This window comes from Natator depressus, chromosome 2 (genome assembly GCF_965152275.1).
Source record: "Natator depressus isolate rNatDep1 chromosome 2, rNatDep2.hap1, whole genome shotgun sequence".
In the NCBI taxonomy this organism is placed as follows: domain Eukaryota; kingdom Metazoa; phylum Chordata; order Testudines; family Cheloniidae; genus Natator; species Natator depressus.
In genome coordinates, this window is record NC_134235.1 from 26,192,807 (window position 1) to 26,264,895 (window position 72,089).

Below are 72,089 nucleotides of genomic sequence, written 5' to 3' on the forward strand. Positions count from 1 at the left end.
CCCACCCACTCCTGTAATAGACCCCTAACCTCTGGCTGCTTTACTGAAGTCCTCAAATCCTGGTTTAAAGACTTCAAGTTATAGAGAATTCATCATTTACACTAGTTTAAACCAATCTATATTGTTCTGAAAAATGAGTTTTGGGGCACTGCTGCACTAACCTGCCTGACAATCGGAGTACTTTCCAAGAGCTCTTCCTTGAGTGGCTCAGAGGTATGCTGCCTTTTTATCAGCGCCTCAAGGCTCACTGTAGTCTCAAGCACATTTTCAGTTAGTATCTGCTATGTGTGTCTGTGAGAAACATCTTATTTGTTAATTATCAGAGAGGACCATTTAGAATGGAACTGGCATGTGAGAAATTAAGTAGTTTACATTTCTAAAGGCCTTCAGTAGTGAGAGAGATGGGTTTGCAGCACAGTAGTCAAAGATGCAAAACCTATAAAGTGAAAACAATTCATTTAACTGAATACTATATTATTGTGCATTGTACATTAATTTCCTGTGCTATTTTTTATGCTGCTGGTTCTAATCAGACAAAGTGTATTCTGTAAAAAATAAAAAAAAAACTTGTTTCTGTTCTCTGTTTAATGCATTTTATAAAATTGGCTCTTCATTCATTTCAGAGGACTCACCCAGGACATGCACAGAGCCCTATTGAAATCGAAGGAGAGGGAGATCCTTCCACGTGGAACTAAGTTTATTGGGACTTTTGTTTCAAACATGCACAAAAAATCCAACAATATACAGTCAGTAGAGACATGTGACATGAACAGAATGAAGCAAAAAAGGGTCATTGGATTTGCTAGCCCTGATTCAGGCAAGCAGCACTACTCAGGAAAGCATTCAAGAGTGTGCTTCCGTGCTTTTCTGAACAGTGATGGACTTAAACTCATAGACTTTAAGATCAGAAGGGACCATCATGATCATCTACTCCAGTGGTTCTCAAACTTTGGTACTGATGACCCCTTTCACATAGCAAGCCTCTGAGTGTGACACCCCCCCCCCTTTATAAATTAAAAACACCTTTTAGTATATTTAACACCATTATAAATGCTGGAGGCAAAGCAGGGTTTGCAGTGGAGGTTGACTCGTGTGCAGTTTAGCTGGTAGCTACGTTGTCCATAGTTTGCAGCCATAGATTCTTTACATGTTTCTGTGCAAATCAAAGCAGCTTAAACTGGAGGAAGATGGCGTGTGGAACAGTGGATCCACAGGACAACCTGTATCTCAAATTTGAATGCCCAATGGGGAAACATGGTTACCTCAAAAACATTTATTCAAAGTGAATACAGCTCTCTAGAAAAAGCTATCCATCTCTTAAGAAAAAGTTGTTTAGCTGGTGTAAGCTAACTTCCTGTTAAAACTTCTGGATGCACTGCCTGGCTGGTGCATTTGACCAGAGGCTGGAAATGAAAATAGGCCTTAATTTCCTTTTAAATGTCACTGAATAGTCCTATTCCCCATATGTTGGTGAAAGAGCATATAATCAACTATTAGATTTTTAAAATCCTTTGCTTTAATGCTTTAGGGTATTTATGGCAACTGAAGAAAATTTGTATTAAAAATAAATCTTTTGAACATGGAAGTGGCCCTTTGAAACACTCATACAATAATTTATTCTTTGGTTAAAAATGAAGACAGTTCATTTATATTCTTTAAAAATGGTTGTTTAGTGGTTGGAGCTGGAGCTTTATCCATAAGGAAACAATATATTGTGCTGAGCTTCTGTCTAGGCCCTCTAGGGAATCTTTTTGTTTGTGGTATTATAGTTTTAGTAATCTTTAGAAGAGCTTCCCACAATTATGTGGAAGCTTAAATGATTGGCTTGATCATTGTATACAGTCATCGTGTTTTAAAATCTCCATAGCAGTTTAAACCAAACATTCTTACATCGTGTGATTAAGCTCAGCTTCAGGCCATGCAAAGAGACATCTTAATTAACTGTGATGGGAGAGAAACAGTCTCATGAGATGACAATCAATCAGAAATCTCTTGGACAAACTATGTAACATTAAATTAGACTGAAGTCTTCTACAGTGATGGACAAGACCCAGTTGGAGAACAAGCTTACAGAGTGAATTGATCTTGATAGACATGTGAAAACAGTGGACAACAGAGTAAAGCCAAAGAAATTATCATTCAGATAATTTAGATTTAAATTAGGCTACATTTAGATTGGAAGCTCTTTGGGGCTCAGGCTGCGTGTCTGTACGTACTTCTGTGAAATGCTTAGGCACACTTTGGTAGCTCAATAACAATAATAATAACTATAGGAGGATCAGACACTAAAATGCTGAAAGAATTGCAAAAAATTGGGCTATGCATCAAGAAAGGATCAAAACTATTCCTTAATAGCCTCATGATTCTAATAGGTCAATAGGTTTTATGGACAAGCTAATTTCAAGTATTTTAGATCTGATTTGCAAGAAAGGATTCAAGATCTCATTTGCAAGAAAGGATCCCTTCCATAATAAGAAGTGCTAGACCACAAATATCAAAATTCAGCCCAAGTACCAGAATACGAAGAATACCAAAATTAGGTGAGACAAGCAGTACAATGATTTTTAAGTCCATGGGTGAGAAAAAGAGCTGAATGATATTCAGGAGATATGAAAGAACGTTTTAGGAATGCATCATACTCTTCCCTAAAGTTAAGCTCTGCCACTAATCAAGAATAATGTGGACTGTGACAAGTAGGTAAACAGCTGGCATACCACCCAGTAGTGGGGAGAAAATAATTGTGGCCAAAGACTGTGGGGCAAACCCTTCCTTTTATTAAAAGTGGCATGTTATATTTAATATCCTATTGAGAGTGGAAGGACTTCTGATTAAAATGCATGGAACTCAATATATGTACCGCTGAAATAACAAGTCAGTCTTGCTGAAACTAAAAATTTGTGGTTCTGGGGAGCTTAAGTGTTTTCAACCTGGTGCTTCGACCACTAAGCCACTATACTGAGAAAAAAAAAAGGGGGGTTAGTAGTGTTACAGCAGGCATTTTCTGACAGAAGGCATCCTGGCAGCATTACTTTACCCCAGCAAAGTTCCATGTGGGGCATAAGGAGAATCAGTGTTTGTTTTGGATAAAGATTCTAATGAGACACTGTTAAGGAAAATGAATGCTGAAAACTGCAAAACTGAGTCAGAGGAAGAGGGATCAGGAGACTAGACTGCATATTTTTACACTGTTTGTTTGATATGCTATCATCTGCTAAGATATATTGTTGTCTGATATGATAGATTTGCTCAATTACAGTAATATTGTTTAAACCCTTGGAGGGAAAGCGGAGTTTCCTGGTATTTCGGTGTTCCATTTTGTTTATGTGCTGATAGTCTATTAAAAAAATGTACAATATTGTTTTATAAGAAAGTTTTCATTATGCTTATATATTTAAGGTCTCTTTGGGACAAGGATGATTTATGGCACTTCATTTTCTAGTTGATCCAATGTGTTGTTTGACTTTGTAGCCATGGTTTCAGAGACTCGCTGATGCCTCATAGAGGTGACTGAAAAACATTCTATTCAGAAAAAAATGTTTCCTGGTTTTCTATATTTTTGTTTCTTCCCTCCAATAAAAATAGATTCTTTGTTTACTAATCATCTCCTCCTGCTGCTTATTTTCCACATGCAGTCATAATCCTTTCTGTGAGATAATACAGTTGGTTGCTGGGGAAATGCTTGCTATTTTCAAACTCCCAAAACATGTGGTGCCGAAACCAAATTACTTCAAGCAAGGAAAACGATATGGGGTGCGCAGGTGCCATGTCCAGCCACAGGAGGAAGTGGTTACTGAACATGGTTGAGGAAAGGGAGAAGAAGTATCCATAGTGCTCCAGAGGGCAGGAGTGAGCTGTGAAGCTTGGAGGGAAGACCTGACAACTGGGCCTCCAATGGGGAAGCAGGCTTTAAAAGGGGGCTGCCATCTGACTCATGATTTTTGATCCCCTGCCCTGAGGCTGATCCCTGCATGCTGTGTTGGGGTTGACAGTATTTCATAAGCCTGATGCCCAGGGCTGTAACTATACAGCTTCCGAGCCACAGACCTGATGCCAAGTCCCCTAGCAACTGCGCTAGCCACTCCTGGCCTAGAGGGGGCGCTACCACTGCCCTCTTCCTTTCCGGGCGGGCTATTTCAACCGCACCGGCTCAGCGACCACGCGCAATTCTTCTTCCTCGGCTCGTTCTCCACGGCCCGGGCCCTAGCCCCGCCCCCTTTCCTTAGGCCTTGTCAGTCTCAGCGGTTGCGCATGCGCCTTTTCAGCACCTTTCGACGCTCCGCCCTTTTCCGTCGTTCTGCTACTGGAAGGCCGGGGCTCGGGCGCACGCGCATTTGGTATCTTCTTGCCTTCCCTGCCGGAGTCCTGATCGTCATAGTGGTTGCAGTTCCGCGCATGCGTGTTTGGTCTCCGTGCCGGGAGGGGGGCATTTTAACAGTAAACATCCTGCCGATTTGAACGGCGGGTTTGGGCGGCAGGAAGGGCTGCGGCCGCCATCTTGTTTGTTTGAGTGGCTCGGATCGGGGAGGAGGCGGAGCGGTGCAGTTACCGAGCCCGGCCCCGGCCCCGCCAGCCGCTGCATTGGCCTCCCCTGCCGCCACGCAAGACTCGGGGTAAGGAGCCGGCCTCGCTGCGCCCGCCGCGGCGGAGCAGGCAGCGCGTCCCGCGGGGGGATCCGCCGCCGTCCGAAGGGCGGGGGCGGCCGGGCTCAGGGCGCTGCGCTTCCTCCGGGACGCGGAGAGGCCTAGTCCTCGCCGCCCCTTGCTGCCGCTGGGCACCGTGGCCCGCTGCGCCCGGGGCCCCTCCAGCCGAGTCCGGGAGACGGAGAGACGCGGAGCTTTAATGTGTCTTCTGGGGCCGCTTCCCCAGAGGCGCGCGGGGGTTGCGGCCAGTGCCTGTGGGAGCCGGGAGGGCAGCTCCGTAGTCCGCTGCCCCCTGGAGCGTGTCCCGCTGTCGAGCGGAGACGGGTGAGGCCCGTGAGGGAGCCCCGGGCAGGCAGCTCGGAGCAGTTCGGCGTGAGCCAGGGGTGGGGGAGCTGCTGCAAAACTTCTCCATAAGCGAAGGTGACGTGCCCCCAAATCCCCGCTTCCTAGCCCCTGGGTGCGGCCCTGAGCTGCTGGATGTGAGGGGCTGCTGCCGGCGTTGGATCCGTGTGCAGCCCGGGGCACCGGGCAGGTGATTGGGGGCGGGGGGTTCAGTGCGTGTCTGGCGGCGGTGCGCTTTTAAATGTGAAGCGATCGGAGGCACTCGGTAGAAATCTTTGCTTCCCTCTGCATGGCGCAACTAATTTATATTCATATAGACTATTATGTGGGACACTATTTTGCGAACCTTTTCCTGAAACTGTAAACTCTGGGATTGGGTTTATGGGCGATTGCTCTTGGGGTTGTGGGAAGTGAACCTTTAGAAGGGGGGGACCTGAAAGGGAAAAGTTTGAGAACCCACTTACACTAGAAAATATGTTTTTGGAGGGATGGGTCAGTCCTGTATTAGCAGAGGTGGATAATTAGGGCTTTTCTACTAGCAGTAGTTAAACTAATCGCTAGTTATTGTATTAAGTGGTACATCAAAGAGCTATCCCTGTTACGTTTGCTCGATTTTTAGAGTTGAGGTTTTTGGGACAATAGGATTGCCTGTATTGCCCTCTACATGTTTATAATATTTGTAGCTCTATACTATAATGACTGTAATCTAATCCTGTCTTCATGGTTTCATCTGGTCTCCTGCAGAAGTCAGGAAGGATCTTTCTCTCACACACACATACACTCCTGATGTACAACTGTATTCTGGAGGTGGTAGGGGGGTTGGGCTCACCTTCCTCTGAAGCATACCACCCACCACACCTAGAGATGGGATACTAGCTGGGGTGGACTGGTGCTCGGAAGTGGCACAGAGAATCTTGCTCACATGCTTATGCTCTAGCTGATCACTAGATTTGGTGTTTGGAAGGAATTTTCCCCAAGATCAGATTGGCAGGGTCCCTGGGATTTTTTTCACCTTCCTGTGCAGCATGAGAGGAAGCATGGATTGTGTGCTGGATATATCTCAACTAAGTGATTCTCTGCCATCACAGGGATCTTGGGATCCCTGCTGTTCTCAAGTGATGGTGCGCAACACTTTAGCCTCCTGAGGACTAAAATTATCTTTTTTAACTGAAGTCCTTGGACTCAACATAGGGGTATATGGGTGAAAAACTTAATGACTTGTGATGTGTAGGAGGTCAGAATAGATGATCTTGTGATTCCTTTTAGCTTTTCTGAAATCTGCCTCAGAATCACCCTGCCTGCCAAAGTTCAGCTGTAACAGTCACGTTTTCCTTTTTTTTAAATGTTTTTTTTGTTGCTGTCTTATTTAAATTAATTTACCTTGTTCGTTGAATTTGAACACTTTGGGCAAGAATATTTCAGAATTTCTACAGTAGTTTCTCTGGCCAAGATTCAGCAAACACGTGCTCTCTTTCACAAATGTGAGTAGTCTTCTTGACCTGTCTTTTGTAGGATCAGGGCCTTAATTTACTTTCTAAAGACTTGTAAGCATGTGGCATGCTGTGAATTTCTAAACAGTAATTAAAACAAAATGAACCCAGTATATTGACAATCTGAGAAAGTGGGTAAGGTGGGAAAATTGGCAGATAAGTTATTTAAGTTAGTCAATTATAGAGAAGATTGTGAGGAACTTCAGGGACCTAATCAAGCTAGATAAATTGACAGATACTGTGGTAGACTAAGTTCAGTGTTGGTAAAAGCAAAATGTCCATTGAAGGGAAAAATTTGAACTAGCCTGGCCATTAACTTAACTCAGGAAAGGGGCCTGGCCCTCATTGTGGGAGCGAAGAACTACTCAGTGTGAAGCTGTGGTCAAAAAAGCAAGAAAGACATTAAGATGCATAAGTAACAGGATGGAGAATAATATTAAAACTATGCTATTATGTAAATCAATTGAATACCCTCATCTGGAATATTATGTGCAGTTTATCTGACTCAAAAAGGATATAGCAAAATTAAAGGGGCTAAGGGAAGGGCAGCAATAATGTGGGGTATGGAAAAACTCTGGTATGAGAAGTGACTGAAAAGATGGGGGTTTTTTTACCTTAAGAGACAAATGCGATGTAACATGATAAAAAGTATATAAAATAATGATATAGAGAAGGTAGGATCAGGAACTTCTGTTCTCCCTTTCTCTTAACCAAGAACAAAGGAACATGATGGCAGATTCAAACTGATAAAAGGAATTTTTCATGCAGGGTGTAATTAAAATGTGGAAAAGCCCAAGATTTTAACTAGATTCAAAGAGCTGTTGGACACTTACAGGGCTAACGAGTATTTCCAGAATTACAATAGTTTAAGGCTAATACATTTCAGAAGGGGTATAAAACCTAATGCTTTAGGTTTAACCCAGTCTCTAATGACTGGAAATTAGGATGAGACTTTCTGGGGGGCAGATTATGTCACATCTGCCCATTCTGAGGTTTTTTGCACCTTCCTAAGACACATCTGGTGCTGGCCGTTGTCCAAGACAGGATGCTGGGGTAGATGGACCAGCGGTCTAATTCAGTGTGGCAATTCCAACATACTTTTTTTCAGTTTTACTTTATATACACGGTGTGGTCAAATGTACAGACACAGTATAGTCAATTTTCCCGTGATTGTTTTGGTCTTTCTACAGCAACGTAGAGACACGCTTTAAACAAAATAGGAATATTTGATTATCAAAACACAAATAGGCAGGAAGGTTCAAGGACAACTGTAGGATTTGAAATAATTTTAACTTGATTAGACTTCAGTTTGGTGTCCCTTTTTAAAAGGACACATGTTTGACAGGGCCAAAATTTGATCATAGCAGAAAGTTTCCCAGTCTGAGATGAGTGGGGCTGCACATGAGGTGCCCAATAGGTTTGCTGGGCAGAAGAATAGATCACTGTTTAGAACAGTGGTTCTCAACCAGTGGTCGGGGGCCATGAGCAGGTTTCAGGGGGGCTGCCAAGCATGGCCAGCATTAGGCTTGCTAGGACCCAGGGCAGAAAAGCCAAAGCCCTACCATGCAGGACTGCAGCCTGGTGCCCCAAGCATCCCCACCCGGGGCTAAAGCCGAAGCCTGAGCAACTTAGCTTCACATGGGTCCTGCTTGCTACCCCCCTAACATCAGCCCTGGCTTTTATATGCAGAAAAACAATTGTTGTAGCACAGTTGGGCTGTGGAGTTTTTCTAGCATCAGAGGGACTCAGAAAGAAAAAGGTTGAGAACCCATGGTGTAGAGGAAAGTTGTAGGATCCCAGATCTGATCCATTGCTTCTTTAGTTAAAATGGCAGGTGGCTACTTGAAAGTAATTACAACGAGGAGTCCTTGTGGCACCTTAGAAACTAACAAATTTATTTGGGCATAAGCTTTCGTGGACTAGAACCCCCTTCATCAGATGCATGGAGTGGAAAATACAGTAGCAGGTATAAATACACAGCACACGAAAAGATGGGAGTAGCTTTACCAAGTGGGAGGTCAGTCTAACGAGGCAATTCAGTTAACAGTAGGATACCAAGGGAGGAAAAATCACTTTTGTAGTGGTAATGAGAGTGGCCCATTTCAAACAATTGACAAGAAGGTGTGACTGAGTTGGGGGAAATTAGGTTTTGTAATGACCCAACCACTCCCAGTCTTTATTCAGGCCTAATTTGATGGTGTCCAGTTTGCAAATTAATTCCAGTTCTGCAGTTTCATGTTGGAGTCTGTTTTTGAATTTTTTTGTTGAAGAATTGCCACTTTTAGTTCTGTAATCAAGTGACCAGAGAGATTGAAGTGTTCTCTGACTGGTTTTTGAATGTTCTAATTCTTGACATCTAATTTGTGTCCATTTATTCTTTTGTGTAGAGACTGTCTGGTTTGGCCAATGTACATGGCAGACATTGCTGGCACATGATGGCATATATCACATTGGTAGATGTGCAGGTGAACGCGTCCCTGATGTAAGGAGAGTGGTCACTTTAGATAAGCTATTACCAGCAGGAGAGTGGGTTTGTGTGTGTGTGGGGGGGGGGGGGGGGGGTTTGAGAAAACCTGGATTTGTGCTGGAAATGGCCCAACTTGATTATCATACACATTGTAAGGAGAGTGATCACTTTAGATAAGCTATTACCAGCAGGAGAGTGGGGTGGGGGGAGGTATTTTTTCATGCTTTATGTGTATAAAAAGATCTTCTACACTTTCCACAGTATGCATCCGATGAAGTGAGCTGTAGCTCACGAAAGCTTATGTTTAAATAAATTGGTTAGTCTCTAAGGTGCCACAAGTACTCCTTTTCTTTTTGCAAATACAGACTAACACGGCTGTTACTCTGAAACGCGTCCCTGATGGTGTGGCTGATGTGGTTAGGTCCTATGATGGTGTCCTTTGAATAGATATGTGGACAGAGCTGGCACCGAGGTTTGTGGCAGGGTTTGGTTCCTGGGTTGGTGTTTTTGTTGTGTGGTGATTAGTTGCTGGTGAGTATTTGCTTCAGGTTGGGGGGCTGTCTGTAAGCGAGGACTGGCCTGTCTGATACAGACTAACACGGCTACCACTCTGAAAGTAATTAATTACCCTTCCTGCATCTGTTGTGAGCCCTAATATTGTTGGTTGTAGGAGCAGCTCACGTGCACAGGTGTATAGTCAAGGAGTACCAGGCCAACCCAAGCTTCTCTTTGCACATCTAGCAGTTAGTTCAGCATTGGGTTGTATCAGATGTCCTATTGCTCTCCCCCACCACCATCTGTCTGCGCTTTTCTGGAGAGAAGAGTCAGACCAAAAAAAGTAAAGGAGAGAAAAGAAAGAAACAAGGAAAAGAAAATATACTGGATTGGTCCTGCTTTGAGCAGGGGGTTGGACTAGATGACCTCCTGAGGTCCCTTCCAACCCAGATGTCTATGATTCTACGACAGAAGCATGAGAAAAAGGCAGCAACAGTTGCTGCCATGCTGCAAAGGATCGTGGGTGGTGCCTGTGCACCCCAGGTGGGGATTCCAAGAGGAGAAAGTTGGTAAGCACTTCAGTAATAATTCCACTGGAAATGTATTTTAAAATTTGTACAAACTGCATGAGAATGTATTCTCATTGCAATTTTGGGATAGTGCATTAGAACTTAGAAGTGATGCTGACTTGTGTATTTTTTTTCAAGCAGACCACATTGAATAAAGTAGACATTGCAAATAGAAATTAATGTTTTAATGTAAGGTGTTGTAACTTATAAATGCATTTGTTAAATTATTTTTAGTCTAGTAACGTCACTCCTTAAATTTTCCTCTATTTATATGTATAACTTTCTGTGGCAGCATGTCCATAATATATGGAGGAAAATTGCTAATCTCTGCCAGAAGCAATTTACTTCTACTTTGTTTCCTCTTTTCAAGATTTTCAATACTTGAAACAAGTAACTCTCATTCTTCTCTAACATTACACTTAAGTTTCAGGCTATCCATAACCCTTGCATAGATTTAGCTATTCTCAGTGCTAGTCCTGTGAAACATCAGCATGCTGACCATTTACCATTTGGACTTCCTATCCCCATCTTCCCCACAACAAAAGTGTAAATAGGTTCCCAGCCCTGTTTGTTGTATTAATGACCTGTTTGTGTGAAAGATTAAACCTTTCCATATTGCATTGGGGAGCACTTCCTTGCTCCCCCTTCTCCCCCCAAATGCCCATGTATATTCCCTGAATAGAAGAAATAAACAATTTGTCCTCACAAGGACCTAATCTTGTTACCCCCTTAGCATTAGTGCTTGTGTGTTCCTGGCACTGTAGGAAAGTTACTTCCTCTTGTAGCTCTAATGTGGGGAGCATGCAGACTGAGTGCAGCAATATTGCTGAAAGATAGTAGTGGTAAAATAGCAGCTGCTAACATGGCTATCTGTGCTGATGGGGAACTGGAGTGAACACAGTTGCTTTTATATCTTATTGGTCCACATAATGCTTTTCATGTTTAATGGGAAGCCTTCATTATATTTTCAGGCCTGAGTCAAGTATGTTTGATCTTTCCTTGAAGTTTAAGCTATATATTTTGAGCTGATTGTGAACATGTCAAATCTAATAATTATGCCAATCCACAAAAATCAAAGAACAGTTTTTATAACTGGAGTTGGAAGGCTGTGACAGAGTAATGCTGATGGCTTTAACTCCTCACTCCTTCTCCATTCTCTTATTCCTAATGTTTTTGAGAAATATTGCATTGTACAACAAACCCACCTCATATATTTGTGGAATACTTTTTTAAACCCATTGCACTGAGAAATACAGTTTCTGATTTATAGTGTCCCCCTTCATTTGAAAATCTGGGTGATTCCCATAAAATTCCTCCTTCAGCATGTCTTTTGGAGGATCCTCTGCATCTCTTCTTCTCCCCCCTCCCCCCCCAACTTTCAGTGAGGGTGCAACAGATTTCTGTCCTTGGGTCCTTTCTCTTCTCCCTCTTCACGTTAGCTGTGGGTAATCTCATTTGCAGATACAAATTCAACTACCACAACTATTTCTGGTGACTCTTAGATCTTTCTCTACTCCAGGCCTGTCTTTCTAGCCAAACAACAATCTCAACATGTCTCCCTGCCATGTGGATGTCTAGCCATAAACCCAAGCTCAACATGGCTGAAAGGGAGCTCTTCACCTTCCCCTCACCTCTCTTTTCTATCATTGTGAGCAGTACTACCATCTTTCCTGTCACTCAGGCCTGTAACCTGGCTGTCCTCTTCAACTCAGTCCTCTGCCTGACTTTTGGCAGTTCTTTCTGCATACAATCTCTAAGATTTGGCTTTTCCTTTCATCCACACTGCTAAAACTCTCATCCAAGTTCTCATCATCTCATTTCCCAATTAGTGCAACATCCTTTTCTCTAGCCTTAACAAATGCAAATTTGCCCTGCTCATATCCATTCAGATTGCTACTGGAAAAATCATTCTCATAGCACATTGCTTTGATCACATCATCCCTCTCTATGAATCCCTCACGGGCTCTCCCTTCTCTTTCACATCAAACATAAGATACTTGTCTTTACATTCAAGGCCCTTTGAGTCCTGTCCCCACCCTATCTATAATCTCTCATTCACTCTTGAGGGTTGAGTCCTGCCCCTGAACAGCTTGTAATGCCAACCTCCGTCACCCACTTCTTAATCTTCAAAGGAGTGCTTTTTTTAATGTGGCCCCATATGTTTGGAGGAGCTCCCTATAAACTTCTGTAAAACTTAACCCATTATACTACTTCAAACTTTTCCATGATGCCTACAAAAAAAATTAACAATGGTTAGGCTGCCAGTGTGCTGAGACACTACCTGTAATACTGACCTATATTGTTGCATTGTTTCCTTGTACTCCCCCATTTATCTGCCTGTATCCATCTTGTCATGTCTTATACCTATGCTGTAAGGTCTTTGGGGCACGAGCTGTTTTTTGTTGTTGTTGTTCTGTTTGTACAGTGTCTAGCACAGTGGGATCCCAGTTTGTGACTGGAGCTTGTTGGTGCTATGGTAATACTCTAGCACTAACAAAACACAAATTCCGATAAGTATAAACCAAATTACATGAGTGGGCATGCTGAGATCAGGTTGCAGAATATTGCACAACTGTGAAGTAACTGGAACAATGTAAGGGTATGTCTACACTGCAATTAAACACCCATGGATGTTGTTAGGGGCTGTTTAAATGCAGTGTAGACTTCTGGACTCAGCTTGGAGCCTGGGCTCTAGGACCTTGCATGGTGGGAGGCTCCCAGAGCTTGGGATGCAGCCTTAACCAGGAAGTCTACACTGCAATGAAACAGTCCTGCAGCCTGATTCAGTGAACCTGATTCAGCTGGCACAGGCCAGCCACAGTTTATTTGCAGTTTAGACATTGCAGTTCTGTAAACCCTTGGGACTACAGGTTTAAACGTGGCTTGGAATCACAGGAAGCCTGCATTCTGTATGCCACCCTGCGTTTTGGAAACTTTCCAGCAGGAGACAGTTGTCAGTTTTGCTAGAAATTGATGCTCCTCTGCTTGATGCATCGAATTAAACCGTTCTGGTCCTAGTGTCATATGCTGTGCCTGCTGGGGAGGTGTTCTGTATAGCAGCTTTAAAGGCATAAGTTTGATCCTCCATTATAGGTACAATGAGAGCGAGAGAAGGATAGAAGAAGCAAGACAGATGGTGATTGGACTTGCCAGGAGCTGGATCCGTCCTCTGAGGATGGTAGCATGCTCCCCTCCCCTTACTTGCTCATTTCTGATTAGATGACTGTTAGTGGTTTTGGTTTTCTACTTCCTGAATACACACACTTAATTATTGGTAAGGATACAATTTTTGTCACAGAGGTCACGGATTCCACGACTTTAGTGGACCTCCATGACTTCTTTGGCATCAGCTCCCACCACAGCAGCAGATCAGGAGCAGCTACCTGCGCCTGCTGCAGTAGCAGCAACCAGGGCTGGAGCAGCGGCTGACAGTCAGCCCCCAGCAGGACTCGGACTGTTAATCTCAATCTCAAACTTTTTTAGTAAGTCACAGATTGCGGGCTTCTATGAATATTTGTTTATTTCCCGTGACCTGTTCATGACTTTTACTAAAAATACCTGTGACAAAATTTTAACCTTAATTATTAGGTTCATACGGGTTTCCCCATAATCTGGTGATGGGATTGTAGTCTTATGTCTATCTCATATGGTGACCATCCCTCATAAATACAGTATATTTCCTCTTCTCAAAGCTGTTAGGAGTGGGCTCTTACACCACCAGCAGCAAGACTAAAGGACAATAGGAAAACCATGCTACACTCAGAGGGAAAGGGCTGTAGATAAGAAGAGTTCTTTAGGAAGGTTGGAATAAACATATGGAAGGCTTTTAAAATGAGCAAAACTCAACTTTTTGTTCTGGAATGAAAAGATGCAGGAACTGTTTGAAGATGGAAAGACTATGATTTTTGTGTGTGTGTGTGTGTGAAAAGTTAGGTCAGTAGTATTCCACATGTGCTGGAGTCTGAATAGCTGGCACTTGATAAGACTATGTAGAAGACTGTGGTGAATGGAGATGGAAGCATGAATAAAGATTTTAGAATGGAGGAGTCCTAGTGACTAGCATCGGGAAATAAGCTCTGGGAAGAATCATAGACAGGTCTAATAAGAGACCAAAGTTCATGGTCAAGGATGATACTAAACTTAGACCATTGCTGGCAGATGTTTGTCTAGGTATACTTAATCCTGCCTCAATGCTGGGAGATGGACTTAAATGGCCTTTTGAGGTCCCTTCCAGCCCCACATTTCTGTAGGTGACTTTTTTCTAGTTTACCTGCTCAAGTTTCCAACACAGTACAATTATACACTTATAAACATATAGCCACCAATGGGAAAAAAGAGCAAAACTCTCTCAATCTTGAACGAAATCCTTTCATGTTTCAAGGTATGAGGGGCATTTTCTGATCTACTTGAAAATTTCTGTCCTTTTTCTTGTACAAAACCATTCTAGAATCTTACTGGTTGAAAAGAAAACATGTGGATAGCCTCCAAGTGGCGCATATATACATATGATTTTTTGCAGTAACCCAATTCAATAGAAAATAATTACATTTTTCTTTACAGGTTTGCACCTTATAGGCGGCTGGGACAATGTTCTACGCCCATTTTGTCCTGAGCAAGCGTGGGCCGCTGGCCAAAATCTGGCTAGCGGCCCATTGGGATAAGAAGCTAACCAAAGCCCATGTATTCGAGTGTAATCTAGAGAGCAGCGTGGAGAGTATCATCTCACCGAAGGTATTTATTTTACAGTGATCTTGATGTTAATGTTGCTGGTTCAGCAGAGATAAATTATGACAGCACATGATCAATATACAAGAACTAACTAATATACTGATGCCTTAACCTGAAAAATTCTAAAAATGTTAACTTTTAATGAAAAAAGTATGCTCATTATTGTTTTAAATGAAGCATGAAATAATCCATGAATTCTAAGAAATAATCTGAGCTTTTCACTCAATTCTTGTTTTATAGTTTTGCAAGAAGTGACCAGGTTTCAGATTTGGTCCTTTGGTTAATAGGTTTTATGCAGAGTATCTTTATCTGAATTATCTTGACGTACCATGTGTATACATGGACATTTTTTATGGTGGTGGGAGTGGGAAAGGGAAAAAACATCTTGTACCTGTCAGCGGGTAGCTTTCAAAGGACTTAACGGTAACATTTGAATACACTTGTCATTGAGAGCTATTGAAATAAAGAATGATTATTTAAATACTCTTTCTTGCCCTTAATGTTCAAAGGGTTGAAAAATGTGTAGTTGATAGCAAGTAATGTTATTGAGTAGCTGAGTACAGTTATCCCCAGGCTATGCCCTAAGTTGCCTTTGGTGCTTTGCTTGGTATTAGCTACAGCCAACAGAGCAACTGTGAAAGGTGCTGAAGGACACAACCTCAGAGTTAAGGGGAGAGAATGGAACGCTTTCTTCTTACCAGATACCTACTAATCAGAGGGAAGGTTCTTCAGGTCTTGTGCATTCGTGGATGTCTTCGTTTTTAACTCACCTCTAAAAATGGACCAGTTATGTGGCACATAAGTCAAATATAAACTATTTTACTTGACAAGAGACATTTGGATGCCTTAGAGAAAAGCTTTTTTCCCTAAACCTAAAGCTTGTTTCCTAGTATCCATAAACACGTTCTTCAGCTAAACAGATGTTCTTGCTGTCAATTCAGTGCAGCTAATATGATCTTTACAAGACTTATAAATATACACAAATAAAATAGCTGAATTCTCTATTTATCAGAGCACTATAGATGCATGGTGCTTTACAGAACAGGCTGATTCCCTGTCTACAAGAGTTTGTAATGGAAAGGTATGTTTACACTGGCAGAATTACATCACCGCTAAGAGAGCACTGAAGGGAAACTACTGTTGTGTGTTCACACTGTCAGCTGCCTGTGCAATAGCGTGTTCACACTTGCGGCGCTTGCAGCGGTATTTGGAGCAGTGGACTCTGGTCAGCTATCCCGCAGAGCATCTCTTCCGCTGCTAAGAATTGTGGGAAGGCGGAGGGGGTTGCAGGGCATCCTGGGTCCTGTCCCAGTGCCCCATGATGCATTGCTTCACATCCCAGCAAATCCTGTGCTTCCGTCCACATTTGGCACCATCTTTCAATGGTCTGTGTACTGCGTGCTCTTCCTCTTCAGTCTTCAGGAATGGATCCTGCACTGTTGACCAATATGCTGCTCGCTCTCACTAACACGTCACGAGTAGCAGTGGAGTTATTCCTTAAACAACAAAGGCAAGAGGAGTTTGACAGTAATCTCACCAAGCGTAGTAGCTACGACATGAGATTGTTTGTGGCATTCACGGATGAGCTGGCCACACTGGAATGCCACTTTTGGGCTCGGGAAACACGCACTGAGTGGTGGGATCACATCGTCATGCACGTCTGGGATGACCAGCAGTGGCTACAGAACTTTCAGATGAGGACAGCCAGATTCATGGGACTGTGATGAGCTTGTCACAGCCCTGCGGTGCAAGGACACGAGAATGAGAGCTGCCCTGTTGTTGAAGTGCGTGGTGATTGCACTGTGGAAGCTGGCTACTCCAGACTGCTGCCAATTGGTCACTAACCAGTTCAGAGTGGGAAAGTTGATTGTTGGACTCGTATTGACGGAAGTGTGCAGGGCCATTAATCACATCCTGTTCCAAAAAACCATGACTCTGGGCAACGTGCGTGACATTGTGGATGGCTTTGCACAAATGGGCTCCCCTAACTGTGGAGGGGCGATATATAGTCTGCATATTCCAATTCTGGCACCAGACTATCTAGTCACTGAGTACGTTCATTAGAAGGGATATTTCTCTATGGTTCTCCAGGTGCTTGTGAATCACTGTGGGTGTTTCACAGGCATTAACACAGGCTGGTCCGGAAAGGTGCATGACACACGCATCTTTCGGAACACTGGCCTGTTCAGGAAGCTACAAGCAGGGACTTTTTTCCCAGACCAGAAGATCACTGTAGGGGGAAGTCAAAATGCCCATTGTGCTCCTGGGAGACCCTGCCTACCCCTTAATGCCATGGTTTATGAAGCCATACATGGGGAACCTTGAGAGCAGCAAGGAGCGGTTCAATAAGAGGCTGAGCAAGTGCAGAATGACTGGTGAGTGTGCTTTTGGCTATTTAAAGGCCCGCTGGCGCTGTCTATATGGGAGGCTGGACATGGCCGACGACAATATTCCTATGCTTATAGCCGCATGCTGTACACTCCATAATATTTGTGAAGGGAAGGATGAAAGCTTCACTCAGGGCTGTACCGCTGAGGCTCAACGCCAGGAGGCTGAATTTGGACAGCCAGAGACCAGGGCTATTAGAGGAGCGCAGCGCAGGGCCATAAGGATCAGGGATGCCTTGAGGCAGCAATTTGAAGCTGAAAGCCACTAATATTTGTTGCTATGCTCGGGAGCACAGTGCTTGTAATGCTAGGAGGTGATTGTGATTGGTGCAGACAATGCACTGTGAAGGTTTAAGAAAATTGCCTGTTGCTTTGCAGGGCTCTGTTTGCTTTCAATTAATGGAATAAAGATTGCTTTCAAACCAAAAAAATTATTTTATTAAAAAAACAACTGGAGGAGAGAGCCAAAAAAGCAACACATCAGCACTGTGGGGGATGGGGGTAGGGAGGGTCCCAGGAGGAGGTGGGGTCCCAGGACGGTGAAATATTTGTGTATGTCCAAATATCGTATGCAGCCTTGTCCTGTGGAGTATAGTGCAGCGGGTACTGGTCTTCAGCAAGGCTAAACTGCAGAGGGATGGGTGTTGAGTACAGTGGGTACTAAGAGTCTGGAGGGCTGGACTGTGATGGGGCAGGAGTGGAATGCAGCGGGTACAGACTGGAGCCAGGAGGTTGATAAGTGTGTTGGCAGCGTCTGAGGGGAATCATGATAAAGAGTTTTGTGACAGCCACTGCAGGGGAGAGTGGGCGCAGAGGTGCTCGGTTTGTAGTGCTATTAGCACCCGGAGCATGTCCACTTAGTGCTCCATAACGTTTAAGAGCCGCTCCATGGCTTCGTTCTGGCACGCCGTGTTCTCCTTTCGGTCCCTCTTCTCACTGTTCCGCCACTCCTTCAATTCTTGTTTTTTTGCCGTGGAGTGCATCACAACATCACGCAGAAAGTCCTCTAGTTTGTCGTGGCTGCTTTCTAATTCTGCATAGCCGTTCAGCCGGCAATAACAAAGAGGGAGGCTGGGCTCCCATGGTCATATCTGTGAAGCCAAAATTCAACATTTTACAGCAGCAGTATTGTTTGCAACACTCAGACCACTGATTCAGTGATTTAAAACACAGCCACTATTCACATACCTGTCACTAACTGGCTGACCCCAGGCAAGCACACATGAGCCACAAGACCCCCAAAGTGGTGAGTAACTGCAGGAGCAGGGGAAATCAGTGTTCCAGGACTGTACTGTACACTGGCATGTGGCTCTTGGGCAGAGCCAGCACGGGGGGGGGGGGGGGCTCCTTATAATTACTGTCCCCACATTTTCCACAGGCTGTGTTGATTATGGAAGATTTCTCGATGCTGAGGGTGAGAAGGGAATCAAGGGAGGGTCTTCTCCGAAACTACAGCTTCCACCCTGGACCTTATGTGGCTCGCCTGTGTGCAGCAATGGTTCCCCCCCATCCCCCACAGTGACAGCAGAGTGGCATGGGAAAGTTACCCTTAATGGGGCAAGAAATAAAGCAGCTCTGCCAAAGAACCTGCGGCAGCGGATTACCCAGTATGTCCATGAGTGTTTTGTGGAGCTCTGGGGCAGATTCCCGTGAAGTGAGGGAGTGAATAAACACCCTGTTCCGCCGCTCAGACAAGGCATGTGGTGGTACGCGCATCATAGAGACGAAAGCCTGCTTTCTGCAACCCTGCTGCCCCCAACAACTCACTTCTTCAGCAGTTCCCAAAATCAGAGTCACTTCCTCTCCTGTTTGCACTTCGCCAAGCTCTGACCAGTGTGACTGGCTAGTCTCTTCCGGGGTTGAGAAGAGTTCCTGGATGCATGCATTTCTGACCTCTGGGTCCCCCTCCACATCCTTGTCCAAGTTTTCTTCCTCCTGGCTCAGTCTACTCTCTACTGCACACGAGCCACCGAAGTATCCACAGTGGCCTTCGCGGTGGAGGTGGGGTCGCCAGCAAGTATCACATCCAGCTCTTTGTAGAACCGGCAGCTTGTGGGCACAGCACCAGAGCAGCGGTTTGCCTCCCTCACCTTGTGGTAGGCGTTCCGCAGCTCCTTCACTTCAGTGTGTCGCGGTCATGGCCCCTTTCTGTCATGCATTGTGAAATCTGTCCTTAGGTAGCATAATTCCTATGGCTGGAGCACAGCTGTGACTGGACAGCTTCCTCTCCAAATGCTGATGAGATCCAGCAGCTCGGCATTGCTCCAGGTGGGGATCACCTGATCCCTGGAGCAGGCATTGTGACTGAAAAGATACGCTGAGACCACTGCACACATCACCGAGCAAACAGGAAGGGGACTTTCAAAATTCCCAAGAAATGTAAGGGGTGGGGCTTACAGTTGGTCACCTAAGGGCAGGGCAGTAGAGTTCAAACCGATGACCAGAGAGGCAAGAACAGGCATTGTGGGACACCTCCCGGAGGCCAGCTGGAATGCTGTAATCGACCAGGGTGTCTATATTGGCACAGCGGCACTGTAGCCTTGACACAGAAAGCTGTACATCTTTCATCGGGGTGGTTTATTTTAGTGTGCAGTTTCTGCGCACTAAGTGGTTTGGTAGTGTGTACACCTCGGGAGTTACACTGCAGAAAGCTGCTTTACTGTGCAGAAACTTGCCAGTGTAGACAAGGCCTTAGTTAAAGACGAGAACCTCATTAGATAATCCAGGGAGGAGTCAGAGAAAGTAGGATGAGAACGAAGGCAGTGGAAATGCTCACTCACAGGGATTATGCATGTACCTTGAGGCTTGCAAGGATTTTTGTAAGACTTTCAGAGCCAGGCATTCTTAATCTCTGGAGTTTTTCTTCTTTCTGTAAGATTTTTATCTGATTTCTGGAGGTTTAGAAGAGCTTTTATTATTGTGTGTAATAAAAGCCTGAGTATCGGTAATAATTCAGTTAAATTGAGGTTAGACGTTTTAGGACTTAATCATCCTGGGAAATCTTATTCCATTTATCCGTCAACACAGTTCTCGAACTTCTTCAGATTATGAGCCACTGAAGATGTTCTTTCCTGGCCACATCTTTTGACAACCACAGTCCTTCCCTGCAGCAAATACAATACTTGGTTACATAGAAAAATAACACTGAAACAGTTGGAGACTTGGTGAGAAGAGGACCGCAAATTTGCTTTAATGTGATGGGTACAGCTGCTTCTTTGTGCCCTTCCCAAAATTTTTAACTGTGCTGTTTTATTTCCTATTTTGGTGTGAAACTCTCCATTTACTATTAGTAAATCTTCCCTCATTGCCTGCAGTCACTTTTAACCTTATTTCTGGGTCAGTATGCAGTTTAGTTCTGTTCTTTGTATTTTTTGTATTATCATAGAGCTGGGGCCCCTGTTGTGGACCAGGAGGACCCCATTGTCCACCTATTAAATCCTGATCAAATTTGGGGACATCACCAGGATTGAAAGTTAACCAAAGAAACAAAAGCATGAAGGAGCTATACAGGATGCAGTGAGATGGGTTTGGTTTTGTGTGCTGCTTGCTAATTTATTCCAAAGCGACGGATGCTTCAGACTTACTTTATTTCCTTAACATTCAGTTTTTAATAAATAAAATTATTTGCTGTAATCGCTAGGCATGGTGACTCAGTGAATACCCTTTTGTTTGCAAATGTAACAGGCCTTCTCTTCATTACCAGTAAGCAAAAATAACAAACTACAGCTGCATGCAACTCTATACTACTAGATATGGTAGTCAAAATATTGGGCTTAAAGCTAGGAATTCCCTGAATTCTGATCCTGGCTCTGATGCTGTCTCCCTCTATGGTGTTGGACAGTTTCCCCATGCATAACATTGGAATACTTAGCAGCATCATACTGTGGGAACTGATTGTAAAGCTTTTTGAACAGCATATGCTATGTTAAGTATTACTTTTGTGATATGTCTTGAAATAGTACAAAGTACAATGTACAAATCGCTGTTTAGATTTAGTTGAAAGGATGGGTTTTGCAAACTACTTCACATTAATTAATATTGCCTCTGGCAGTATAAAGATAATTTGAGATGCTGTGCTTTACTGCTTATCCTAAAATTGATGTAAAAGGTGTATATCATAGGAAAAACTCTAGCAAGATTGGCTTACACTGAAGTTTTTTCTCCTGTGAAAGTACAGTTTTTTGTTTTTTATAAAAAAAGATATACCTATTGCAATCCAGTAAATATATTTTCAGGTGAAGATGGCGCTTCGAACCTCAGGACATCTGTTGTTGGGAGTTGTTAGAATCTACCACAGGAAAGCTAAATACCTTCTTGCGGACTGTAATGAAGCCTTCATTAAGATCAAGATGGCTTTTCGTCCAGGTACTTGTCCATATATCTTAAACACTTTCTCCCACAAGTTAAGTTACAATATGTAGTAAGACTTAAGCACGTATGCCGTTCTACATTCTTATTCCAATAGGGCAATCAGGAGAAGTTTGTGTTCTTTTGCATAGGGAAATACTATCTTTCAGTTGACTGGCTGAGGTTTGTGCTGACCAAAAAGCCTGCTGAAATTCTGCTTCTTCCCCAGCACTTCTTCAGTTGAGTGTTCTGGACTAAGGTTTCAGCACTCTTGTCAATAAGATCTATTCAGCTGGTGATATGGGGATGTGCTTGTTGTTAAATAGCTACATGTGCAATTGGGAAGCACTGAGCGGGATTTAGAAGCAGTGGAGTAGCAAGAGACCATGCAGGCAGGAGGTGAAAAGGGGAAATATAGAAGCAAGTTGTTCAAAGGGATCCTATCTTATAATCCTATTCCTTGTGCCTAAACATTTTTTGTCTACGATCGTAAAAGTAATACCTAAGCTACAGTAACGGAAAGAATATTTTTTTCATGGTGTGTATTTTGTGTTACTGAGTATACATCAAATATTGTATCACTGTTTTCCTTAGGATAGTCAATTTCTTCTATTGTGTGGATGTTTCACACAATAACAAAGAAAAATAATTTAAGTAGGAGAACATGATCGTAAAAGCAGAAGAATTGGCAGGGAGACTTGGAGGTTGGGAAGGAGGGAACAAATGTTAATACCTGGAACTGCTTTTAACCCAACTTTAAGTTGAGTAACTTAGTTGATTATTTCTGATTTTAGTGTGGGAATTGTAAAATTTTTTGCCAAATTAAAGTTGTTCAGATGGGACTTCAGTGGAAGCTTCTGGGTGCTCAGTACTTCTGAATCCAGTCTACTTATGTGCCTAATTGTGGCCTCTGGGACTTAACTTTAGGAATCCGGGTTTTTTTACGGTGGCATATTTTTTAAAACTGGCACAAAACAGCTTTAACAAGATGTTGAGACTTGACGTATACAGCATTTTTCTTTGTTTTTTGGATCTCCCTTTCTGATCCAGAGTCTCAAGTATATGGCCATGGTTTTCAGTGGCATTTCACTGCCTGCTTTATTGCATTTAACTTTCATCTGTAACCTGCGTTTGGAGTGGGATTTTTCAGAATTGTTGAGCATTGGCTTGGTCTTTTTCCACTGAAGTCAGTGAAGACAATGGGAGTCATACCTAAGGGAGCAGAGAGGCCAACACTAAACGTATCTTTCGTGTAGATATAGAAACTTACGTCTGAGTGTTCTCCTTTTCAGGTGTTGTTGATTTGCCTGAGGAAAATCGAGAGGCTGCCTACAATGCTATCACTTTACCTGAGGAATTTCATGATTTTGACCAGCCACTGCCTGATCTAGAGTAAGCTTCCTTTCTCTTATTAAAGTAGGCTTGCTTTTCTGGAGTAGCAATTTCAAATCTGAATTTATAATGGCAGATAAGCACCATTTCAAATTGGATACTTCGCCTTTTTTAAAAATGAAATACTTTTTTTTGCCTGGGTTATTCCATAGTGGGAACTCCTGGAATGCAAATTGCTATGCTAATATTTATTTGGTTTACAGTTAAATTTAAAATATATTATGTAAATTGAGAAACAAGTCACAATATGTTCCAAGTTATTTACGCTTTCCTGACCATTTACTTTCACGCTCTTTGCTTTGCATTATATAAATTTAAATTCTTGCTGAATGTAGTTTGTTATTCCAAAATCGACCTTCGTGCCACAAGAGGCACAGTATATCTGTAGCTTTTCTTTATTCCTAGCTCCCTAGAAGCTGATCACAATTTCTATTGCCTCACTCTAAGTGTATCCTGAAGTCATATTTGTTTATGTTGTCATGTTTTTTTAGGTTTGTCTTCATGACTGTATTTGTACAAGTGCATGATATATTTCTATAGACTGGCTTCATAATAAAACAGTAGTCTGTTAAGTAACCTGTAAATTGTTTTAAATTGATCAAATATAATCAAGGAAAGTCTTTTAAAACTGTGTGTTCTTTTTATTTAAGCGATATTGATGTGGCTCAACAATTCAGTTTGAACCAGAGTAGAGTGGAAGAAATTACAATGAGAGAAGAAGTGGGCAACATCAGTATTCTTCAGGATAATGACTTTGGTAAAATGCTTTTATATTTTTAATATATGTACTAAGTTAGGTTTTGCTAGCTCTTGGACTGAAATGAAAGTTTCACAAATCATGTGGAAATACTACAAAGTGGGTTAATTTGCTCTGACAATTTTACATGAAATATCACTAAATGTGTTAGTCAGATGCTCTTACAAGAGTGAATACCCTCATTATAGGATGAGTTTTCCAAAAATCTGTCATCTAATAGCCAAAAAAATTCTTGCTGCTTGTAAAGAAGCAACAATAACCATTTGTCAGGTAGATTAATGCTTAAGTGAATGTGTGAAATGTTAATTTTCTCTTTAAACGTGGCAGTCTAAATTCATTAGCCAGCAGCTCTTTTCTTACTATTTTCATTGCATTCAGAAATTACTATTTGATCCCTTATAACTTTCTCTTAGTGACAAAGCAATTGCAATGATGAAAGTGATATTCTGAGATTTATTGTTTCAATATCTCTTGGTGTATAGTTGTACAAAGAGTGCTTTGAACTGATAAAAATGTGTATGAATATCCTAAAATTAAGTTTTCTGTGCACCATGCCTGTTTAATATTATCCATAAAATAGGAATCTGTTAATCAGTAGACTACACACGGGATTAATAGACCTCTCTGGTATTAATCTGTTTTTGGGTGTGCATTAAACACAAACTTCGTGCATAGGAAGCTTTCTTGGAATAGATACAATGGACTCTAAAATTAATATTTTAAATGTTTTGGTGCAGTACTGAAGCCATTCTCAATAGGTATGCTTAGGATATATTTTCTACATAAGAAAGATAACTGTTCAGGTGGAGGACAAGGGAGGAAGTTGTTTTGAACGAACCTATGAAATTAAAACAGCACTAAAGAAAGTGCCTTCAATGTGTCCACCATTAATTCTACATTTAAAAGAGTAATTAATCGATAAATTGTAAGAGTTGAAAACTATAGAAACATAATTGCATTTTTGTGAACAGAAATAACTGTAAAACTTACTGAGAAATTAGTTATAGAACTAAATTAATAATTCTTTTTTCTAGTGGGTCATTTTTTCATAGATTAAGTGAAGCGATTAATGTTCTGCTTGTTGATTTGCTTAAACCTAAATTCTTTATCTGTTTGGCTAAAATTATATTCTTACAGGTGATTTTGGAATGGATGATCGTGAGATGATGAGAGAAGGTAGTGCATTTGAGGATGACATGCTAGTGAGTACCAGTGCTTCCAATCTTTTACTGGAGCCCGAACAGAGCACCAGTCATCTTAATGAGAAAGCTAACCACCTAGAATATGAAGACCAATACAAGGATGACAATTTTGGAGAAGGAAATGATGGAGGAATATTGGGTATGTTTGAAAAATTAGTGTAGCAATTGGGTTTTGTTAACTGTGCCTTATCTTCTATCTAAATTGTAAGCTCTCTGGGGCAGGGGCCATGTTTTGTTGTTTGTACAGTACCTAATAATAATTACCCCAGTAAACATTTCATGTAAATTCAAACTGCATACTTTAAAATAAATCACTTTCCAAATTCAAGACACTCCACTGTACATGTGAGACTTGGAAGAGAAACTAGTATGTGAATCTTCTGGCTCATTTTAACCCCTCTGACTCTTTTGGGAGGCATTGAATTTATACCAATGAGACGGTTAAATGTTGGATCCTTTTTTCCCCTGAACTTTAAAAACCCTGTGGAATTCTTGCATGGTGGACTTAATGTTTGCATGTTACACTTAAGCTTTGCATGCAATTGAGAAGTCAGAACATAAAAGCGTACTAAGAAAACAGACACAAGTGTGACAGCTAACTTGACTTAATATTGTTGTTTTGCTGGAGTTCACCTAAAAAACCCTACATTTTTTTTCTTTTGAAGGAGTATGACTGCTACAAAAAAAATTCAGATAGTTTGTGTATCTTTAGTATTTTAGTTTCTTGTGCTGTTACAAGTATACAACATTTTGATTACTTGGTTTTTTTGTTGTTGTTGTTGTTTTATGCACAATACCAAAACTGATTCTTTTGTCACTATTTCAGATGACAAACTTCTTAGTAATAATGATGGAGGCATCTTTGATGACCCACCTGCTCTCTCAGAAGGTGGGGTAATGATGCCAGAACAGCCTCCCCATGATGATATGGATGATGATGATAACGTATCAAGTGAGTATTTAATCTAGGACTAGGTTTCATTTCTTTTAAACTATGACTAGGAATTCTTTAGTTTCCTAATAAAACTTGTTGTGGACTGAAGTTTATAAAAGCTTGTGTTGAACCTGTTGATGTACTGTGGTGTTTTCTTTGTGTTCCAACTTAGTCCAAGATGTTCAACTTTTGTTTTGTTTGGTAGTGGGTGGACCAGATAGCCCAGACTCAGTAGATCCAGTTGAACCGTTACCAACTATGACTGATCAAACAACACTGGTTCCAAATGAAGAAGAAGCTTTTGCTTTGGAGCCTATTGACATCACTGGTAAGTAAGCCATTTGAGAACACTTTAATTGAAATATTTGAGACCTTTTGATCTAGGAAAACCTTGAGTTAATGGAATAGAAATGAATCTCTTGGCATTATTGCTAACTCGGTTTAGTGGGGTGTGTCCCATTTTCTTTTCAGAACATGGAATTTTGTGTTGCTTTCCCAATAAATTCACTTCCAGCTTTCTTAGCGCGTATACAGTGCAGTCACACATACTGGAATATCGGCCATGCTTAGTCCCTTGCTAAGGCAGAACCTCAAGTTTTTTGTCCAGTTATCTAATAACTGTTGCGTGTTAAATCAGACATGTTCTTACTGAAACAAATTAAAATCTGCATACTAAAAATATATTTAGGGCATAGCTGTCTGCAGCATATAAGAAGCAACTCGTGGTGACATGAAGGAAAATAAATAGTCTCATTTTAGTTCAGTTATTACTAAAATACTGTTTCTATAGTCAAAATGGATGGTAGCATGATTGAGTTGCTAGCAAAATGACTGGTACTGTATTTACTTGTTTACAATACATGTAACATTAAAAGCTAATAATACCAGTTCACATCTTAAAAGCACTGTACAAATATTTAGTGCTGTCACCAAATAGTAAAATTTCTTAAATTTAGGGAATTCTTAGGCGGTATATTTACTTGGAGCCTGTAGGATTTTTACTGTAACGTAGTATCAAGTCTGTTTCCCCCTCTCTTGTCTTCAACAGTCAAGGAAACCAAAGCAAAGAGGAAGAGAAAGCTGATTGTAGACAGCGTGAAAGAGCTGGATAGCAAGACTATTAGAGCCCAATTAAGTGACTACTCTGATATTGTCACTACTTTGGACTTAGCACCTCCCACTAAGAAATTGATGATGTGGAAAGAGACAGGGGGAGTTGAAAAACTTTTCTCTCTGCCTGCTCAGCCTTTGTGGAACAACAGACTATTGAAGGTAACACAGATTTCTGAAGGTTTATTTTTAAATGAATTATATTAAGGACTGATCATGTGGTTGAGGCTGAAAGCTTATGTAGCAAGCAGAAATGTGCATTAGCAGCATCTGGTAAATAGTACATTTTTGAAAACTTGCTACAACTGAAAACAAACTTCTGGAGTCTGCATGTAGTTCAGTCACTGATAGATAGATAGGCTTGGAAGGATTAGCTTTTTAACAGTAAATGTCGATCAGTGGTGGTTTTTCACCCCACACACACCAAGGAAAAAATATTTTCATCTGATTGAAATTTGCAGGTCGTGAAAGTAAGAAAAGTGTGTGACAACTTACTTTGATTTAAGGCTATTTACTTTGTTTTGACATATGTTGACAATTTGATTTAACTTGAATCTTTACCTTTTTGACTCTCAACATCTACTTTCATTAAATAGTTATTGTCTGATCCCTATAATTTTGCACAACTATGAAAAATGTAAATGGATAAAATTTTTAAAATGCTTAAAAAGAAACATCTGTCTTAGTCAAAGCTATTAAAAAAAAAAAAAAAATTGGATTCAGCCAAGCCTACTGATATGTAACAATTCTTAAACATTCAGGGAAAGAAGCTTTTTAAAACAAGGGCACATAATGAGAAGTCCATCTCTGAAACAAATAGAATATGAAAAATTATGGGGTAACTGCAGATCAGAGAACTACTAGTCTACAGGAGTGATTGTTTTTTCTTACAGCTTTTTACTCGCTGTCTTACGCCTCTTGTACCAGAAGACCTCAGAAAGAGGAGGAAAGGTGGAGAAGCTGATAACTTGGATGAGTTCCTTAAAGACTTTGAAAACCCAGAGGTGCCCAGAGAGGAACCGCAGCAGCAGCAGCAACAGCGAGATATTATTGGTTTGTAACTCATTAAACAACATGTTCTACTTCCTTTCAAAGCTTAATTTTCACTTGGACTCGTCCTTTGTATTAAATTACTAGAGGGGAAACATTTACCTAGGTTATAAAGCATAGGGCTTTGTAATTGCTCATTGTATATAGCTTGTTATAGTCAGTAACTCCTTTGTTGGTAGATCTCTTTTCTAAATATAGCAGACTTGCATGAGACAGCTGTGTTCAGTGGATTAAATGGGCACTAAGGGCTGATCTGCGCACACACGTGCACTGATTTAACTAAATTGACTTTTGCATCAATTTAATTAAATCCGTGCAGAAACTGTGTGAGTGTGAAAATAGGGACCTAACTGTTGTAAACTCTGGAGGTGCTGTGAGTTGATTGATGTGAGTTTAAAAAGTGACATGATTTATAAACTACTTTATATACAATGAAATCAAAATACCTATTTATAAAATATATTGAATATTACAAAATATAGATGAACCTATCTTGGAAGAGCCAAGCCGTCTACAGGAATCAATGATGGAAGGCAGCAGAACCAATTTGGATGAATCTGTCATGCCACCCCCACCACCTCAAACAGGCGTAAAGCGCAAGGCTCAGCAAGTGGAACCAGAGCCTGTATTACCTGTGAGTAAGATTACAGTGAAGATGTGAGTTACACAGGAGTGGTGACTATATGCTCTGCAAAGAAAGCCTAGAGCATCCCTTATCTAGAAACAGATAACATTCTGTGGTGGGAAGGAAGTGGTATTAGTCTCTGCTACAAATCCTGAAAGTAATTCTCCCCACCCCGCAGAATCATATCAAGGTGGGACAGTGTCCTACAGAATTTGAGTAAAAATAAAACCAGCCCCCACACAGTAAGGTCATGGTAAAAAGGTCTATAAGGGAAAAGCAGTGCTATGCTAAGCCCTTACATTTAAAGGAAAGAGAGTCCCAATGTATTTGTTAACATGTTTGGACTACCTCTTACAATGAGAGTTGCTTCTATAACCACTCAATATATGATGTAATTTAACGCGAGTTTCACCAAGATATAATTCAATGCAACACACAGTTATAGTATTGCTTGTGGTCCTGTCTATCTTGGTGTAAAGAATTGCTTGTTGACTGTCTGTTTTGGCAAGAAAAACCTCAGTTACCTGTCTTCACCCTTCATTTATAAAATGAGGAATAGTTAGCCACTTGGGTACCTCTGCTTCAGTGTTTAGCAAGCAGTGTATTTCCAGTTCTCCACGATCTGTGGGGAATGGTGTCTTCAGTATCCTATTTGTAAGTCACTTCTGAAAATATTAGCTAGTACCTTCATTCCAGTGTCCTCACTCTTGTCCCACAGAGGATGCCACCGTGGTTTTTAATGCATTGAAGAGTCATTTCCCCAATCAGTTGGTAATGGGGTTTATACAGCAATACGTCTGGCTATCTGGAGGTCTTAAAGCTATGTCTCACCCAAAGTACATCATATTACTCTATAATAAGATCATTTCCCAGGGTGATGTCCTAAACCAACTTCTTGGGAAACAGACTTGTGTTACTAATATTTTATTAGAATTTCTAGGTTTAATGGAATCTAAGGGAAATAAATATGTTGTATTTCTTTGCAAAGAACACAGATTATTTGTAGCAAGTGCCTTGAAAATTAGAAACTTGGATTAAATTCAATTTTGTGGGATTATAAAGATGCCAAATTGTATATTTAAGATGTTCAGACCTAAAAGTTCCAGTAGCTGCAATCTTCAAGTTAACTCCCATGTAACATTAATGTCTCGTGTGTTCTCAAAGCCTCAGCCATTACAACAGTTGGAAATGCCACCTGTAGAAATGCCTCCAGAAGAGCCTCAAAATATCTGCCAACTAATACCAGAGCTGGAACTTTTGCCAGAAAAAGAGAAGGAGAAGGAAAAAGAGAAGGAAGAGGAAGAAGAGGAAGAGGTAGGCATGAGTTCTTAAGGATCAGTCTATAGATTTGACACAGGAAGGACTCAGTGGGGTTCCTGAAGATATATTTTTACTGCCATCTCTTTACTTGTGACATCCCTTAAACTAAGTGTTTCAGCTAAGGAAGCATTTTCTGGTTACTTGGGGAGTGAGAGAGATAAAGGGTAGAACTTTGAGATATGGAGAACACTCCTGATTGCATGCTTGACTTGATGAGCTGCTCAACTGATTGGAGAGGTATTGACCATACTTAACATACAGTTAACAGCTATACATGTTACATTTTGAACTGTTATCAGATTTTAAATGTTGATCAATTTTGTAAAAAACAAGTTTTATGAAAAAAGTTTAAGATCAAATTAAATGTTTTCACAAATCTAAAATTTTTCTCTAGAACTTTAAGCGTTCTGTTGAGTTTGAAACATAAACATTACAGAATTATGATCATGAAGCTGACTTAAATGATTTCCATTGCACAAGCTGAGAGAAATTTAAAAGTAAACAGAGTATAAGTGACCAATTAAATTCATTTAAACTGTGATTCTTTGGAACAAAGATTGTAACTTCTTATGTGTTGAAAAGGAGCCCTGATCTTGATGTGGCCTCTTGAGTGTTAACGTAATACGGATTTTAAAAAATAAGGCATGAATGGCCTAGGTGAAGATACTTTGAAGTTTAGATTTTAAACTGACAATGGTGTGTACGTAGCACTGTGGTCATGTAAAAAGCCATGTGCATACACAAAGGAATAATGTACATATAACTTAGTGCGGTACCATGCAAAGGATCAGACAGGCACCAAAACATAGTTTTCAAAACCCACAACTATCACATCAGAGTTCTGGAAATAAGGATGTCTCCTTAAGCTTGCAATTCCTGAGTTTGCCAGTTGGCAGTGGCTTTTTTTGCTTAAACACAGTGATGGTGGGACAGTAGGAAAGCCACAAATCAACCTGTAAATTAGTTTTCATCCTGCTTTGAACAGTATTAATTGACGCAAAAGGAAATTAAATATTTGAAGATTACTGAAGCAGATGAGATGAGATTTGGCTTGCAATCTTACCTAGTATTTTCAGTGTTTCAGCAAGTGCTTCTTTTTGGAATGTAGAGCATTTCCTTTAAAAGTTGAGTTTACTCTCCATAAGGAGAGGGAGGATGCTCTTGTAGATGAAGTGCAGGAATGGGCATTGAAAGACATAAGTTCTAGTCTCGGTGCCACAGATTTCCTCTGTAGCTTTGAGCAAATCACTTTTCTGTGCCTGTTTCATGGGACTCGAAGAATCCGAACGTCTGCATGACAGTTCTGCAGCCAAAGCCCACATCACTGGACACAGGTCTGCCTCAAGTGTTTTAATTGCTGTGTAAACATACCTTTAACATACAATTATAAGGACAGGCAAGTAGCCTTTTGTCAATTACTTTTAGTCCCACCAGGATATCCAGTTTCCTTTTTGTTGCCATTCTTCTTCATCCCTTGTAAGTCAGGCCATCTTGACCTTCCAGCTAATTCTTGATTGGCTTGAGGAGAAGAGTGCTGAAAACAGATCTAGAAGCATAGATTTCATTTCACAATTTAAGTGTGTGAATATTAACCTAAGCCTACAAGTGTTTTTTAAGTATGAATTTATTGTTGGTTGCAGGAAGAAGATGGTACCGGGGGTGATCAGGATCAAGAAGAAAGAAGATGGAATAAGAGAACTCAGCAGATGCTTCATGGCCTTCAGGTACATATAGCACTTGTCTTTACAGTTACTTCTTAAACCAGTTTAGCGTGTTTTGACCAATGAAGAGGTCAACTAAAAGCTAGGCTGACAGTGGACACCACATACTTGACTGATACTTTAAAGGTTTGATTTTGAAATGAGCATGGAAAAAGTGTAGGTTGTGATTAGGTAAATCATTGAAAGCGCTCTCTAAAGTAAACCTGTGTATTCATACATTGTGCAATAGAGGGACAGTTGAGCCAGATACTTGTAGAACACTGATGACAGGTCCTACCTTTGGGTCTGTACTTCGGCTTGCAGCAAAGGCAGGAACTCCAAAAACTCAAATTCCTAATTGTTTCCCAGTAACACATACCAGCTCCTGCAATGAAATCTAGGCACCTCACCAGCTCCTGCAATGGAACCTAGGCACCTCCAGTTCTTTCAGCTGCCTGCAGACTGCATTTGGAACTCCTAACCTTCATTAGCAAATATCTCAAGTTATGGAACCACTCTTGACCACTTCCACAAAGAGAAGCAGTACTCAGTAAAATTGGCCAAGAACCATATGAACACAGCTCAGCATTGGGTGTGAATGGTCTTTCCAATCATATATACTAGAAACAGCTGTACTTCCCACCATTATCAAGGCAGGAGCTTGAGCAACTGTCTGAGGGAACCTTTCGAAGAACTTGTATCCCTGAAGTTGGTCTTAATTCAGAGAGTCAAGTCACTGTATACTAGATCAGTTTGCAGACCAACAAAATCATTCTTGCTGTCTCAGGAAACCCTACAAATGTAGGATAAAGCCATATCTCCAGATGTTGTTATATAGCTGACAGTTAATTTGTATGAGTTCTAGCTGAATCTGGAGCACATGGATCAGATTGATGTTGAGTAGGACATAAGAGTTCTGTTCCTGTCTGTGAACAACAAAATACTGGTTGCATACAAGGCACCATGAAAAGACTCTGCTGAAGAGTCTCTTAAAAGCTATGGAAGAAATTCACATATGACTTTGCTACTTTCTCATAGCAAAATCTCTCTGAGCAAATTCATGAGAAGCATACATTCTCAGTCCTGCTTGAAATAAATAGGATCCCCAACATTGTTGGGGGAGGTCAGCAGATAAGTTTGAACTGAATTCCAGGAATCCAATCACCTTGCTACATCTCAGTCTAGAAGCCATCTCTTTGTAGGCATAATTCTTGAAGAAATATTTTTTCTGATCAGTTGTCTGAACCCCAGCTGCTTTTGACATGAGCACTAGTTTGCATTTGGGCATAAAAGTGCACAAATTTGAGCAGAAAATTGTTGTGATCTGGTGCAAAAAAGGCCCCCTACACACACTACTTCATCTCCTTGACCTGTCAATCTGGATTCCTTTTTCCCTCAATTCATGTGACAGCTCTTTAATTTCTACAGACACTGAAGATAACCCACTTTTTGAATATCTGGTTTAGGGAGAGGGGATTGGAGCATTTATAATACCCCATTTAAAAGCCTGCTTGTCCGTCCGTCCGTCCGTCCTGTGCAATAGTAATGTGGCTTTAGCTGCTGATAAAAGCTCCTTTTAGTGTCACATTGAACATATGAGCTCACTTCATACATGGAAGTTGTAGTTGAAATCACTGATTTCTCATTCTGCAAATTGAACGTCAGTGATCTGTCCTGACTAAATTCTTCACAGATGAAGCTGGTGCTCAGAAGCATCCCAACTTCTTTCTGAATACAATGCCAGAGTTCCACCTTAGGCCTTATCTGTTATAAGTTGAATAAGTTTAACTGAAGGAATAAAATTAATTTAAACTCCTGCAAACCCCTTTGTGGATATTTTGTTTTGGTTTGACTATCCATGGATCTTTTCCCAACCAATAGACTTTGTAAGACAGACCGTTCTCTACACGTACATCTACTGACTGTAATTTATGTTCAGCTAGAAGCTGTCACTTTGGTCTGTCATTACAAAAGCATTGTTGGCTAGGAGAATCTCAATTCTCCAGAACCCTAGCAATTTTGAAAAAAGGAGTGATTTGGGATGTTCTCACCTAAAAGGTGTCTGATGTTAGGGGCTTATTCCTTCACCCACTTACTTCCCTGGTGCTTCTCGCATGAACGGAGAGCAACAATACCTGAAGTCCAAAGGTGCAAACAATTCGATGTTTATTGGGGTGAACTTCCAGCAAGCATGATTCCAGTTTCCTTCCTTAGTGTCCCCCTTCCCAGCTCTGACACCACAGAGCCTTACCTGTGTCCCTGTTCCCATTCCCCCCCTTAGAAAAACATGATTCCAATTTCCCCACCCCCATTCCTGTTCCCATTTCCCCCCTTAGCAAAACATGATTCCAGTTATATCCCACCACCTTAATTAGTTTACACCCAGCAAAATTAATTATACAGCAGACAGAAACAATCACAGAACCAGACAGAGATTTTACAGACAAACAATAGGGAAATGGGGACTACAGTGATAGAACAACACAGAAATGAGGATTTCACAACTACATCTATAAAGACATAAGTGTTTCCCAGCTGTGTCTATTGATAAGTGAGTTCTTGCCAGACAGGATGCTATCAAACTAAGTTTCCTTTTACATTTTCTAGGTACTTCCCTTTCTCTGGAGATGATAGGCATTATCAGGACAGGATTGTATTCCTAACAGTGCAATAGTACCTTATTTCAATGAGACTAGTTTGGAATGTAAAGATGTGACCATTCGCTTCCCAGCTTAAGGCTGCCTCTGCTGCTTAGCCAGAGGCCATAGCCTAAGAACAGGGCTTCAGACTGTCACAGTAAGAGAAGGCCCTTACACCGGCAGACAGTGATTTTGATTCTTTCTTTTATACCTCTATAACTAGCTAAGTGGTAAGAATACACCTAAATTCTTAGAGTATAGTCCTTTACAGACAGGCCTGAATATCTATATCCTAACATCTGATTTTTCAAAAGTACCCACCGTTGGAAAATTAAGCCCCCTTTAAAAAAAAAAATCTCAAATTGAGCATTCAAAAATACAGGCACCCATAATCTCTAGTCATTTCTGGAAATCTTGTCCTTTACTTGATTACTGTAATATGTATCTTCTCCAAAATACTTACCCAATCACAGGCAAGCATATGGCTTTAGGTGGTTTGGGATTCTACCAAGGGATTGAAATTACTTGATCTCACGTGTATTGTTTATATCTGTCTCTAGTTGTTTCTGGGAGAACTAGTGGCGTATCTGTCACAGGTGTGCTCCCTGCTCAAATGGGGATTACTTTGACAGCCAGTGTATCCTGAGTTGGGGGAGAGGTAATAGTCACCTGCCCCGGCAGCTGTGGATGACATTAAGTGGAACCTCAAATCCTGAATACAGTTGCCCCTCCCTGTTGATTAAAACATCCTGCACCCATTAGTGATGACTGCCTTGGCTCCAAACCCACACCTGCAAAATACTTGATTTTTATACTTACCAGTGTTCTTCATAATTGGGTATGTAGAATTTTGGGGGGCTTATTTATGGTATCAACCAACTTTTATGTGTGTGTGTGTTTTTTTTCCAGAGGGCTCTTGCTAAGACTGGAGCAGAATCTATCAGTTTGCTTGAGCTGTGCAGAAACACAAACAGAAAACAAGCGGCAGCAAAATTCTACAGTTTCTTGGTACTCAAAAAGCAGCAAGCTATCGAGCTGACACAAGAAGAGCCGTACAGCGACATCATTGCAACACCTGGTCCCAGATTCCATATTATTTGAATGGTTAGATACATCATGGCTAGTGTTAATTTCACTAGTGCATATGTATTGCCCCATGTGTAGGGCCCACAAGACCATTGAAGAAAATTTAGATTTTAATTGTCTGTACAAAGTCCTTGGTTTTCTTTTGGTTTTGGTTCTTGTATTTTAAATTTACCACTTTCATTTTTAGTGACACTGCTGGGGTGGATGGCTTGAGTTCCAACTGCAAAAACAAGACATGCAATTCAAGGACCCAGATAAAGATTGTTTTATTCAGAGCAGTTGTGTGCAATATTGGTGCATGTAATGTTGAGTGACAATGAAAATGTCTTACTATAATTGGATTAGCTTAACTCAGTGATGATATTTTTAACCTACACAAGTAAACTGAAAGGCCAACCTATTGTCTGATTAAAAACTTTGCCAAACTTTTCTAGTATGTTCTGTCTGCTTCTCATAGTAATGAATTTTTCCTTCCCTAGATTTCTGTGTCTGTTTTCTTCCTGGGTACCATGGGTCTCTTGCAGCTGCCAATGTGAATGGTAGTGCCCGGCATGTGAACTTTGCTTTGTCATTTTTGCAGTAGGATTTTGTAGCCCTTGATGCTAAAGGAAAACAGATTTCTATGGAAAGCACTTCCTATAACTGATCCTACTTGTGCAGGAGGACAGAGCATGTGTAAAACATCTTAGATAAAACATTCCTTTTCATTTATCACCTCATTGCAGTCCACTACTGATGATGGCTAGCTACTGTTAATAGACAGCAAATAAAAATTGTAGTAATTTCATTTAAAGCTTAAAATATCAATATGCTTTAGGTTTGATAGAGCTGTACATAAACCCCAAACTTTTTTAAAGAACAGACTTCTGGATTGTATATTTTCTGACATTAAGCAGGCCTATGAAGATGAGCTTAAGAGAAGTTGAACAGATTGCATTTGTAAAATATTGAATTAAATCAAGACACAACCTGTACTGAAAGGACAGCAAACTAAATATATAGTACAAGCAGACATAGTTACACTTAAAGCAAATGTTGCTGTGTAAAGTGTATTAATGGCTCTTCAGATATATTTATAGTTTTAGTATCTATTTTCCAATAATGCACACTCCTCTGTTCAGAACATTTTAACAGCTTTGCAAAATAAGTCCTATTGGTTTTACTATAAAGAATAAAAGCTTTACTGTTAGGACCAGATAGTATCAGAAATTATGTGAATATGTTGATTATGGAAACGTCTTAACTTTTTTAGGGCAAAATTATTCACACTGAAAGTTCTGGTTTTAATGTTGGCACTTTTGTGAAATGATTCTCTTTTGGGACTCTGAAATTTCAGTGTATACTCAAGTGTAAAATTATGTGAATGTTTTAAAAATTTGAGACTACATAATGACCGTGTTTTAATAATTGTTGAAAAAGTTAATTGTATAAAATAGTTACTGCAGCTTTATTTTCAACATAATGTGCCTGTAAAACCATGATTTTCCCCTTTGTAAAAAGACATTGTAGATAACTTGAGTGTTTAATTATAGAAAGGTCATTAGTTTCTTGTTACACATTTTGTTAGTCTGTTTTTTGTTGCTTTTCAAGGTTGATATTCTTGAAAATAGGTGATGCTGTATGTATAACTTTTCTAATAAAAATTGTTATAAGCTGTTTCTTGTTTGAATACCTTTCAGTGGCATGTTGCTTATTTTGGTATTAGGAGGAGACGTTAGTTCTTTAAAAAGATTCTTAAAAACTCCCTCAAACATGTAAATACTCTTTGCCATTAGGAAGGAACATTTTGGATTGTGTTAATGATGCTGTATTTCTCTCTCATTTAAGTGCTCATGCTAAGAATGGCTGCCTGTGTATAGTCCAGAATTAGGAAATTAAACAAGGAGGCTGTCTGTGAAATGCATTTTGTCTTGGTTCCCATCCCTCCCTACCGCAAAAACAAATTCATATTCCTATTTTTAGCACTGCAACTTACTTTGCTTCAAAAATTGCTTCTGAACGTGAATATTCTGGTATTACTGGGGTAGTATGAATGCCCCGGCACGTCTGAACGCTTGGATCCAAGCCTGTAAAGAACATTACAGCTCCATTCATCTCATTTACTTCATTTCTGTAATTAGCTGTGCAATGGAGGGACTTAACTCTGTACCTGAACAATTTAATCTTCTTGAGCAGCATTCTTGAGTTTACAGTATAACTTATTTTTCTGCATCTTGCACTGTTGCATAGCCAGAAGCCTCAATTCTGTCAGTGGTGATGGGTCTGTACTACACAAGATGGAAAATCTAGCAGGCCTTGGGAGCACTTGAGCCACCAGTTGCTGATCAGAAAACATGGACCACTGCAGTTAGACTATTTCTGGAAGGAAGTGTTTCCTAGCAAACAGGAAGTGGAATCCATGCCACCTTCCCTGGTGAAACTGAATGTCCACAGCTAACAAATCATCAACCTTTCCTTTCCTTTCCTTTCCAAAAAACGTAGTAGTCCCCTGACATTCAAAGAGCTAACAATGGATGCAGAAAACCTCTAAATGCTGTACTGGCTCCAAATTTCCATTTTAGGCAAAATCACTGAGAAAGTAATGACAACCGAGCTTCATAATCCTCTTTCAGCACCCTAGATGCTTGAAAACTTGACTTCAGGCACAAACACAGCCTGGATAGTGTCTTAATGGCAGTAAATATGTCCCAAGTCAATGTTTTGACTGTCGACCACAAGGGATAGTGTCCAGCAAGTGGAATGAGCAAATGCTGTTTGTCCCAAAGTTCTTCAATTTCACAGTTGGGATTTATCATGCCTTTCTGCTCATTAACTGCATGCGATCATCTGAGAGATGTGGAGATGCAATGGGATAGGCTGTTAACACACGCCAGCATTATTTTCTCTTTCTTCTGATACACCTATGGTATCCCCATTGCAAAGATGTTTCAGTGTAGTGCAGTAGCCAAACTCTGAATTCTTCCCTCCATTCACCTCAGTGGCATGTGAACTACTTGCTATGTGACAAATGATGTTGCAGAACACAATAGAAAAATTTAATTGCTATTAACCATTACCAGCCTAAGAAACGAACTCTTTGGTGGAGTGCAGGCTGACTAAAAATAAATACTGTATGTATTGGTTTTGTCTCCATCTCCTAGGTTGGGATGAGGGATTTGGAGAATTCCAAAGCAAAGAATGAATTAAACCAATTGAATGAAGGCGTTTATAAACAAAATAGAGTTATGACAGTAATTCTTTCATTACATCTTACATCCCTCCACACTTAAGAGGTCACCTTTTGCTTTCCATGTTCCTCCTCCTTGTCTGCTTCTGGTCAGGGGCAGGATTCTGTCTTGGAGCAGTTCTGCAGGTGTCCCTCAGTGGCTGCTTTTAGGGCATGTTGCAATCCAGTCTCTTTCATTGTGCTTATTGTTGATCATGTAGGGTCCATTGCCAATTTTTTGTGCCTTCTATCCTGTCCCTCTTTAGTCTGTTCCTCAGTTGAGTGTGACAACTGCTTCTGACGTTCATGCTACTGAGCATGTCAGATGTGCTCTTTGGGACATCCACTAAGAAGTCAATCATCAAGTAGTGGCTTCTAGTAAAAGTGAGTGGCATAGTCTGGGTCTGGATCCTATAAAATGGAACTACAATACTACTGGCTTTTGACATTTGTTGTGGAAACTTTATTCTACCACTGAAGTATTTTATTTCCAAAGTCCTATGGTGGTAAGCGAGATCTGACAGCTGATAATCATTTACAGTATAGTGGTTGGATTCCCAAAACCAACTCTAAATTTAGCCTGCCTTATACCAATGCTTTTGCTTATTTTAAACTTAACCCTTCACTGCGGTAAGACAACTCTTCAGCCCTCTTAATATGTACATGCTGCTGCCACTGACTTCAACTGGAGATGTACATGCATATCCAAAGGTAGAATTTGACCTTGGTATCAGTATTTTGCTCCTGCAAAGAAAACATGAGATCTCTCTGAAACGACTCTTGTAGAGGTTGGCTAGATAATCTAATCCGTTATGAAGTACACGCACAATTCAGTCAGTTACCCAGAGTGAATAAATTGTATTTGACTAAAGCAGGGAGTCTCAAACTTCATTGCACCCCTTTTGACATCAAAAATTACTACATGACCCCAAAAGGGGAGTGGGGTGGCGAAGCCTAAGCCAGCTCGAGGGCGGAGTCTAAGCTTGAGCCCTGCCACCCCGGACGGGGGGGCCAGAGCTGAAGCCAAAGCCTGAGCCACGCTGCCCAGGGCTGAAGTCCTTGGATTTCAGCCCCGCGTGGTGGGGGCTCAGGCTTCAGCCCAAACCCAGCAAGTTAATGCCAGCACTGGCGACCCCATTAAAACAGGGTTGTGACCCACTTTTGGGGTTCTGACCCATGGTTTGAGAACCGCTGGACTAAAGCATTCTTCTAGAATGTCATGCATTCTTCATTTGAAGGTAGCAAGAAATGGAGAATCCACTTTGCATGGAAACTTGTTCCAGTGGTTAACCACTTTCTGTTAAAGTTGTCTTATTTTCTAGTTTGAATTTGTTTGGCTTCCGCTTCCAGTCATTGGTTCATTCTCAACTGAACTAAAAAGCCCGTTAGTACCCTGTATTCTCTCTGTGAAGGTACTGATATACTGTAATCAAATCACCTCTCGGCCTACTTTTTGATCAATAAATTGAGCTCTTTCAGTGTCTCCAATCCTCTCATCATTTTTGTGGGGTTTTTTTCTGCACTCTCTCCTATTGCACTGCGGACCATTTTAGCAGAAGGGTCCAGCCAACTCTGACTCCACAATCTCAAACTGCTTCTCAACTCTGTGCCTTCTAAGATTCTAATCTCCAAGACACAAGCAGCCATTATATTTTGTGAAAGCGTAACAGTCCAGAGAAAGATATGCAAAGAATGTGCGTGGGTTATGATAAATATGCAATGTTCCGATTCATAGACAATCAAATGTATCAACATTTCCACATAGAACGCCATCCTGGCTGGTTAACTAGCTGAGAGTGACCCTGCAAATAAAAAAATGCAAGATTTACATTTTTTATAAGTGACTTGGAAATGTAAACTTACAGCTGGCTTATGAGGAAGCTGAGGGAGGCAGCAATGAGGTTTTGAAGTGTTTTCAACTAGAAAAGTCTAAGACTTGCTTCTGGTGGAAGCTATTTAATGAGAGAATCTGCAGGTTTTCTTGATGGTTTATCAAGCCTGAAATAAGTGCAGACGGTCTCAAGTGCTCTCAGTGCTAAATTATATCTCCACATCTGTCAGAAACAGTCCCAGTTTAAGTGTGACAGTCTGCTCTCTGGTGTGAATTGGAGCAGGTCACAGATATTGGGAGCTGTCTGTCACTCTCTGACCACTGACATCTGTGTAATTGCACAGACAATCTTAATGCCTTTGAAGGGGGTGTGTTTAAAAAAAAATAAAAATAATCCAACATAAATGTACCTGCATGCAAATTGGCTATACAAAGAATTCTCAACCTAGTCACCTCTGCAAATATTAGTCATTAAAAATGGCCAATCAGTGCTGAAGTTAGCTCATTTTTATTAATTGTTCATTGAAAGTGATAACAGTTATCAGAGCAGAGTAAATTTTACGCAGTGTTTATTGATTACCAATGAGGTTCTTTCACGAAGACAAAATTTAGCAAATGGTGCACTCTGCCTTACTCCACAGTGACAAAGCATATTTTAACACACAATATACTCTGGAGCTTGAACTTCATTGACAATGCATGGTGCACATAATAAAAGTTTTCTGATTTACTCGCTGGATCTCCCCATTGCAGCTCTATTTGTAGGTATGGAGGCTGATACTTATTTTCAGATTTATATGCAAATGCACAAATGAGACTAAAATTGTTTATTTTTGTTCCTCTGACTCTAGACAGGCAGTTTAAGTTCTTCGAGTGACTGCACATGGCCATTCCACTCTTGGTGTATGTGTACCCCATGCACGCTCATCAGAAACTTTTCCCTCACAGGTACCATAGGAGCAGCTCAAGAGTTCTCTGCTGCTGCGTGCTCTGCAGGCTAGTATAAAGGAGCCCAAACCTCCTCAATTCCTTTTTACTGCCTATGACGGTCATTGGAATTGCTTGGCTTGCCTTAGCAAGTGCTCTTAGTGTGTTCGTTATAAATTAACTCTAGATAGTTTTCTAGATATGTAGTGTTAATGCACTATTTACAGTATGAACTAAGTATGTTTTCTTTTTTGGTCCCCAGTTTGGGGTGTTTTCCGTTACTCAGTACTGAGGGATACTTTGATCGCCAGGCTTCAAGCCCTGTCTCTCTTGTACTAGGCCAATGCCCATAAGCGACCCACACTCGAGCTGCTTGAAATGTTCAGGGGGAGCTCATATTTGGGATTGTTGCCAGATCTGCAAAGACTTTAAGCCTCTGACAAATAAAGACAGAGAAGCCAAGCTAAAGTTTTTACTCATGGAGGTGGCCCTGAGATCTCTGTCAGAGTTCGGTCAGTCAGCATCGTTTAGTAGTGCACCTCTTATGTTGTTTGATTCCCAACACAGCTCGTTGTCTCCAGTGCCTAAGAGGAGGCATAAGGCCTCTAAGCAGACTGCTGAGAGGGGAAGACTGCTGGCACTGAAGTCTTCTAGGCCTGAGGATGAAAGTAGAGTGCAGCCGAAACATAAGTTCTCCTCTTCTCTGACACCGAGCCAGGTACCATCAAGGGAGCACCTTCTACATCTGCAGCGCTATGCTGGAAGTGTTTGCGGCAGTGAGTGATCTGCTTAGCATCTCTGTATCTATCTCCAGCAGGCCAGGAGACCGCACTCTCGGTACCAGCAGCAGACAGCAGCATCAGTGCAGCACTTAGTGCTCTGTCAACCTCCAGGGCCTCAAACTGCATGTCTGTCAGTAGTGTCAAAGGGGAAGCCTCCAATGCTGGCTGGGCTGCGTCCTCTGACTTGACACTGGGCTCTGGCACTGTCGAGAGCAGCCCCTCCTTTGTCAGCAGAGGCAGTCATCCTCTTCTGAATAGGAGATTGGCTTCTGTTTCTCAGCCTCATAGCCACTCTCACTACTCTCCACCAAGGCACTATTACCCTGCTAGGGAACCTTCAGCAAGAGTACCATCAGGTGGGTGACCAGGGGGTCTGTGGGGCTCACCACCTGTCCAGTGGCCTTCTTGGAAACTGTTGGGTTTCCCCCCAGTTTCTAGGTCATACACGTGATGTTCTGGTTCTGTGTCCTTAGAGAGATGAGGAGCGCCTACGCACCACCTGTTCTGATCCCAGTACCTTGACTGGTACCGAGCAGTAAGAGGCAGTTCGGGAGGACCCTGCTGGACAGCTAGTGGAGGAGAGAGTAGTAGCCTCAGCCTGTGCTGGCCTCTTCTTCCTCTCCTGATGAGGGAGTCTCCTTCTGCATTTAGCTTCCCTCAGATGACTATAAAGCCACATCCTTAGCAGCTCTTGGTGGCCTTTAGCCCGGGGATCCAGGTGGAGCAAGTTAAAGAATCCTAATTAAGGGTCTCTGGTAGACCCCTTTGTCCCTTCCCCCTTTCTCAAGAAGGGCCAAATGTAAATATTGTGTTCCATCCCAGGGGTTTGAATACTTATATTCTCATCACCCCTGCCCCTGGGCTCTCTGGTGGTGTCAGCAGTCAATGAAAGGGAATGACAAGGGCAACAAGGAGATACTCCCCAAATTGAAAGGCGCAAAATAACCTAGAGCTGTTTGGTAGAAAAGTTTATTCTAGTAGGGGATTGCAATGCAGGATTACCAACCCGTAAGTGATTTTGGGTCAGTCTGATTTTAATGGGTGGGACTCCATTTTAAAGTTTAGAGACATGCTGCCACAGAATGGTAGGCAGAAGTTCACCTTATTAGCTGATGAGGGTAAATCTGTAGCAAGACCTTAGCTGCAAGGTGCACTGGATGCAGTAGACTTGATGGCTAGGTTCATGGCTTCTGCAGTGGCCATGCACAGGAGCTCCTGACTACAATCCTTGGGACTTCCATAAGAGGTCCAACAAACTTTACACAACCTGCCCTTCGAAGGGTCTTCGCTGTTCTCAGAGCAAACTGTCTAAACTCCATGGCTTGAAGGACTCTCAGGCAACTTTAAAGTCTTTGGGTTGTACACTTCAGCCCCATCCAGAAAGCACTTCCGCCCACAGCAGACCCAACTTTACTCTGCAGAGAAAGAAGAGTAGAGGTTATAGACATAAAGAACCTCCTCCTCCTGTCTCTGCATCAATGCCTGCTCCATCTACACAGCCAGGGGTGCTAAATGGGCATTTTGACAGGACACTGTAGAAGTGGGATATACCCTCCAATTTGATTCTACCCTTCCCTCCTGTCATAAGTATAAAGGGAAGGGTAAACAACTTTAAAATCCCTCCTGGCCAGAGGAAAAACCCTTTCACCTGTAAAGGGTTAAGAAGCTAGGATAACCTCACTGGCACCTGACCAAAATGACCAATGAGGAGACAAGATACTTTCAAAAGCTAGAGTGAGGGAGAAAAAAACTCTCTCTCTGTCTGTCTGTTTGATGCTTTTGCCGGGGACAGAACAGGAATGGAGTCTGAGAACTTAGTAAGTAATCTAGCTAGAAATGCGTTAGATTCTGATTCCTTTAAATGACTGAGAAAATAAGCTGTGCTGAATGGAATGTAGATTCCTGGTTTTGTGTCTTTTTGTAACTTAAGGTTTTGCCTAGAAGGATTCTCTATGTTTTGAATCTAATTACCCTGTAAGGTATTTACCATCCTGATTTTACAGAGGTGATTCTTTTACTTTTTCTTCTATTACAATTCTTCTTTTAAGAACCTGATTGCTTTTTCATTGTTCTTAAGATCCAAGGGTTTGGGTCTGTATTCACCTATGCAGATTGGTGAGGATTTTTATCAAGCCTTCCCCAGGAAAGGGGGTGTAGGGTTTGGGGAGGATTTTGCGGGGAAAGACGTTTCCAAGCAGGCTCTTTCCCGGTTATATATCTGTTAGATGCTTGGTGGTGGCAGCAATAAAGTCCAAGGGAAAAAGGAAAATAGTTTGTACCTTGGGAAAGTTTAACCTAAGCTGGTAAAAATAAGCTTAGGAGGTTTTCATGCAGGTCCCCACATCTGTACCCTAGAGTTCAGAGTGGGGGAGGAACCTTGACACCTCCCCATCCCTTTTCTGGGGCCACTCTCACAAGGAGCTCCTAATCCAGGAGGTTCAGTCTCTCCTTCAGGTAGGAGCCACAGAGGAAATTCTGCAGTGTCACAGACAGAAGGGGTTCTATTCTTGTTATCTCCTAATCCCGAAAGCGAACAGAGGTCTCAGACCAACTTTAGACCTGTGTCAGCTCAACAAGTATCTCAAAAAGATAAAGTTTTGCATGGTCACCCTGTCTTACATTGTTTCCTTCCTGGAGACTGGTATGCTGCCCTCGATTTAAGAGAGATCTACTTTCATATGGCAATTTATCACAGTCATGGAAAGTTTCTCAGGTTCATAGTAAAGCACTCTCATTACCAGTTCACCAAGCTGCCTTTCGGCCTGTCAGCAGCTTCTTGGGTTTTCAGAAAATGTATGTCTATGGTAGCTGCTTTCCTGAGGAATTGAGGAGTACAGGTCTACCCTTGCCTGGATAACTGGCTAGTCAAGAGCAGGTCCCTGGCTCAGGTTCTCTCCAGTGTTCAACTCGTCCAGTCAACCTTCAAAGCTCTAGGTCTACTGATCAGCTCAGATAACTATGCCCTTTGTCCACTTCAACAGATAGAGTTTATAGGATCAGTGCTGGACTCTACACAGGCCAAAGCTTTCCTTCCAGACACAAGATTCTAAACAATTCAATCTTTTGTACCAGATCTCAAGGTTCACCCAATCACAACAGCTCAAAATTGTACAAGGCTCCTCAGGCATATTGTCTTGTACATGTATATAGTCCAGCATGTCAGGCTGTGCCTCAGGCCTCTTCAAAGTTGGCTGGCCTCCGTTATTTGCCAAGCCATCACTGTCTGAACACTGTGCCCTCCTGGGATCTGACTTCACGAGACTGGTGGACAGAGCCACTCAATTTTGGGGGGGCTTTCCCTTTGCCCATCCTCAGCCTTTGCTGACAGTGGTGATGGACAAGTTTGCCATGGGATTGGCGGGGGAGGGGAGTTCATCTGGGCCCCCTCGGAACTCAAGGTTTGTGGTCCTCAAGGGATTTCTCTCTTCATGTCAACATCAGAGAGCTAAGGGCTGTCCACCTCACCTGTCAGGCATTGCTACCTCATGTCAAGGGGAAAAGCCTGTTTGTTCTCACAGACGACAGTGGGGAGATGTTTTGCCTCAGCAGGCAGGGAGGAGCTTGCTCTTCTCTGCTTTTGTCAGGAAGCAATTCACCTATGGAATTTTTGCATTGCCAGTTCAATCAATCTCAAAGCCTCTTACATTCCAGGAGTGTGGAATAAACTGGCAGGCTGCTTAAGCAGGTCATATACCAGTGGTCTCTCCTCCTGAATGTAGCCAGATGCATTTTCCAGCAGTGGGAGACTCCCCAGGTAGACCTTTTGACAACCAAGGCCAGACAGAAAATACCTATAATTTTGTCTCTACAAAGTCACAGTCCCAGTTCAATCACAGACACTTTCCTGCTATCCTGACAAACAAGCTATACTATGCTTTTCTCTTAATCCCATTCTGACACTGAATGCCGCTAAAGATCAAGCGGGATCAGGCCTCAGTTATATTAATAGCACCAGCGTGACTGCAACAGCAATGGTTCTCCACTCTACTGGATCTGTCAGTGGAGTCTCCAAGTCCAGGTGCAATGGGATCTCCCAAGATCATGATTGCTCCAACCAAAGCTGCAGGCCTTTCATTTGATGGCCTGGAGGTTCCATGGCTGAAGAGGAGTCTTGCTTGGAGCAAGTTTGCCATGTCTTGTAAAATAGTAGAAAGCCCTCTACCAGAGCTGCATATATGTCAAAATGGAGGCATTTTTCCATTTGGTCTCGACAATCCAGTGTCTCGCCAATGCAGTCCTCTTATCCAGCATATCCTGGATTATCTATTGCACCTAAAATGGCAAGGTTTAGCAATTTCTTCTATCAAGGTCCGCCTAGTAGCAATATCACATTTCCTATCCTCATGTGGGTAACTGTTCTATATTCTCTAGTGGTATGACAATCAGATTTGTGAAGGGCCTGGAATGGTTGTACCCTCAAATAAGGAAACCTATCCAGCCCTGGGGCTTGAACCTAGTTTTTGTCAAAGCTCATGGGGCCACCGCTTGAGCCTCTGACAACATGCTCTCTAGTGCACCTATCTCTAAAGGTGGCTTTCCTGATACCTATCACTGGCTGGGAGTGTGGCTGAGCTGCATTCTCTGACACCCAAACCACTGTATACAATCTTTTTTAAGGATGAAATGTACTTGCATCCTCATCCAAGATTTCTCTCTAAAATGGTATGTACTTTTCATGTTAACAAGTCAATTTACTTAACTACATTTCACCCAACACTACAGGCCAAAAGAGAGGAGCAACATCTGCACATCTTAGAAGGGCATAGGCATTCTACATAGACAGGTTTAACAGTTTTGTTTGTCAACCCAACTATTTGTAGCCATAGCAGATGGAATGAAGGGTTTCCTGGTCTTTTTGCAAAGAATTTGGTCTTGGATAACTTCCTGGATTCATGTTTGATATGATCTGGCAGACAGTTCCCAGACAAGCAGTGAGGCACGTTCCACAAGATCACAAGTGGCCTCCGTGTGTCCCTCTCCAGGAGATTTGTAGAGTAGCAGACTGGTCTTCGGTTCACACCTTCGCACCCCATTATGCCATTACTCAGCATTCCAGAGACAATGCTACATTTGGACAAGTTGTACTCCAGTCTATATGTACATGAACTCTGATAGCTTCTTTGACTTTACAGTTTGTGACTCACCGAGAGTGGATTGCACATGTGCAATCACTCGAAGAAGAAAAAACTGTTCTTAACCTTTTGTAACCATGTTGGTCTTGAGAGGTGTTGCACATGTCCGTTCCATGATCTGTCCTCTTACCTCTCTACATTGGAATTGTCCAGCAAGAAAGAACTGAGGGGCAAATTGGCCCTTTATACTGGCACGTAGTGGTGCACAGTAGCAGAGAGCACTCAAGCTGTCCTGATGAGTACCACTGCAGGAAGAATTTCCAACCACTGTGTGCAGGGCACACACATCAAGAATGGAACGGACATGTGCAACACATCTTGAAGAACAACAGATACAAAGAATTAGTAACCATTTTTTTCCAATGGAAAATCAAGGTTAACATGCTCCTGTATTTTGGCTGGCAATAGCCTTCTGAGCTCGTTTTGGGCTGCCTGTGTGATTTATGAATACTGTAGCTTGACCAAGTTATTGTGATGTTTTCGGTATGCATATATTGAGTGAATTCAATAGCAGAGTTGTCAGGAAATGCACTTGGGAAGGTGGGAGATGATCTACGCCTCAGCAACCACTTGAGAGACAATGCAAGTGCCATTCACTTTGATACCTGGGCCCAGTCCTCTGCTGGGCCTCTCAGACAGATTTCCTCAGGAATAACTCAGATCCTGTGGATTGCAGGAGGGTTTAAAGAGACACACTCCCTCCATCAAGGGGGGGGACACAGGTTTTGAGCTAAGACCCCAGATCCTTCAGTGTGTGTGTTTGGGGGAAGATAGACTTGCGGGGTCTCCATCAGGAGGAGGGTGAGATCCTAGGTAAAACAGACGTGTGTAGACTTTTTGTTGTTTTAAAATCCTTTTTTGCTTATATTGTGCATTGTTCCTATGGTTAAATAAATGTAACCCTTCTGCCAGGTGAAGCCAGCAGCAATCAGGGCCGGGTTCAATATCTAGGGGTTTCTTTCCATTGATACACCACAGAACTGGCTCTATCCCCCACTCGGTAACCTGGGAAAATTACACACCACCCCTGGGTGCCTCTGAGAGGAAATACTTCCCCACTCGCAATCATAGAAAAGAAACTTTTTAATAAAAGGAGGGAAGAAACTTGGCATTAATGTGGGAAAATACCACAAACAGAGTTCATAAACATAAACCATGAGCAAAAGACCCAACCCTATATAAGCTGGGCAGTGTCCTTTTCCCCTCAGGTTCTTAAGTCCAGCAATCCAAAAGTCCCTTTCATGTGCCCGACCCTTCTCTGCACCGCACTCGCAGTTGCTGTTCTTGGTCAGCGCAGACCCAGAGTTTAGAGGTGCATCTGCAGAGTTCACCTCCCACCTTGGGTGGAGGGGAGAGGGTAAAGAGGCGTCTTACTCATTCCACTGCTCGGGCACTCTCTCGCTGTCACTCTCTGCCTGGCCATTCCTGTCGGCCACCTGCTCACCGCTCTCACCATGCCTCTCTGCCAGCCGCCCTGCTTCCCGATCGCCGCGCATCTCTGCAGAGCCCTGCTCTGGCCCTCTCTGCCAGCTGCCCTGCTGGCCACTTGCTGCCCCTCTCCGCCTCACCAGCCACTCATTAGCAGCCAACTGTCAGTCACCTTCTGCTGCCACCTGCCTCTCTGCTGTGACCTCTGCACATCAGCCTCTTAGTAATTTTCAGCTCTTTGTGGGCTGGGCAGTAACGCAGCTCCATCTCAAGTGACTTCACCTCTCAGTGATTTTTAGCTCTTAGAAGGCAGGACAGAAACACAGTCCCACCGCAACTGAGTTCAGCTCTGATTGAGCAGACAGAGACAAACACCTATAAGATCTCTGTCAAGCATTCTTACAACTACAATACCCACCTGCTGAAGTGAAGAAACAGATTGACAGAGCCAGAAGAGTACCCAGAAGTCACCTACTACAGGACAGGCCCAACAAAGAAAATAACAGAACGCCACTAGCCATCACCTTCAGCCCCCAACTAAAACCTCTCCAACGCATCATCAAGGATCTACAACCTATCCTGAAGGACGATCCATCACTCTCATAGATCTTGGGAGACAGGCCAGTCCTTGCCTACAGACAGCCCCCCAACCTGAAGCAAATACTCACCAGCAACCACACAATAGAACAACTAACTCAGGAACCTATCCTTGTGTCATAAATATAAAGGGAAGGGTAAACCCCTTTAAAATCCCTCCTGGCCAGAGGAAAAATCCTCTCACCTGTAAAGGGTTAAGAAGCTAAAGGTAACCTCGCTGGCACCTGACCAAAATGACCAATGAGGAGACAAGATACTTTCAAAAGCTGGGAGGAGAGAGAGAAACAAAGGGTCTGTGTGTCTGTTGGTATGCTGCTTTGCCGGGGATAGAACAGGAATGGAGTCTTAGAACTTTTAGTAAGTAATCTAGCTAGGTATGCGTTAGATTATGATTTCTTTAAATGGCTGAGAAAAGAATTGTGCTGAATAGAATGACTATCCCTGTCTGTGTGTCTTTTTTGTAACTTAAGGTTTTGCCTAGAGGGATTCTCTATGTTTTGAATCTAATTACCTTGTAAGGTATATACCATCCTGATTTTACAGAGGTGATTCCTTTACTTCTATTTATTTCTATTTCTATTAAAAGTCTTTTTGTAAGAAAACTGAATGCTTTTTCATTGTTCTCAGATCCAAGGGTTTGGGTCTGTGGTCACCTATGCAAATTGGTGAGGATTTTTACCAAATCTTTCCCAGGATGTGGGGTGCAAGGGTTGGGAGGATTTTGGGGGGAAAGACATGTCCAAACTACGTTTCCCAGTAAACCCAGTTAGAGTTTGGTGGTGGCAGTGGTTATTCCGAGGACAAAAGATAAACTTAATTTGTACCTTGGGGAAGTTTTAACCTAAGCTGGTAAAAGTAAGCTTAGGAGGTTTTCATGCAGGTCCCCACATCTGTACCCTAGAGTTCAGAGTGGGGGAGGAACCTTGACACCTTGCAATAAAGCCCGTTGCCAACTGTGTCCACATATCTATTCAGGGGATGCCATCATAGGGCCTAATCACATCAGCCACACTATCAGAGGCTTGTTCACCTGCACATCTACCAGTGTGATATATGCCATCATGTACATTGGTCAAACTGGACAGTCTCTACGTAAAAGAATAAATGGACACAAATCAGACGTCAAGAATTATAACATTCCAAAACCAGTTGGAGAACACTTCGATCTCTTTGGTCACTCGATTACAGACCTAAAAGTTGCAATTCATCAACAAAAAAACTTCAAAAACAGACTCCAACGAGAGACTGCTGAATTGGAATTAATTTGCAAACTGGATACAATTAACTTAGGCTTGAATAGAGACTGGGAGTGGATGTGTCATTACACAAAGTAAAACTATTTCCCCATGTTTATTCCCCCCCTCCAGCCCCCTCTGTTCCTCAGATGTTCTTGTCAACGGCTGGATATGGCCCACCTTGATTATCACTACAAAAGGTTTCCCCCCTCCTCGCTCTCCCGCTGGTAATAGCTCACCTTAAGTGATCACTCTTGTTACAGTGTGCATGGTAACACCCATTGTTTCATGTTCTCTATGTATATAAATCTCCCCACTGTATTTTCCACTGAATGCAGCCGATGAAGTGAGCTGTAGCTCACGAAAGCTTATGTTCAAATAAGTTTGTTAGTCTCTAAGGTGCCACAAGTACTCCTTTTCGTAAAATAACAAAGAGGCTCCTAATGAAGCCTATTTAGCTCTTTCTTTGAACAGTAGGGGGGAGAACAGGTTAAATCAGTCCAGGAAGGTTCCTTGGGGGAGGGTCCATACCTCCTGGCTGGGACACCTGTCCCCACCCCTCCTACTTTCACAGGGCTCTGGCATTCTAGCCCCCGGCTTAACGACGTTCTTTCAGCTGAGGGTGCCCCCCTCATTTGGGACAGATTAAGCACAGGCCTGCTTCCCTGTATTCATACAATAATGCCAACATTGGTAACAGCATTTCAGTACCTCTGCATTCAGTACTAAAGTAATTTGTAACCCAAAACCAGCCAAAGTTGATAATTTTGAGCAACAAGCACTCCCAGCTAGCTGTCAGGGGAGAATTCGTTCAGTGCATTTAGACCCTTACACCAACAGTACTTTTGTTTTAAGAAGGCTGCTTAGGGTCACTGTAATCCACTGGCCAAAAGCTCCCAAAGGGAAGAACGTGTACCAAACCACGTTGGATCTCTAGGGTAAGCATGACTGATACACAGGATGAGGTCCAAGAGTGGGAGAATCATGGGATTCTATCCTAGGTGAGGTGAAGGCACAAGGAGAGATCAGAGGGGGTGCACTCAGAAAGAACAAATAGAAGGGGTGAGAAATACAGCCTGTCCCATAACAGCTGCAGCAGCACAGAGCCAGCAAACAGAGCTGTAAACAGGGGAGTTTGAGCGGGAGTTCTGTTGGAGGAGAAGGTGGGAAGGCTATGACAGATACAGAGGCAGCAGTGGGAGTGACCCACGTAGCGGAAGACACAATGAAGATGACTGGATGTGGAAGCTGCGGTATGTACATGATCCTGGAGGGCGTACCTGGAAAGAGTTTTGTCTGTATGAAATGCCATCTGATAGAGCTAATGGAGGAAGAGATCCGAGATTTGGAGATGCAGGTGGAAAGTCTGGTTGAGTTTAGGAAGGGGTTTGAGCAGATTATGGAGCAAAGACATGAGGTATCTGAAGGGAAAAGCTCAGACTTGCAGATGGAAGCAGGACTGGGGAATTTTGAGGGGAGACTGGGTGAGGAAAGTGGTCAGTGGAAGCATGTGACTAAAAGAACCAGGCAGAGGAAAAGACGGGCTAGTGAAGGAGAAATAGAGCTCAAGAATAGGTTTGCAGAGTTGGAAAATGAAGAAGGGGCTCAGCAGGTAATCACTGAAGATGGAAGGGCAAGGAAGAAGAGAAGAGCGGCTAGTCCTATGGGAAAATGGGAAGAGTTAATGGAGACTACATCAAATATGAGCCCCAGGAGGATACAGGATGGGTTGAAGAGGATTACAAGGGAGAATAGGAATGGAAAGAACTTGCAGCCAGAGGGAACAGGGGATAGACTGGAGAATAGCACTGTCACCAGGAAAAGGCAGGTCTATGTGGTTGGGGACTCTTTACTAAGAATAGACAGGCCTGTAACCAGAGCTGATCCAGAGAATAGGAGGGTGTGCTGTCTTCCAGGTGCTAAGATACGGGATGTAGACCTGAGGTTGAAAAGGATCCTAAAGGGAGCAGGAAAGAATCCCCTAATTATCCTTCATGTGGGAACAAATGATACGGCTAGATTCTCGCTGGAAAGTATTAAGGGAGACTTTGCTAGGCTGGGGAAGATGCTTAAGGAAATCGAGGCTCAGGTGATCTTTAGTGGGATTCTGCCTGTTCCTAGAGAAGGGCAACAAAGGTGTGACAAGATTATAACTATCAACAGATGGCTTAGGCAGTGGTGCTATAAGGAGGGCTTTGGGATGTATGGCCACTGGGAGGCATTCATGGACAGAGGACAGTTCTCTCGGGATGGACTTCATCTGAGAAGGGAAGGAAATAGACTTCGAGGATGGAGGCTGGCACAACTGATTAAGAGAGCTTTAAACTAGGAATTTGGGGGAGATGGTTGGGAGATGTCCAGGTAATCTCCATGCCGGATTTTAGCATTGAGAGGGAAGAAAATGAAGTAAGAGAGGATACAGCCGTGGTTAGGAGAACGAATATAAGGAGGAAGGGCAGTGTAGATACCAGTCTAACAGGTTATACTGGCTGTAGAATGACCATGCCTAATAGGGTATAGAATGTGAGTGAGGCCAAACAGCAAAAATTAAGATGTTTGTACACCAATGCGAGGAGCCTAGGTAACAAAATGGAGGAACTAGAGCTACTCATGCAGGAAGTGAAACCAGATATTATAGGGATAACAGAAACATGGTGGAATAGTAGTCATGACTGGACTACAGGTATTGAAGGGTATGTGCTGTTTAGGAAAGACCGAAATAAAGGTAAAGGTGGTGGAGTAGCATTGTATATCAATGATGAGGTAGAATGTAAAGAAATAAGAAGCGATGGAATAGATAAGACAGAGTCCGTCTGGACAAAAATTACATTGGGGAAGAAAACTATTAGAGCCTCCCCTGGGATAGTGCTTGGGGTGTGCTATAGACCGCCGGGATCTAATCTGGATATGGATAGAGCCCTTTTTAATGTTTTTAATAAAGTAAATACTAATGGAAACTGTGTGATCATAGGAGACTTTTACTTCCCAGATATAGACTGGAGGATGAGTGCTAGTAATAATAATAGGGCTCAGATTTTCCTAGATGCGATAGCTGATGGATTCCTTCATCAAGTAGTTGCTGAACCGACTAGAGGGGATGCCATTTTAGATTTGGTTTTGGTGAGTAGTGAGGACCTCATAGAAGAAATGGTTGTAGGGGATAATCTTGGCTCAAGTGATCATGAGCTAATTCAGTTCAAACGGAATAGAAAGATTAACAAAAATAAATCTGCAACTAGGGTTTTTGATTTCAAAAGGGCTGACTTTCAAAAATTAAGGAAATTAGTTAGGGAAGTGGATTGGACTGAAGAATTTATGGATCTAAAGGTAGAGGAGGCCTGGGATTATTTTAAATCAAAGCTGCAGAAGCTATCGGAAGCCTGCATCCCAAGAAAGGGGGAAAAATTCATAGGCAGGAGTTGTAGACCAAGCTGGATGAGCAAGCATCTCAGAGAGGTGATTAAGAAAAAGCAGAAAGCATACAGGGAGTGGAAGAAGGGAGGGATCAGCAAGGAAAGCTACCTTATTGAGGCCAGAACATGTAGGGATAAAGTGAGACAGGCTAAAAGTCAAGTAGAGTTGGACCTTGCAAAGGGAATTAAAACCAATAGTAAAAGGTTCTATAGCCATATAAATAAGAAGAAAACCATGCAAGAAGAAGTGGGACCGCTAAACACCGAGGATGGAGTGGAGGTCAAGGATAATCTAGGCATGGCCCAATATCTAAACAAATACTTTGCCTCAGTCTTTAATAAGACTAAAGAGGATCTTAGGGATAATGCTAGCATGACGAATGGGAATGAGGATATGGAGGTAGATATTACCATATCTGAGGTAGAAGAGAAACTCAACCAGCTTATTGGGACTAAATCGGGGGGCCCAGATAATCTTCATCCAAAAATATTAAAGGAATTGGCACATGAAATTGCAAGCCCATTAGCAAGAATTTTTAATGAATCTGTAAACTCAGGGGTTGTACCGTATGATTGGAGTGATCATAAAAATTGTAAAAAAGTGTAAAAAAGTGATCCGGGTAATTATAGGCCTGTTAGTTTGACATCTGTAGTTTGCAAGGTCTTGGAAAAAATTTTGAAGGAGAAGGTAGTTAAGGACATTGAAGTCAATGGTAAATGGGACAAAATACAACATGGTTTTACATAAGGTAGATCGTGCCAAACCAACCTGATCTCCTTCTTTGAGAAAGTAACAGATTTTTTAGACAAAGGAAAAGCAGTGGATCTAATTTACCTAGATTTCAGTAAGGCATTTGATACCATGCCACATGGGGAATTATTAGTTAAATTGGGTAAGATGGGGATCAATAGGAAAATTGAAAGGTAGATAAGGAATTGGTTAAAGGGGAGACTACAACGGGTCCTACTGAAAGGTGAACTGTCAGGCTGGAAGGAGGTTACCAGTGGAGTTCCTCAAGGATCGGTTTTGGGACCAATCTTATTTAATCTTTTTATTACTGACCTCGGCACAAAAAGTGGGAGTGTGCTAATAAAGTTTGCGGATGATACAAAGCTGGGAGGTATTGCCAATTTAGAGAAGGACAGGGATATCCTACAGGAGGATCTGGATGACCTTGTAAACTGGAGTAATAGTAATAGGATGAAATGTAATAGTGAGAAGTGTAAGGTCATGCATTTAGGGATTAATAACAAGAATTTTAGTTATAAGCTGGGGACGCATCAATTAGAAGTAACAGAGGAGGAGAAGGACCTTGGAGTATTGGTTGATCATAGGATGACTATGAGCCGCCAATGTGATATGGCCGTGAAAAAAGCTAATGCAGTCTTGGGATGCATCAGGAGAGGTATTTCCAGTAGGGATAAGGAGGTTTTAGTACCATTATATAAGGAACTGGTGAGACCTCACCTGGAATACTGTGTGCAGTTCTGGTCTCCCATGTTTAAGAAGGATGAATTCAAACTGGAACAGGTACAGAGAAGGGCTACTAGGATGATCCGAGGAATGGAAAACTTGTCTTATGAAAGGAGACTCAAGGAGCTTGGCTTGTTTAGCCTAACTAAGAGAAGGTTGAGGGGAGATATGATTGCTCTCTATAAATATATCAGGGGGATAAATACCGGAGAAGGAGAGGAATTATTTAAGCTCAGTACCAATGTGGACACAAGAACAAATGGATATAAACTGGCCACCAGGAAGTTTAGACTAGAAATTAGACGAAGGTTTCTAACCATCAAAGGAGTGAAGTTTTGGAACAGCCTTCCAAGGGAAGCAGTGGGGGCAAAAGATCTATCTGGCTTTAAGATTAAACTCGATAAATTTATGGAAGAGATGGTATGATGGGATAACATGGTTTTGGTAATTAAATATTCATGGTAAATAGGCCCAATGGCCTGTGATGGGATATTAGATGGGGTGGGATCTGAGTTACCCAGGGAAGAATTTTCTGTAGTATCTGGCTGATGAATCTTGCCCATATGCTCAGGGTTTAGCGGATTGCCATATCTGGTCGGGAAGGAATTTTCCTCCAGGGCAGATTGGAAGAGGCCCTGGAGGTTTTTCACCTTCCTCTGTAGCATGGGGCATGGGTCACTTGCTGGAGGATTCTCTGTTCCTTGAAGTCTTTCAACCATGATTTGAGGACTTCAATAGCTCAGACATAGGTGAGAGGTTTTTCGCAGGAGTGGTGGGTGAAATTTTATGGCCTGTGTTGTGCAGGAGGTCAGACTAGATTATCATAATGGTCCCTTCTGATCTAAATATCTATGAATCTATGAAACTGTGACACCATCCTTCTCAGAGAAGGAGTTATCTGCATGGATTGGAACAGACACCAGAGTTGCCATTACCTGCTTATAGGGCTCACATACTCAAATCTGCAGACTAATGTACTCTGTCCCCTATGCCTTATGGTGGAATGTGCCCCCTCCAATGTCTTTGGTCAGTGGAGACCAAGTGTCCCCTCCCTCTCTGAAGAGGAGCCAGCATTGGGACAGAACAATTCCATCACATTTTCCTTTGAGCTGTGGCTTTTCCTGCCTGTGAGCAGCCTGCCCAGACTCTGGCTGGAATTTGGTCCATTCTATCAACAAAACTAAATAGAAGCTGCACTTAGCATTCCTACAAGGTGCTACAGTGATGACACATTATAAGAGACACAATAGAAATGGAGAATGGTGTTAGGTTTACATTTTATTTTTAACTCAAATTTTATTTTCACTCCAGAGTCACTCTGTTTATCAGATACACGGGTAAATCCTTCGGCCATAGTGTCATTTTCTTTCCTGCCATCCAATCACACAAGCTTCCTCCTCAGCTCCCTGCACAAAATGACACTTAACAATCACACCAGTGCCATTTTAGGTGGTAAAATAGCACATGACAATTTTTCTTGGTGTGTTCTGAGCTTTTGGTTGGCAAGTGACTTAGGAAAGTAACCCCGTTGAGGAAGGATGAAGACAGAAAGTTTTGGTATAGAAAGGAAGATGAGAGACTGAAAATTTTTTATTTATGTGTATTGGGATAGGGCCTAGGATCCCATCATGGGGCCCCCCAGGATCCCAATGTGGTTGGTGTACAAACAGAATAAAAGGCCAGAAGGCATCGTTGTGATCATCTCGTCTGACCTCCGGTATGACACAGGCTGCAGAACTTCCCCAAAATAATTCCAAGAGCAGATCTTTCAGAACAACATTCAATCTTGATTTAAAAATTGCCACTGATGGAGAGGTTGTTCCAATGGTTAATTGCCCTCACTGTTAAAAATGTACACCTTATTTCCAGTCTGAATTTGTCTAGCTTCAAATTCCACCCATTGGATCACAATATATGTTTCTCTGCTAGATCGAGGAGCCCATTATTAAATATTTATTCCCAAGGTAGGCACTTATAGACTGTAATCAAGTCATGCCTTAACCTTCTCTTTGTTAAGCTAAATAGATTGAGCTCTATGAGTATATTACTATAAGGCATAATTTCCAATCCTTTAATCATTCTTGTGGCTTTTCTCTGAGACCTCTCCAATTTATCAGCATCCTTCTTGAATTGCCGACACCACAACTGGACAGAGTATCACAACAGCAGTCATACCGGTGCCATATACAGAGACAAAATAACCTTCTTCATTCCTCCTTGTGCCATGACCCACAGGTCTTGAATGCGTGGCTGCAGTCTTTATAGGAGCAGCCATGCTCTAAGTATCTATCTGGCAGTCTGCTGACACTTGTTTTCCTGGAACCCATGAAGCTCAGCCCCAGTTTGAGGGTCCACCCCTGCAGTCCTATTGATGGAGTCCCAGAGCAGCTGGTTGGCCATGTGGCCCTACTTAAGCCAGCAGCAGGAACAGGAAGCTGTCTGAACAAGTGTGCTCCACCCTGTTCTAGACTATGTGCTTCCTGAACCAGTGTGACTTCTGGCTCATGAGTCTGATCTCCAGTTTGTCTCCTGCTTCTGACCTCCCAGTAACCTGACTCAATGTGGTCTTGTGACCGTGGACTCTGGCTCTGACTACTAGGTCTGGTTGCCCATAACCCAGCTGTGACAACTTGAGAGTCCCCTCGTGATGTGGGCCCTGTATGTCAAGCCGGGTCGCCCCCATTGGCCCAGTGTAGGGTTGATACCCTCGGTCTCCCAGTCATTGGGATTCCCTGTTAGATCAGGTAATTGCAGCAAGGTGGGCTCCGGACCCCTGGTGGGGCCACGTAAACGAACAGTCCATAGCCTCTGAGCCTCCGAGCTGGGACCAACAACAACAATTGGAGTTCTGGCCCTCTGGGAAGGGCAGGACAATGATCTGCCTGTAGGCCCCGGGCAGGGCTAGTCAAACAAATAGTCTATGGGCCCTAAACCACCTGGCTGGTGCAGACAGTAGCAATTGGGAATCTGGCCCTCTGGGCAAGGCAGAATAACAATCAGTCTGTAGCCCCTGGGCAGGGCAGAACAAAGAGTCTACGGTCCCTGAGCCTCCAGACTGGGACTGAGGGCAAACAGTAGCCATGCCTAGTGGCTCATGGGGTGTGGTAGAGGAACCCAGCCCCTCCCACTTCACTGGGTTCTGAACCAGGGCCCTGTGAAGCTGGGGACTTCCTCACTAAGGGTTTAGGCATCAGCTTCTACTACATCCCCTGGGTCACTTCCTACCACAAACTGCGTCCCAGGCATCTCCTCGGCTGGCAGTGGCCTGGTGTCCCCAGCAGTCTCCGCTGTTGGCAAGTCATCTGCGGAATAGTCCGGGTCCACGGGCTCTGCAACTTGGAGCATCACTGCCGCCTCTGGAGAAGCCTGCACTACACATCCTTCCTCCTCCACAGGCAGCCCTGACTAAGCCGGGCTGCCTCCTTTTATCTGGCTCTTCCACCTGGAACGTGCGCAGCAGGGGAAAGGGGGATGGCCTCCTTGGACCACAGTAATTGGTCCATCCCTGTTGGCCCAGTGCAGGGTTGGCACACCCCATCAAACCCCTGGTTATGTATCCAAGGATTGCATTAGCACTTTTAGCAACAATGTTGCACTAGATGCTCATGTTCAGCTGATTATTCACCATGACCCCCAAAGCTTTTTCACAGTCACTGCTTCCCAGGATAGAATCCCTGACTGTGTAAGTATAGGCTACAATCTTTGATCCTAGAGGTATATATTTAGTCATATTAAAACACATATTGTTTGCTTGTATCCACTTACCAAGCAATCCAGACCACCGTGTCCTCCTCACTATTTACTATTCCCCCAATTTTTGTGTCATTTGCAAACTTTATCATTGGGGATTTTATGTTTTTTTTCCAGGTAATTGATAAAAATGTTAAATAGTGTTGGGCCTTGTGAGACTCCACTAGAAACACAGTCTCTCAGTGATGATTCTCTGTTTACAATCACATTTTAAGACCTATCAGATAGCCAGTTTTTAATCCATTTAATATGTGCCATATTTTGTATCATTCTAGTCTTTTAATTAAAATATCATGTGATACCAAGTCAAATCCTTTACAGAACTCTAAGTATATTATATAAACACCATTATTGTATCAAAAAACTTGTAATCTCACACACACACACAGAGCCCGTCAAGTTAGTTTGCAGGATCTACTTCTGTAAACCCATGTTGACTGGCATTGATTTTATTACCCTTCTTTAATTCTTTATTAATTGAGTCCTAAATCAGGCACTCATTTATCTTGCCCACCCCCGGGCGCAGGATTGACATCAGACCAACGGGCCTATAATTTCCCAGTTCATCTCATTTACCCCTTTATAAATATTGGCACATTAACTTTTTTCCAATCTTCTAGAATGTTTGCAGTGTTCCAAGACTTATTGAACAGTCAGTTCAACAATAATGGTCCAGGGAGCTGTTCATCCAGCTCCTTTAAAACTCTTGCATACAAGTTATCCGGACCTGCTGATTTAAAAAGGAAAACAAGCAAAAAAAGGAAATTGCTATAACACAACTGATTAAAAAGCTTCTTTACTTGTAGTTTCATAAAGCAAGAACTTTTTAAATGACTGAGACAAATCCACAAGCTTTCCCCAGGGATTTAATACATGAATAACTGAATGAACCATATAATGTCTCATAGTTTCTTCAGCCTTCTAGCTCTTCTCAGATTCCAGTCAAGCATGGGAGACACTGGATCCTCATTAAATGTCAGATTCAGTGTAAAGTCCCAGTCTTTATCTGTAAAGCCTTCGGTGGGCTGAGCCTGACATATCTCAATAACCCACCACAACGGCTGCCATTAACCTCAGTAGAGCTGTACAGAGAACGAGTAGGGGCAAAATTTGGTCCCGAGTGTGTATGTTACTCAGCAGGTATCTGGAATAGCTAATTTACCCGCTTATTGAGGTACTACAGAACTAATTTGCATTGTAATATGTAGCCATTGTTATGCAACTCATGTCAATGAGCTTCTACTCCTGTCCAGTGCACCACTAAATGAGCAAATCTAGCTGGGCCCAATCCGGAACTCCTGACACAGGGCCCTGTCACCCTCTAGACACACTACTACCATATATGGGATGTGAAACTCTGGGAGGGGTCTCTTTGAAGAATTTCAGCAAGATCATTCTGTGGGAAGCATGTGGTTTGTCTTCCAACAGAATGGCCAAAGGGCTTGGTCTCCCAAACCTGTAGATCCATCAAGATCCATGCAAATTTTGGAGGATCCATTGGTACAGGGCCATCTTCACAGAGCCTTGTGTCCCCCTCTCTACCACCCACTTCATCTAGCTGTTCCCTGGCTCCTCCCATTCCCTGGAGGAGCCTTGCTGCCTTTGCCTCCCACTTTACTCACCATCAAGGGAAGTTTTGAAGCTCTGAGAAGGACAGCAGGTAAGTTGTGTCCAACAGGGGCCAGCATTAACTTACTCATGAAATGCCAAGTATTTTTATTTAATGATAAAGGTCCTATGGGACTGGGGAGGGAGGAGGGAAAGCTGCAGAATGTGGCCATTTCCCTGCCCTCCCCCACCACAGCACCCCCCACCCTCAGTGCAAAGCCAAAGCCCTATGAAACAACCACAGAGGGTATTTCATGAGGCAGAGAGGAACAATGAAGTGGGGGAAGCACTCATTCTGGGCCCAGAGATGTGCTGGAATATTGTCCCTTCCACCCACAGAGGTGGATGACATGATATACTCCTTACTTGCTCAGACTAATCTCCCCCTGAACTCTAGGGTTGGGCCCCCTGGGAGAAACAAAATGTGTTTCGTTTCTAATGGGGATATGAAAATGGTGAACCTAGGAAATAAAAATAAACCCAGCTTCATCTGGTTGTCAGTTGTACAAACACATTAACAAGAATAATGGCTGCTCCTCTGGCTCCGTGTTCCAGCCGAGAACAGGTGATAAGTTAGCAGCAGATTTTAAGACAGAAAAGATTAAACATGTAGTGAAAACCAAGAGCAGCACATAGCCAAGGGGAGAATGATAGCATTTAAGATCATTGTAACAGCCTGCAACAAAACAGAATATTAAATGAAACCCTAGGGTTCTAATTAATGCCATTCAAGATCAATCCATTAAAAACACAAAGTAATTATTTACAAATGCCTAACTGAAAGATATTTACCAAATTTGAGTTACGCACAAATAATTGGTTTGTGATTTGGAGTAATGGTGGCTTGACCTTGTGCTGGAGAGCCTGGTGCTAAGCCACGCCAGTTTATATGGTGAACTCACCTGAGGGTAAGCAAGTGCCCCTAGACTAAAAGGCAGCAGGAAGCTGGGTGGCTGGGCAACAAAACGGCAGATGAAATTCCATGTTGATAAATGCAAAGTGATGCACACTGGAAAACATAATCCCAACTATACATATAAAAAGATGGGGTCTAAATTAGCTGTTACCACTCAAGAAAGAGATCTTGGAGTCATTGTAGATAGTTCTATGAAAACATCCACTCAATGTGCAGCGGCAGTCAAAAAAGCGAAGAGAATGTTGGGAATCATTAAGGAAGGGATAGATACTAAGGCAGAAAATATCACATTGCCTGTATATAAATTCATGGTATGCCCAGATCTTGAATACTGTGTGCAGATGTGGTTGCCCCAGCTCAAAAAAAATATATTGGAAAAGGTTCAGAAAAAGGCAACAAAAATTATTAGGTGTATGTAACAGCTTCCATATGAGGAGAGATTAATAAGACTGGGCCTTCTTAGCTTGGAAAAGAGATGACTAAGCGGGAGATATGATAGAGGTCTATAAAAATCATGACTGGTGTGGAGAAAATAAACTCTTTGACAGGATTTTGTGAAGGCCAAGACTATAACAGGGTTCAAAAAAGAACTAGATAAATCCATAGAGCATGGGTCCATCAATGGCTTTTAGTCAGGATGGGCAGGGCTGGTGTCCCTAGAGTCTGTTTGCCAGAAGCTGGGAGTGGGTGACGGGATGGATCACTTGATGATTACCTATTCTGTTCATTCCCTCTGGGGCACCTGGCATTGGCCACTGCTGGAGGACAGGATACTGGGCTAGATGAACCTTTGGTCTGATCCAATATGGCTATTCTTATGTTTTTATGTTCCTAAGTGGCTGGGGGGAGAAAGTAATTGAGACTTCAAGAAGCAGGCGAAAGCTGTCCAGGTAGCAAGGCCTGGAATGGGCCCTGCCCAAGAAGCTGGGGAGAGACTGACTGTAGACCCTCAGGGAGAAGGGGGCTGTGCCCAGCTAAAATGGGTGATAAGAATGTATTAGTCTTTGTTTTGTTTTGAAAGACTTTATGTTGGACTACTGGGAGAAGTGCACTGAACGGGACTTGGGGCCTAGAGAGCCAGTGTGCACCGCGGGGCTCAACATATGTGATCCCTTCTGGTGATTTTTTTTGAAGTACTCTGTGAACGGTGACTTTTTAAAGGGTCCCTGAAGTGAAGGGATGGCCACAGAGGTCGGGTGCTGTAGAGTGACCTCTGTCCACAAGAAGGTGCTCAAGGGGCAATAAGTGGCCACACCGCTACATTTGGTAAATCACCATTTATGTAGTCTGCACATGCTTAAAACAGACCTTCATCTCAGTGGCTTCTAGACTTCCATTGTGTTTAACTAGAGAAACTAGCATTCAAAATAATCTCTTATGAATCATAACTGCCACATTTTCCCTTTCCAATCAGCTACATTAGATCTTCTGTTTCAGGTTGTCGTTTCCAATGCACAATAAGTCAGCTGGATAGGAATCCCTGATGAAGACCATCTTATAATGGGCAAAATGCCAAGAAACAAAGATTTAAAGGAATGTAGTTTCTAGCTGCTGAAGGAAATTTGGTACGTCACATTTATTTATTTTTCCATTATGATGTCATATTTCCTTTGCGGGGAGGGGAGAAATGCCCAATCTTCCTGATGCTTTTGGGTTAATGTTTTAATTTTCGAGAATACCAGAATGAATGACAGAACTGTGGATTTTAGTGATTCTTAAAAGTCCTTGAAATATTTTAAGCCATGTGAGCTGGAGACAGTTCAAAGAAATATCCTCAGCTACCTGCTGGTGCTCTGTCTGTCTATTCAAATCCCTGCTGCACATACATCCAGCTAACACATGGTAACTTCATGCCTGGAATGATATCACTGAGCCAGACACCTCTCTGTGAAGTACTGTTTTCAGGGAATTACATCTCTGAATGTATTTTTCATGAGTTTCCCTGCCACTGCACTATCTTGTCTCTCTGCTCTTATTTTTTCCCAGCATTAGCAATTTTTTGGGTTTTTTTTTCAATCAAATGTCCACCTGTTTTGCTTAATTGTAGGGTCTCCCAAAGGTCTGCACTAATGAGTTGCCGCATTTAGACAGTCTGCTTTCACTGGCATATAGAAGTTTAGTCGTTGATAGAAGATCGACAGAATTAGATGTCTTTCTATTCCCACATGCCCGCTGAAGATGTGTGCCTAGAGAGCCAGAGGCAGAAAAGACCTGTTGAGTGTTCCAGTCCATCCTTTAGCTAGTGTAGAATCCAGAATGAAATGGGCCAATCCTCAATGAAACAGGCCAATCCTAAGGTCATCGCTCTGTTTTTACTGGCAGTGCTTTGTGAGGCTCTGTACGTAATATGAAGTCTGCATATGCTTAAAACATAGCCTAGTCTCAGTGGCTTTTATACTCCTGTTAAATACAATGGAAGAAGTTAGCATTTAGAGATGCTATTCCAATGTGGTCACCAGGAGAAAATGAAGGTAGGGTTACCTCCTGCCTGATTTTGAGCCAGGTTACATGTCCTTATTATCTAGTCTCCCACTGTCCAAGATCATCTGTACTTTTTTTTTTTAAGTAGTGGCAGCTACTTTACTAGAAGCATCCAGGCTGTCATGAAGCAGTTAAACCCCTGAGTGGAGTCAGTGGAGTGAAGAAGGCTGGCAGAAACTGCTGGAGCAGCAGAGTGGAAGGGCTGTGAATTAACAGAAAGGGGCTATGGGCAAGATGGAACAAAACCCAATGGGAGCTTTCAAGGTTTTTGGAAGGAACCAAGCAGCTAGGAGAAAGAAGAGAATAGGGCACAGGCCTCCCAAAAGAGGGCAGCATCCAGGCCAGCTGCCCAGGAGATGGCCATAGCCAGCCAAGAGCAGAACCAAACTACTGAGCTAAGTGTGACAGCGTCAGGCCAGATGGCTACAGGAGAGTGATAGAAGGCAGATATATTAGCCCCAGGTTAAGTAGGTCCCTTTTCCCTGGGTAAGGTAACAGGGAAGGTTCCAGAACAGTCAGGAATCTTCTGGAGACAATTAAGACAGACATTAGAACACCTGCAGCCAATCAAGAAGCTGTTAGAATCAATTAAGACAGGCTAATCAGGGCACCTGGGTTTAAAAAGGAGCTCACTTCAGTTTGTGGTGCGTGTGTGAGGAGCGGGGAGTAAGAGGCACTAGGAGCTGAGAGTGAGAACGCGGACTGTTGGAGGACTGAGGAGTACAAGCATTATCAGACACCAGGAGGAAGGTCCTATGGTGAGAATAAAGAAGGTGTTGGGAGGAGGCCATGGGGAAGTAGCCCAGGGAGTTGTAGCTGTTGCACAGCTGTTCCAGGAGGCGCTCTAGACAGCTGCATTCCACAGGGCCCTGGGCTGGAACCCGGAGTAGAGGGTGGGCCCAGGTTCCCCCCAAATCTCCCAACTCCTGGTCAGACACAGGAGAAGTCGACCTGGACTGTGGGCTCAGAAAAACGGCCAAGCTGAGGGCTGCCATGAAGCTCCAAGGCGAGCAAATCCGCCAACAAACACAAGACCCACAAAGGTAGAGGAGGAACTTTGTCACATAAGCAAAACAACGTTTAGGAGTATGTATCTTGTGCAGGGAATATAAAAATCCTAGGAAAGATTGTCCTGTCAGGAAATGGTCCTGCAAGGAATGTTCTTTTCAGGAAAGTTCTTGGAGGCATGTTTTCTTCTCCCTTTTTTCACTGACCATTTGGATGCCCATGCCAGGAGATCTCTGACACTGTCCTGCTTCCAGCAACGATTCTCAGCTCAGATAAGCAACACAGAACCAGCTTCAGTGGCATAATACAGCTCCCCCTTTGCAATCCTCTGATGAACCATTTTGTTTCTTATCCTTCCTTCTAGCTGTGATGAAAGCAGAATTTAACTGAAATTCCAACATTACACTGAACTTGCAACATAAATACTCTTCCAGAAAGGTTGCAATGGGATACTACTTTACTCCTGAGAATTCAGAAATCTAACATACAAGAATCCAAACCAGAGAGAGACAAAGCAGGCTGCCCCTTAAAGCAGAGAAGCACAGCTCCAGATTGGCTCTTTTGCATGCAGACTGACTGCTTAAGTCCCAGATCACACACTTTCCTACAGAGCCCCTTAGCCCGCAAGTAGGAGCAGGAAATCTTTATATCTTTAAGTGATGGCTTATAATTTTAACACTATTTTCAATACCGGAAACAAATAACAGTACTAAGTACCTGCTGCCTCTAAAATGCTGGGCTACCAAACCCCTACAAACAGCTGGTGTGGTTAAAGAATGTAATGTAAGGAAGGGTGGGAGGGGGTCTCTTGCTCAGCTTTTGTTAGTTGAACAAGTTGGAATAGAATGCTTATGTCCTGCAGTGTTTAAAAGATTCATGGGTGAATTGGCTGTAAATCTCAGATACCAACTTGCGTGAGGAAAGGGAATTAGGTACTGACGTGTTGGTTGGGCTACTATTTCAATTATCTAGCAATCACATATCTGTTCTTTTGGGCTTGTTAGGTTTTTTCCTGCCTATTTCAGCTATTCTCTCCTAATTGTTTCAATTTTCAGATATCATCTTCAAGGTCAATCTGCTACCAAGGTGTTTGATTTGGCTGCTGAAGGAACAGAGGAAGGCAAAAGAAGCTTGTCTGTGATTCTGCCTCTGCCTGCTTTGATTTACAGCCAAAGAATTTGTTTCATTCCTAGAACTGGTGTCTTCAAAAAACACCTGGAGGAAATGGGCCCAGCCACTTTGGCCTAGGGTTGGGAATTTTGGTTAGACATATTCCTGGAGGTTTCATCATGTGACATAATCTTGAATTACAGATTAATCTTTAATTCCTGGAGACTCCGGGACAATCCTGGAGGGATGACAACTCTACTTTGGCCTTGTCTAAAGGTGAGACTTTTGGGATGTTAACCCCTGTGTAGACCCCCTGAGCATGCCTATAAAATATCACTCATTCATACACAAAACTGCGGTCTACCTTGAGCTTTTTCTGAAAATCTCCCACCCTAAAGCAGCAGTGCAGCGAGCAGCAGTGGGAGCTCTCAACTGACAGCTGGTACTCTTACTGTTGTTACGGTTCAACCTCGTTATGGTGTAGTGGGGCAGTCTGATAGCCAACTGGTCTAGTGGTCAGGCAGTGACTCCACACTTCTTTCTGGTCTGGTCGATCTAGAGAGGGCCCCAGGCAGGTCATATGTGGCAGGCCTCAGTACCTCCTACTCCCTTTAGGGTTCTGTCACAAGAGGTGCAGAGGAGCAAGGGAGGGGGTCAGGGTCCAGGCCCAGGCAGAGTGTGGAGGGGCCTTACAGTGTCTGGACCTCTCATAGGTCTATGACAAGTTATACCCGAACCCCAAATCACATTGTCCTGGGCTGAGGCTTCTCCATCTGGGGAGTAGTTACATGCTTAAGAGTTTCCACTGAGTCTGCCAGTTGGACAGAACAATGTCCCATTCTTCATAGTCTCTTGTGAGTTTCCAACTCCCAAAGTCGGGGGAGGGGAGAATCTGGACCACTGCTTCCAGAGTAGCCTGAATAATGCTGAAGCCACTCCTCTCACAGCTCCAGGTGTCAGCCTCACTTCCTGTTGCAGCCTGTAGGCAACTGCTGAGGGCCAGGGCCTCCTTAGCCCAGTACTGCTCTGTGCTTTGCCCTGCTATAGTGTGGGGTCTGTAAACTCCACCACACACCCTCCCGCTCCATTCCAGAGTCACCAGGTGGACTAGTGCTGACAGTCCCCTCTACATCTCATGAAAAAAAGTCTGCATTTTTATAATCCTTGACATCTGATATAGAACTTTGAAGCAGTAGAGCTGCAGAAACAAATACCACCGCATGACTCAGGGATTGGTAGTCCTTCATGGATTATAGCCAATTTAGAGTGCTTTTTCAATCACCTGTCAGAATGGATGGCCCCATATGAGGCAGTGTAAGGTGTCCACAGCCCATTTTTCAGCTACGGCATCCTTCTTGATCACTGAATAGACAGTTTCTGAGGGAAACAGCTTTCTGCTAAGATAGAGGTCAGGGTGTTCTTCTCCCACCACCTCTTGTGACAGAACAGCTCCAAGTTCCACGTCCAATGCATCCATTTGCAAAATGAAAGGCTCCGAGAAGTTGGGGTGGAACAGAACGGGGTTCCTGACCAGACTTTTTTTGTCTGGAAGACTTTGTCACAGGTTTTGTCACAACCTTCAGTCCATCAGATCTTTCTTGGTAGGCATCTTTCCCCAGGTCTGTTAAGAGGGCAGCAATCATGGCAAAGTCGAGGATGAACCACCTACAATATCCTGCCACCCCCAGGAAGTGAAGCACCTGTTTCTTTGTACAGGGGATTGGGCATTCTGAAAAGGCCTTCACCTTTCCCACCAATGAGTGTAACTGTCCCCCACCCATGGTATATCCCATTAGTCACTTCAGGGTTAGCTAACAACATTGAGGAGGATTGGCTCTCAGCCTGCTTCCTGGAGTGCCTGTAGGACTGTTGTGAGGAGTTTCGTGTGGACATCCCAGGTCTTGCTATAGATGACAATATAATCGATATAGCAGGCCACATATTCTCATGTGAATGTAATATCTTGTCTGTCAATCTCTGAAACGTAGGGGTGGCCCTATGCAGACCAAAGGGCCTGGTTCTAAACTGGAATAAGCCTAGGGGTATGTAGAAGGCCAACTTGCTGATCTTAAACACAAAAAAGAGCGTACAAGAAGTGGAAGATTGGACAAATGACCAGGGAGGAGTATAAAAATATTGCTCAGGCATGCAGGAGTGAAATCAGGAAGGCCAAATCACACTTGGAGTTGCTGCTAGCAGGGGATGTTAAGAGTAACAAGAAGGGTTTCTACAGGTATGTTAGCAACAAGAAGAAGGTCAGGGAAAGTGTGGGCCCCTTACTGAACGGGGGAGGCAACCTAGTGACAGAGGATGTGGAACAAGCTAATGTACTCAATGCTTTTTTTGCCTCTGTCTTCACAAACAAGGTCAGCTCCCAGACTGCTGCACTGGGCAGCACAGCATGGGGAGGAGGTGACCAGCCCTCTGTGGAGAAAGAAGTGGTTCAGGACTATTTAGAAAAGCTGGATGAGCACAAGTCCATGGGGCCAGATGCGCTGCATCCGAGAGTGCTAAAGGAGTTGTTGGATGTGATTGCAGAGCCATTGGCCATTATCTTTGAAAACTCATGGTGATCAGGGGAAGTCCCGGACGACTGGAAAAAGGCTAATGTAGTGCCCATCTTTTAAAAAGAGAAGGAGGAGGATCCGGGGAACTAGAGGCCAGTCAGCCTCACCTCAGTCTCTGGAAATATCATGAACAGGTCCTCAAGGAATCAATTTTGAAGCACTTCAAGGAGAGTAAAGTGATCAGGAACAGTCAGCATGGATTCACCAAGGGCAAGTCATGCCTGACTAACCTAATTGCCTTCTATGATGAGATAACTGGCTCTGTGGATGAGGGGAAAGCAGTGGACTTGTTATTCCTTGACTTTAGCAAACTTTTGACACGGTCTCCCACAGTATTCTTGCCTGCAAGTTAAAGAAGTATGGACTGGATGAATGGACTATAAGATTGGCTAGAAAGCTGGCTAGATCATTGGGCAAAACGGGTAGTGATCAATGGCTCCATGTCTAGTTGGCAGCAAGTATCAAGCGGAGTGCCCCAGGGATTGGTCCTGGGACTGGATTTGTTCAATATCTTCATTAATGATCTGGAGGATGATGTGGATTGCACCCTCAGCAAGTTTTCAGATGACACTAAACTGGGAGGAGTGGTAGATATGCTGGAGGGTAGAGATAGGATGCAGAGGGACCTAGACAAATTAGAGGATTGGGCCAAAAGAAATCTGATGAGGTTCAACAAGGACAAGTGCAGAGTCCTGCACTGAGGACGGAAGAATCCCAGGCACTGCTACAGACTAGGGAGCGAGTGGCTCAGCAGCAGTTCTGCAGAAAAGGACCTAGAGTTACGGTGGACGAGAAGCTGGATATGAGTCAACAATGTGCCCCTTTTGCCAAGAAGGCCAATGGCATTTTGAGATGTATAAGTAGAAGCATTGCCAGCAGATCGAGGGATGTGATCATTCCCCTCAATTCGGCATTGGTGAGGCCTCATCTGGAGTACTGTGTCCAGTTTTGGGCCCCACACTACAAGAAGGATGTGGAAAAATTGGAAAGAGTCCAGCAGAGGGTAACAAGAATGATTAGGGGGCTGGAGCACATGACTTATGAGGAGAGGCTGAGGGAACTGGGATTGTTTAGTCTGCGGAAGAGAAGAATGTGGGGGGGATTTGATAGCTGCTTTCAACTCCCTGAAAGGGGGTTCCGAAGAGGATGGATCTAGACTGTTCTCAGTGGTAGCAGATGACAGAACAAGGAATAATGGTCTCAAGTTGCAGTGGGGGAGGTTTAAGTTGGATATTAGGAAAAACTTTTTCACTAGGAGGGTGGTGAAGCACTGGAATGCATTACCTAGAGAGGTGGTGGAATCTCCTTCCTTTGAAGTTTTTAAGGTCAGGCTTGACAAAGCCCTGGCTGAGATGATTTAGTTGGGGAATGGTCCTGCTTTGAGCAGGGGGTTGGACTAGATGACTTCCTGAGGTCCCTTCCAACCCTGATATTCAGTGATTCTATGAACTTTTTCCGGGATTCAGGGTCAGGTTAAGGGTGGAGATACCTGGTAACCCCCCAGCCTCTCCAGAAATTCATTGACCAGAGGAATGAGATAGCCATTGAACTTGGATACTGCATTCACTATTCAAAAGTCAGTGCAGAATCAGTTGAGACATCTGACTTGGGCACAAGTATGACGGGACTTAGCTGTGGGGCCGGGGGCAGGAAGAGATGGGGTGCGGACTTGGAGGTAGGGGTAGAGTGGCACGGGGCGGGGGTTGGGGTGGAAGCAGGGGCAGTGAGAGCTTGGAGGAAGGGGTGGAGTGGGGACAGGTTTGGGGTGGAGGGGAGGTCCTCAGGTAGAGAGGAAGTCGGTGCCTAGGTAGACTACTAAAAAAATAAAGGGAAAGTTTTAAAAAAAGATATGAGAAAGTGAGGAAACTCGTTCTGTGCTTGTTTCATTTAAATTAAGATGGTTAAAAACAGCATTTTTCTCTGCATTAAGTCAATGTTCAGTTGTAAACTTTTGAAAGAACAACCATAATGTTTTGTGGAGTGTTACAAACATTTCAGAGTTACGAACAGCCTTCATTCCCGACGTGTTCATAACTCTGAGGTTCTAGTGTAGTTCCATTTTAGTCAATTTCAGGGGGAGGTTTGGATCTGGACTGGGGTTAGCCACTCCCATTGGCAGGTTAGATGGCACGTTGGGCAACGCAGCTGTGTCACCACCTGTTGCAGCGGCTGTTGCTGCTACTACTTTGTTGTGTAGCAAGTTCCCCGATAAGCTGCTGCTTGATATTGCTTTACGCCTTGCCCTGGTTTAGTGCCGGGGTTCTTGCAACAAATTTTTTGGTGGCTCACAGTGCGGCCACCAACTCTCACTGGTGGCCACACGGACACTTTTTCCTAAAATACTTAATTAACTTTAGGAAAAACAATTAAATATGCACAGATTCACATCCAAATCACTGTAATGTATGTTTGTAGGGTGTTTTGGTAGACTCAGTAACAAAAATAATGCTTCTTCCCCCTTCAGCCCCCTCCCCCACCATCCAAAGCACACTTAATAGCTACCTTGGTGGCTATTAAAAGTGATAAGTGATATTAACAAACATATAAGTAATCACTTTTCACAGATAGGTAGTAAGTTTGCTGTGAAAAGTGATACTTGCATGTTTGTTAATATCACTTTTCTCAGCAAATCCCAGGACCCATTAAACCCTGGATGGGGGCTCTGAAGAGGGAGGCAGCAGGGGCCAGAGGTGATGGTGGGATAGATTCGGGGCCAGGGGAGGCAGCAGGGGCCAGGGGCAATGAGGGGGACGGATGTGAGACCAGGAAGGCAGCAGAGTCCTGGGTGGGGGCGTGGGGATGGATACAGGGCTGTGGAAGGTAGCAGGGGCCAGAGGCGATGGGGATGCGTGAGGAGTCTCACTGTTGCATGGCCAGAGCCAGGTCCTGGTGTCTGCTGCCATGTGGCCAGGGCCGGGGCTCAGTGCACACAGCCAGAACCCGGAGCTGGGGACAGGAACTACGTGGCTGGAGCCAGGGATCGGAGCCCACTGCCATGCAGCCAGAGTTGTGGGTCAGCGCCCAGGACTAGTGCCTGCCGCCGCATGGCCAGAGCCCAGAGCTGGGTGCCGGAGCCCAGGAGTGCGTGGCTGGAGCCAGGAGTCAGCACCCGCTGCTGCATGGCTGAAGCCAGTGCTCGCTGCTGCGTGGCCAGGGACAGGGGTCGGCACCTAGGGCTAGTTCCCACCACCACGTGGCCGGAGCCCAGGAACAGAGCTGTGGGTTGGCGCCTGCTGCCTTGCAGCTGGGGCAGGAGATCAGCACCAGGGGCTAGGGCCACACAGCCGGAGCCTGGGACCAGCGCCTGCCACCGTGTGGCCGGAACTGGGGTCCAGAGGCTGACTG

The 72,089-nt window shown here is 43.1% G+C and overlaps 1 protein-coding gene across 1 annotated transcript; it reads left to right on the forward strand.

Moving 5' to 3' along the window:
* Nucleotides 1-4,448: 4,448 nt before the first annotated feature.
* RAD21 (RAD21 cohesin complex component) lies at nt 4,449-36,864 on the forward strand. The gene is made up of 14 exons (XM_074943922.1): nt 4,449-4,610; nt 14,564-14,734; nt 21,354-21,483; nt 22,758-22,857; nt 23,508-23,614; nt 24,752-24,955; nt 25,643-25,768; nt 25,956-26,078; nt 26,799-27,022; nt 27,754-27,913; nt 28,393-28,544; nt 29,700-29,849; nt 31,496-31,579; nt 35,104-36,864. Exons 2-14 carry the CDS (start codon nt 14,591-14,593, stop codon nt 35,293-35,295), a joined length of 1,896 nt encoding a protein of 631 aa, XP_074800023.1. The 5' UTR covers nt 4,449-4,610; nt 14,564-14,590; the 3' UTR covers nt 35,296-36,864.
* The last annotated feature ends 35,225 nt before the right edge of the window (nt 36,865-72,089 follow it).

Excerpts from the sequence above, each read along its gene's own strand:
- RAD21 (XM_074943922.1), top strand. The coding sequence starts at position 14,591 with ATGTTCTACGCCCATTTTGTCCTGAGCAAGCGTGGGCCGCTGGCCAAA. Across the intron at positions 21,484-22,757 it reads CAAGATGGCTTTTCGTCCAG|GTGTTGTTGATTTGCCTGAG; the intron begins GTACTTGTCCAT and ends TCTCCTTTTCAG. Across the intron at positions 31,580-35,103 it reads AGATGCTTCATGGCCTTCAG|AGGGCTCTTGCTAAGACTGG; the intron begins GTACATATAGCA and ends TTTTTTTTCCAG.